The sequence below is a fragment of the Protopterus annectens genome, chromosome 1.part1 (genome assembly GCF_019279795.1).
Source record: "Protopterus annectens isolate FY-2018-M chromosome 1.part1, PAN1.0, whole genome shotgun sequence".
In the NCBI taxonomy this organism is placed as follows: domain Eukaryota; kingdom Metazoa; phylum Chordata; order Ceratodontiformes; family Protopteridae; genus Protopterus; species Protopterus annectens.
In genome coordinates this window covers 810,814,952-810,887,040 of record NC_056726.1, presented here as the reverse complement: position 1 = coordinate 810,887,040, position 72,089 = coordinate 810,814,952, and positions in this window count along the sequence as shown.

Sequence of the window (72,089 nt, the reverse complement as noted above, 5' to 3'; positions counted from 1 at the left end):
CCTTCACTAACACTCTTCAAGAGAAACCTTGACGAGTGGATGGGTAACAGAAAATACACCCCTGGGATCACTTCATTGACTCTGCTTTACAGAGGATCAGTTAATTAATCAATGAGGCGGCGAAAGCCAACACACTCTGGCTAGGCTTATAAATGCCCTCAGGCAGATAGCCTAGTACCTGCCTATGAGCCTATGAACCTATGTACAAAAGACACATTTAAAGCAGGAAAGCTGCAGCCCAAAAAAAATATCAGTCTTTAACAGGCATGTGATATAAAGGAACATGAGCAGGAGGGAGTCTATACATATTCAGGAATTGATGAAAGATTGATAATAAAACATTAACAAATGCAAACAAAAACTCGGTAAGCAATATTTTAAAAGACTAAAATTAATACTGAAAACAGCCCTGACATCTAGGAACAAAGTCCAAGGTATAAATCAGTTTGCCCTTCTTGTTCTAACTTACTGTTTTGACGAGATATAAAGGTATTGGATCAGATAGACAGGAAATCAAGAAAAATGCTTCATGCTTTTCAAATGATATATAAAAATCAGTGTATATACCAAGATTATACATTTCTCGTTCTGAAGGAAGTATGGGCTTCCTCAAAACTGATTACATGTATAGATCTGCAATCACAGGACTGCATGCATATCTGCTGACCTCATCAGATTCAAACATAGTGAAAGTTTTGAAACATAAAAAGAAAAAGTCTAAGATGATGTCCTTGCTTAGTTTAGTAGAAGCATTTCAGTGTCAAGTGCGAATGGAAACCAAACCAGAAATAGACAAAAATCAGGCAGCAACTGAATGTTCCAAAAAAAGAAAAGAAAAGAAAGAATATAAGGAAAAAGATCAGATGAGAAAACAAGGACGAGAGACGTGGAAAAGACATAAATATAGTTGTAAATACAGAAAACTCCTGCAACAACCTCATGTTGATCAGGATTTGACTCAGGAATGGTTAAGGAGAGGTGAACTTAAACCAGAAGATGAAAGATTCATTTTAACAGCCCAGGATAATCGACTACGTACACATTGGTTTACAGTGTCCATTAAGCATGTAGGAGAGACAGACATATGCAGATTCTGTAAAACAGAACTGGAAACATTTACACATCTTGCTGGGTGTGATTCACTAATGATAGATGGCCTGTATACTGAAAGGCATAATAATGTGGCAAGACTGGGGATTGTGCAAACATTGGTAATACCGAAGTAGATGAGAAGCATTGGAAACATGAGCCACAAAGCATTATAGGGAATGATAAAGTTTATATCACAAGGGATTATCCATTACCAACAGTTCAAAAAAAATAGATGCGAGAAAACCATATATAGTAGTCCAGGAAAAGATGACAAAAGTAGCATTGATTACTGAAATTGCTACGCTCAGTGATTACAGTGTTTTATGTAGAGAAAGACACACAAAGTCATAAAATACCAGGATTTGCAGGCAGCAATGAGGGCTATGTGGAAGAAGGATACCCAGTCAGTTTGAATAGTAGTAGGAGCAATAGGACTCGTAAAAAAGAAATTACAGTCTTATTTAGATATGCTACTGATACATGTAGCTCCATATGAATTGCAGAAGGAGTCAGTTCTGGGCTCATTGCAGGTGCTGTGAAGAGCAATTTTAAATAACATCAAAGATTGAAACAATAGTAATTTTGCAAACTTAATCATACTTTGACTTAAGAATGTGGGCCATTCCTGTCATGGTATTAGAAACTCAAAAGACTTGGAGGGAGAAATTAAATCCAGAGGTTCATCGGTGTATACTAGGCTAACAACTACTAGGGTCTGCAAAAGCTGAACAGTGCAACCCAAATGTGACCCACAAATTTGATTTATATTTGATTTGTAGGGGCTGATTTACTGACTGCCTTTGTCCATCAGAGACATATGAGCCAGAACAAGGGTAAATGTACCCATCCATAAGTCCAAGTTGCATTTAAATAGTATTAAGGAGGAACTCTGCTTCACATAGATGGGGAGCCTCTTCCAGTGAATGTAAATTCTCTGAGAAACATATATGGCTCTCCAACATGTCCTATTTCTTTTGCAAGCAAAATTTAGGTGTTTTAGTCTAGTAGTTCTGATGCTGTTTGTTTTGTAGGTGTGGAAAAGATTCATCAAAAGGATTACTTCTCAGAAGTCTGTATGAAATAGAGAAAAGAGACAAGGCTTTAATGCAATCAGCAGAGGACATTATGTTTACTCTCTCACCTCACCTAAGATTTTCTCTGGATCCAGTGAAGTCTAGATTCTATTCCCCAATTCCCCAGGAAGGGCGATACTCCAGACCTCTGTCTGTAGAATCATCTTCAAGGTATATCTGGTCTTCTAGAAGCCTCACCAGAATGGATGATGATCAAATAATGTAGAGATTCTTGAGGATGCAGATTCAACTAGGGGTTCAACTAGGGGTTCTCCTAACACTGTCCCCTTGGATGTTCTGTGTACAGAGCCAACTACCCCTCCCTTGATATCTCTGGTTCTGTTCTGCCCTTCAGATCCAGTTCCCATGGGTCCTAATCCCTTTGGTTCACCTCTGTGACTGCCTACATTTTGGCAAATTTGACACCTTCCCTTATACTCTTGACTCTGTTGCTTTCAGACCAGGATGAGTCTAGGAGTTGAAGTGTCAGCACCATGTCATGGGGAGTGGAGTCAACTCCAAATTTATCAGGGACATCTCTACCTCTCAGGACTTTGGCTCTCAATAGCTCAGGCCTGAGATCTGCCTCATAGCCGACATTGGTCAAAGTAGGGGTCATTCCTCTTTCTTTGGGTCTGATTGTGGCCTTGGCTTTTGAGGCATTTGGAAATGTTTTGGTTGAGCCAAGAAGCCAGGTTCCACCTTCAATCTTGACCCCATCCCAACCACTTTTGGATCCTGCAACTCACTCCGCTCATTCAGATTGACAGGGACAGTCAGTTTCATTAGGCCTGGAGGATACTCAACATTCGAGTTCCCATTCTGATTCAGACCTGTCTCCTGAGATTCCTCTGAGACAAGGTGCTAGGAAACAGACTTTTATACAGAAGTATCTAGACTCCTCTCCAAAGTCTGTCACAGAAGATATGGATTTGGATGAAAATGAAGGCTCCCCAAGACCCCCTCTACAAGATGTCATCTTTTGTAAGAGTCTAGATTTGATGAAGCAGTGAGGGGGGGTCCATTGACACTCCATCACCAGACAAATCTGTGTTCCTCAAAGCCTTTAGTGCTGGCTTACCTGCACCTACTGATGCTACCATAAATTTGGTGGCTCAGCAAGCCTGGAAGAATCTTGATGTAGTGGTACCCATTCTCAAAAAAAAAAATGGATAGGATTTTGGTAACTCCAAAAGACAGAGAACACTGGAACAAGGGTTACCAGTAAGTGCTGGGGTAGTAGCAGCAGCCACTAAAGAACTGTCCAAAGAGAGTTCTTCTATCCATCCTCCCAATGGGGAGTCAAGGGGAAAAAGTCTGAAAACAGACATATCCTTTGGCAACCTTTGCACTCAGGGTGCTGACCTATCTTGCTAACATGATGTGTTTTTAGAGGGACCTGCCAAGGAGCTTACCAAGTCCTTCTCATGTAACTTACTGGTGGCTGTTCAGAAAAAAGTGAACTCCCAACTTTCTATTCTTCAGTCTATGTCTAATGTGTCCATGCATCCAATCTCCAATGCAACTGATGGCACAGCTAGGACAGCAGACACCAGCATATGTCCTTTATCAGTACCCCTTTTGATGGCTTTACACTTTTCAGAACTAAAGTCAAAGAAACACTTACCAGGAGTGAATAAAATGGTATAACCCTGTTTGCCACTGAGATCCAATTATCCACCCTCAAAGGACATTTTCTAGAAACCAAAGAAGATGTGATTCATAAAGTCACAGGGGTATGACCAGGACACTACTGGAGACAGGCTGCACACTGGGCAGAGGGGGAAGCAACTCAAACGGATGTCACCCTAGAGGCAGAGGTGGACCATACAACTGGGGGTTTTGTGGTCCCTTTACAGAGACATTGTAAGAGTGCTCCTGAAGAGTTACCCAACAGCAGCACTTTGGAGGCAGTTGGGAGATGCTTATCCTTGCATCCACAAGCCTGGCAAGATATTACAATGGATTCTTGGGTACTATGGACAATAACCAGAGGCTATTCCATTCCCTTTTCTTATCTTCCAAAGAAAAGGAGAAATATTCCAGATATTCTAGCCAGCCAGTTGGAATTTGCAACAGCAAAAGTACTCAAGTTGCCAGAAAAAAGTCATCTAGTAGGTCCCCTGAGACCAGTTAGAATTCAGATTATACTCCCAAGTTCTTTTTAGTTCCAAAGAATTCAGGGGACCTCAGACCTATCTTGGGCCTAAGTCATCTTAATCTATTCATAAAACAGACAAAAGTCCAGATTGTCACAGTGCAGTTCATATTGCCTCTTCTGAGGAAAGATGATTGAATGTGCTCTATAGATCTCAAGGACACCTACTATCACATAAAAATAGAGACATAATCCAGGAGATTTCTCCATTTCTGCCGGGAGCCAATCATTTACAGTTCAGAGCACTATCATTCGATTTCACAACAATCCCACAGGTGTTCACAAAGGTTATGACAGTGGTTGCAGCTCCTCTGCTACTGCAAGGGATCCAGGTCTTCCCATATCTGTATGATTGGCTTCTCACTGTTACTTCCAAGGATCTTTTGGTTGAACATTGGGACCTGTTACTCCACCTTGTACAGAGACTGGGGATTACAGGCAATCAGTCCAAAAGCAAGCTGTCCCCCTCCCCCCACTCAGCAGACAGAGTTTATTGGATGTCACCTCAATACAATCCTTCAGATTGCCAAGTTCCCAGATACCAGAGCACTTTCTCTTCATCTAGCGGCCACCCAGGTCATTCAGCATCTGTTTCCTCAAACAAAGTTAATAATTTGTTTGCTTGGTTTGATGGCCTCTGCAATTAAGTTTATTCCCTAGCAAGGTATCACGTGAAGTTACTCCAGTGGACCCTCTCAGTTCAATGGTCATGAAGTCTTCACCCCTTCATACTGGGATTCACATCACACAGGTTTGCAGATATCATATCAAATGGTGGATAGCCTTCCCATCATTGACAGAACTATGAACCTTTTGTCTATCAAATCTTTGCGCTACACTGACCACAGTTGCTTCCCTTCTGGTGTGGGGGTGCATTCTAAGGGAAAACAGTTCTAGGTGCTTGGTCACCCCTAGACACTAACCTTCACATCAGTGCCTTGGAGATGAGGGTGGTCCTCCTTGCATTGCAGGCATTTCAGGACTTCCTCCCCGAGGGTATGATTTCCATCCAGATATACAACATGTCGGTAGTCTGGTATATCAACAAATAGGGGGAACCTGCTCATCTTCACTTTACTGGGAAATCATGAGAGTGTGGTAGTTGGTGATGTCTTTCCAGTGTTTTCCTGGTATCAATGCACATCCCAGGGACATCAAATGTACTAGCACACAAATTGAGCAGGTCAGGTCTTCTACCTCATGAGTGGTCCCTCAATCAGACAGTGGCAACATAGATTTTCAGCCACTGGAGCCACCCTTGCTGTGATCTGTTTACCTCATACCTAAGCAACAAGTGCAGAAGTTACTTTGCCTTGATTGCTTCACAGATATAGTCACTGAGGGATGCTGTACTTTATAACTGGCACCCAGGTCTCCTCTACACCTTTCTCCCAATACCCTTAATAACAAAATTAATTCAGAAAGCCAGAAGGTGAAAGACCAGAGTGATCCTAATTGTCCCTTTTTGGCCCAGGCATGTTTGGTTCCCCTTCCTGTGGTCTCATTTGGAACATGGTCCATGGGTGTTGGATCTGAATCCAGACTTTATGAGTCACCCACCCAGATTGCCTCTACTGGATCTAACAGCCTTGAAATTAACTGCATTGTTCCTTCAATTCTAACATTAGCTAGAGATGCCAGATTATCTTTCTTGATTGTCTATACTATTTCTACCTCTCAAAAGCAGTCTATCAAAAAAATATACAAAAGCAAGTGAATAATAATTTCTTTTTGGGCCTCACTGAAGGGATTAGACCATTTATCAGCACCCTTTCTATCGATTCTGGATTTTTTATCAGAGCTTTTTAAGAAAGGTTCCAGTTTCTTGACTATCAAAGTGCAGAAGGCTGCCACCTCAAATTTTCATGTAGGGCACAATAACACTTCCACAGCCTCATTTGAAATTTCTAAAGTTTTCCTTAAGGTCACTATAATGCTTCAAGCTTTGACCCAAGTACATTTTGAACATGCAGCTTCAGCAGACTTGAAGTTTCTGTCCTGGAAAACTATCTTTCTTGTTGCAATTACCTCTGCTAGATGAATTTCTGAGTTACATGTACTATCTTGCAATCTACTATATTTGTTTTTTTTCATAAAGTTAGAGTAGCATTGAGAACAAATTAATCTTTTTCTGCCAAAGGTGACATCCAAAGCAAATCTGACAATGGTACTTGTATACAGAAGTTTTGCCTTCAGTTGATAGGAGAATTACAGAGGATGGCAGCATAGGACTAGTGGACAACGACAAATCTTCCCTAAAGGATACGGACCAGTTAAAGAAATTGTGGGATGATCCTGAAATATTGGAAACATTTTATGATGACAGTGACAAAGAGTAGGAGGATGGAGAAACAGGGAAAAGTAGTCTGGACACAGACAAAAAGTGGCTACAGGAGCAGATGCAGAAGGAAGAGAAAGATCAGTGGATAAAAGTGGGACAGAAAGGCCCCACCCCGCTCACTTTAGTAATATATGCTAGCCCTAATAGTAACCGTGCCCTTACACTTAACCTTTTACTTTACTTTAGGAAAAACATTTCTGTAACACTACCACTAATCGTACAAATAGGTCTGACTGCTATAGAAGGGAATTGATTTAGAGATTGCAAAAGGGAACTGATTTCTTTTTGCAATCTCTTTCAGGTTTTGTGTTTTAGATTTTCAGTAATGTGAATGTTTGAAATGTTTTTCTTGATCGTATGTGTTCAACATTTAGAGAGTTTGAACATTCATTTAGTTAAATATAGTGTCATTTATTTAATCAAATCACACGTTTGTCACACAGAAAAAAAAACAGTTCAGCTGATTGAAAACCAACATTGCCAGCTTTTTCTCTGTTTGTGAGATTGCAAACAGTGGGGACTGGGAAATTTGTCTTTTTACCACTGTTTCCCCACTGTACTAGGCACATCTCTCTCTCTCTCTCTCTCTCTATATATATATATATATATATATATATATATAGATATGTGTGTGTGTGTGTATATATATATATATATATATATATATATATGCTAAAATGTATATGTATGTATATATATATATATATATATATATATATATATATATATATATATATATATATATATATATACACATACATACACATACATACACACATACATAATATATATCTATACATATATATGTGTGTGTGTGTGTGTGTGTATATATATATATATATATATATATATATTATATACATATATATATATATCTGTGTGTGTATATGCGTGTATATATATATATATATATATATATATATATATATATATATAGATATCTATATCTATATATCTATATATCTATATATATAGATATATATCTATATATATATATATATATATATATATATATATATATATATATATATATATATATATATATATATATATATATATATACATACATATATATTTATATATATATATATATATATATATATATATATGTATGTATATATATATATATATATATATATATATATATATATGTATATATATATATATCTATATATGTATATATATATATATATATATATATATATATATATATATACACACACATACACACACATATAAAAACATATTAATATCTCTTTAAATAATCAGTAGCTGTAAGATTAAGTGCATGCTGTGTAAGCAGGTCTATTTGACTCCGGACTGTTCTCTCCCGGACAGTTCGACCCCAATGCATTTCTATACAATTTCATGTATAAATTTATATGTATTGTATATGTGATTTTTTTTAGTGGACAGTTCAACCCCGGACTATTTGACCTCAGACTATTTGACCCAAAATATATTATTTTAAGTACTTTATCATTAAGTTATTAATTAATCAATTATTCAATAATAACACTGTTAATTTTTCATTGTTATTCAATAATAACACCGTTAATTTTTCATTGTAAATATATTTTTTAATAATATTCTTATTTTATTTAATTATTTCATTGGTTAGTATGAATATAACATTTAAATCTTTCACATATAATAACTAGTGCCAGCATTTCACACATTTTGAGGATCAGTTATTGTGTAGTTTCCACGATACGTGCAGTGTTTCTATGTAGATTTCCTCACATTGAATGCAAAATTTTTTTGGAAAGAAACTCATGGCAGTTCATCTAATTGTAACCGGGCATTACTCTAAACTGCTTTTCCACTAGATCCCCAGCTAGCTATTCTCTCTATATAATGATATCTCTTTTTCAAAAAACACACTTGTATTTAAGTGTTTCGGGTTTATATTAAATAATTGAACACTTAGAAAAGCGAACGATGATTTATCGACCCCCATGTAAGCGAAATCTTACAAACTCAAATGCTTAGAACAGCGATTTTTTTTTTCTAAGGGAAAAAATTGCTGTTCCAAAAAAAAAAAAAAACACTTATAAAGTGGGGGGCTTTGCCCTCCACACCTCCCAACGTGGCGGGCTGTGCCCCCCACACCCCTTCTACTTAAATATACCAACTCCGAGATCGCACTACAGTGATAAAAATGACAAAGTAACAGATGCGGCCTAGCGATTTCTTTCCCAGGGAAAGAATTTGCGTAATAACCGCTTCGTCATTTTGCCTTTTCATCTTTTCAAGTTCGACCAAGACGCATTCGACAGAATTCATCTAATAGGAGCCCAAGTGTTTCCACTGTTTCTTAATGTATAGCTCTATGGCTGCTTTCACTTTAAATGCCAGAGAAAGCATTGTAAAAGTAAAGCACATTGGAACATCGTAAATGAAGAAAAAGCTTATCGGAACAAAAATAAAAAGAAAAACTGGACTATAGGAATATACAGGGTTTTTTTATTATATTTATTTAAATAATGTTATTTTTTGTAATGTAATAGTAGTTGATGTACATTATTACAGAAGAAAGACTATTTAAACAATTTTAAGAATGTTTAAACAGTCTTTCTTTTGTATTTATGTTCTAACGTGCTTTTGCTTTACTACCGTTCATTCTTTTATGAGGCTCCAACCGTCCGGGGTCGAATAGGTCGGGGTGTATTTGTATTGCATGAATCACAATGTTCGTAACAAAAAACAGAATACTGTATGGTGCCAAGCTTCGACCAGTGTTATATAAAGCAGTACTTAACAGTATAAACTCAGCCCTGATTGGCTTTATAAACCAAGATGTTTACTTTAAACTGTATTACTAAAATGAATATTAACTCTTATTATTTTAAGAGGTTTAAAGTTATGCTATTGGCAAATACACTTAACCTCGATAAACAAGTTCTGCAGACATGTTAACTGAAGTGCAGCAGAGCTCGGCTCCCAATTCGCTGCACAAAAATTCATTATTTGGTCTTTAAATTCAGCTGACAAGGGAAGAAGATTTCCACTGCATATGCAGAGCAGGAGCACTAATGAGCATGCTCCACTAACATGGGCATCCTGATTCAGTCCAAGATATGATTACACGTCTGAAATTTTCAGGCCCTAATAGCTCAAAATTCAGAAGCTTCTAGGGGATCAACTCTACTCAGCATTGCTCAGTTCAAAATAGTGTAGGCAAAACAAGAGTGGCATACCAAGAAGATATGTTAGGTAGTTAATGAATTACAGAAAAGAGAAAGGCAGAGTACTAAGTGACATACATGATTTAGGCCACTAGATACTTAATATTTAATGTGTTCCACTAACGGTAAGCAATGTGTAGTGAAGAAGAAAACTAGAAGTCCTTTAAATATGAATTAAACTAGAAACATTGCTTTGAGTAATTCACAATGGAAATTTAAAAGGCAGGCCCAACCGTCCGGGGTCAAATAGGTTGGGGGTGAATTGTCCAGGGGAAAACCGGCGGGGTCAAAAAAGTCCTGTACCCCATGCTGTGCGTCATGTCGTCTTCCATCATCTCCAGTTGCCATGTAAGTAAAATGGCTGATATTCAGTAAGGTGACTCTCCTGTGTGTCTTTATTATAACACCTGCACAGTAGTCAAAGAGCTACAGAAAACTCAAATGATATGACAAGACTGAATTCTGATAACAGGATATAAGAAGAATGAAATGATCTACCATGCTGAAGGAATTTTATGAAGACATAGAGGTGGATGTTGGAGTAAGAGAGAAAAGTGTTTTGGAAAAAGAGATAAAAAACTGACTGGAGGAGAAAACAGGAGCGGGTGAAAGGAAAGACCCATATGAATCAGTGGATAAAAGTGGGATAGGAAGGGTTACCTGTCCACCTTAGTAATGCATGTTAACCCTAACTCTGTCCCTTATCCCTACACCATAGCTTAAGGTTACCATTAAGCCTTCCCCCACAGCCGCACAAGAGGAGTATTTCCTAGTGCTACACCATAACTTGGAAAAACCCTTTCCATAACACTACCAATATTCAGGCAAATTAGAACTGTCTCTTATGGAAAAGTTTGATTTAGAAATAATAAAAGGAATTTGTTTTCTTTTTGTAGTCTTTTGTAGGTTCTGTGTTTCAATTTTATAGTAATATGAATGCCCAAAATGTTTTTGCCAATCTTATGTGTTTGTCATTTTGACATTTCAAGCATTTATACTATATATATATATATATTTATATATGGGTTTGCCTAAAATAAAAGAAAAACTGCTCGCATGTATGGCAGGTGCAACTGGCCAAACCAAAACACCACTTTCCAAAACAAATGGCCAGCACCAGTGTGTATTAAGCAATCAAATATTTTATTAGGTTATTTCAACCACATAAACATCATACCGGTTTCAGCATACCTGCCTTCTTCAGTGATCAAACATACATAAATAGCACATTAGAATCTCTTTAAATAGCAACCATAAGATTAAGTGCATGTGTATGCCATGTGGTCTTCCATTATCTTCAGTTTTGCAAGTCTTTCATCCTGTTGTATAAAGGCCTTGCACAAATTCAGTTACCCATGCCTTGTGTATACACACACCTCTCCAGTTTAAAATCCCCTATAGGAAATGCACACCATAGTCTCCCATCGTTGACAGCTGCTCGAAGAGTTGCCAGTTTGAGCAGAGAGCAGCACCACTGCAGGTTATTCTGTAGTATACTAAACACTCTCATTTAGACCTTTAAGTGACTCTCCCTACTCCTTTCCATCTAGTAAGGATCTGTTATAATGGGTAGGTGCTTCCCTGCCATCTCTGTTTCTGACCTGGTGCATGTGGGCATCCTGAAGCAGTGTAGCAACTGGCTCATGTTCAATGACAACTATTTAATTTTAGAACAGACAAACACAGTTTGTGAGTGATGTAGATACACAATGTCACTGGAGGCAAAGCTCTCACATACACACATGAAAAATGCATACAAGGTTGCCAGTGGTACATCTAAAACACTCACTGCCAACACTAAGGAACAAACATGTAGACCCACATATGTGGAGGTACTCACATATAATCTACCCAAACCTCCAAGACCTCCTAAAAGCATCTCTCAGTGGTCTCACACACACTCAAACAAAACAGCACCTCACAGAACCCATACTCTGAAAATCATAATAGCCCCACTTCCAAACACATAAGGTAACACACCACACAAACAAACATTCTAGTTATTGGGGATTCCATTGTAAGACATACTGATGTCCCCCTTACCAAGCTCACTGTGAGCTGTCTGTTTGGAGCCAGGATACACCAGATCATGCATGCACTTAGGTCATTAAACCACAAGCACCAGTATGACACGGTCATAGTCCATGTGGGTATAAAAATTCTAAGACATAGCTCATTGGACTATATGAAGAGAGATGTGATGGAGCTCTCTGAATATGTGTTCTAGGTGGGTATGAATCTAGCTGTGTGTAGCATCCTACCTTCACCAGTGATGATGATACAGTACCAGCAAAAAATGACTGACTTCAACAATTGGCTTAGTTTCTGGTGTCACAACAGGGGGGGGTCAAATATCTGTTAGCATGGGGAGACATGATTGAAAGACCACAATACTTTGCCAGAAATGACTTGCACTTGTCACCACTTGGATTCCATATACTGACTGACACTTTATCTGTCTCCATAGTGTCTTTTTTAGGCTGTGCCAAGTTGTTAAATTCTCCAGCATAATAAAAAATCACTCACTACCACCTAAAAATACTACTGTTCAATGCTAGGAATTTAAATAAAACAAAGCACTCCCTGGAAGCACTCCTAACCCTGGAGAAGGCAGATATATGTGCACATACAGAAACATTTTTAAGAACCACGTAGAGCACCCTGGCTATCAAAGACTACAACACCTTTCATACATTTCAAGCCCCTCAGCTCAGTATAAAACTAAGGGAGGAGGTGTCTCCATTTTCATAAAGGACAACTACACTGCTAGACTGGTCCAACAACAAGACTTGCTTGAGCTGCTCCAAGCTCAACTAACTATAGGTGTGACCTCCCTATCATATCCTTGCTTGCTACAGATCCCCTAACATGAGTCTGGAAAACTTTATACCTCGTACTTAAACCTACTGGAATCTCTTACACTCAGCCTAACACCATATAACTCAATAAAATGGGAGATCTACACAACCAATAATTCACTTGCTTAGAGGTTTTTGGGCTTCATCAACTGAAACACCCCAGAGCAACTCGCTAGCTCCCAACTAGACATACAAATATCTTAGACCTAGCATTCATGAATATGGGGGGATGCTGCTCCCTCCCATGCATTAACTCCTTCCTGGTAATATCTGACCACAAAATGGTCTCCTTTAATATTAAAACTAACCTAGATTCCCCCATCAAACTTTAAACCTGTTAAAAACTAAGCTAAGGCCAATTACCTCAAACTAAGTGACAGTTTATTAAACTTCCAAGCCCTCCATACCTGGATGACACTGAGACCTAATCTGTGATGTACACAAAAGCACTGTACAACCATATTCATAGCCAGTACCTGTCTGAGTCATACTGGCAATAAAAAAAAACTACCCTGGTGGATCCCTAGCATTAATAGGCTATTCAACAAAAGGAAAAAAATCCTCTCCAAAGGCAAGAAGGAGCAGACGAAACAGTGCAAAAAGACACTCACCAGTCTAAACAAACAAACTAGAGAGCTGGTCAAATCTTCTAAAGCAAACTACAAGGCAAAGATAGCCTCCCAGATGAAAGATTACCATAAGGGTTTTTATAATTATGTTTGTAACTCAGGGGAAATGCTCAGCAATATGCCGAGTTAATCATGAACAGCAACACTTATACCCATCCTTGGCCGACAAGTTCAGTTCAAACTTCTCCCCCCACCCTCACCTCCTACCACACCTAAAGAAATAATTGCAACCATCCCCCTACCAGTCATTATGAGAGAATAGGTCCTTACTGCACTCACTCAGTCCAAAAATACAGCCTTCATGGGTCCCAACAACACTGTAGGATGCTTCTTAAATAGCTTAAAACAATCAGTCAGGGCCACCAGAAACCCTCGTTAACCGCAGCCTCCAGACGATTGTCCCAGAGGAATGGAGGACTGAACAGTCATCCCTTTGCACAAGGTGGGCCCATCAACTGGCCCTAGGGAACTACATATCAATAAGCTTGACCAGTCAAATCTGCAAGGCCATGGAGAGAATTATCATGGACCTGATCAATAACAATATAGGAAATCTCCAAACACTGGAACAGACCCAATGTGGCTTTGTCAAAGGGAGGCCTTGCCTTCTCAATCTGGTAGACTTCTTCGAGGAAGTCACCAGGGCCATCAATGAACTAGACCTGGCCAAAGCTTTCAACACAATCCTTCACGAAAACATAAACAAAAAACTAACCAAATAAATAAAAACGGCTCTGGAAAGCAATCAAGTAGTAAAAAAGTGCATAAAGTGCTTTTCGTTTATTAACAAAAACTTTTTCAGATGCATAATACACACACATAAACTTTTACCTAAATAAAATCACAAGAGGATGCTTTAGCCAATCAGCGCACATGCTGTGATGGCATCGGCTAAAAGCATTAACTCTTTATTTTCTGTACTGAATATGACAATGCAATTCTGTTTCTGCTACTCATAAGCAATACGATCGTGGCTGCAGTTTCAAAAGCATCTACAACTTTTAAATATTATATAATGTAGATGCTGGAGCATAAAATAATTAAAAAATATATATAATATAAAAAAATACTAATAAAGTATATACACATACAATAAACTACATTAAACTACTCCAACGGTAGAAATAAATGAATGTGCATTTAAAGTGCATATAGGAGTGTTCTTTCTTGATCAATACAAAATTTAAAAGCACTATCTATTTCTGCTACTTATTTGTACTAGAACAAAATTACAATTCGAATGCGATTACCAAACACAATCCTTCACTCAGGGGTCATAGATGAACTTACTGAGTCAGACATAAACCCCTACATCATCAGATGGATAGCATACTGGCTCTCTGACAGGGCACATGTTGTCTGGAAAGGTGAATCCCCTTCTGATAAGACAGCTGTTACTAGTGGTATCCCACAGGGCTCAGTGTTGGGACCCCTCCTGTTTGGTATGTACTTCTCTGAAATGAAGACCAATGTTGGGAGCTTCTGGCTCACCAAGTTCACTGATGACTGTAATGTGGGAGTAATCACTGAATTCCCAAACAGTGCTGACATCCTACAAACAGGCCTAAAAATGACATACATGTAGCTCACCTGCAGGTGTAGCTGAAGTAGATATGGGTTCCTTCCTACCTGATTCTGGTGACACTTCTATAGGCCCAACACACCAAGGTGGCAAAAATGACAGCTTTTATTCTAGGCGACACATCTAGTTTAAAAGGCAACAGCACAACCACAAACAAATAATTTCAACAGTGCACCGGTTAGCAATAAGGCAAGGTGAGATATGCATGCAATGAAAACATACATTCACCCGCTTCTCCAGAACTCAACATGAAAACGTCTTGACATTCAAACATGCACAAAGAAGGCAATATCAATGAGCAGTAAAGCTTTATAATGCAGCAATACAAACATGGGAAAAAATGCAATGTCAATCAATAAAAGAGTCATAATACAACAATACAGATATGAGAAAATGCAATGTCATTGAGCAGCAAAATTCTTGAAGGCAGCAGTCCTAACACGAGCAAAATGCAATGTCATTGAACAATGAAGATTTATAATGCAACAATACAAATATGAGAAAATGCAATGTCATTGAGCAATACTAACACCCTCAACCCCTTGATCAATTCTAAACAGCCCAACTATGAAACACTCTATTATACCCTATTCACTGGCCAGTGACTGCTTACAGTCTTGCTGCCAGCATGATGGGACCCAAGTTGGAGCTCATATGGATCCAAGTTATTTGTAATCCACAAAGCATTTGGGGAGGATCCACAATCTATAAAAATATAAAATGACGGCCAAAACCTCTCACCACTCCGTCGAGAATATCCTAGAGACCAGGCATTATGGTTCCTCTGATGAGAAAAGTAGAAAAATCACCTACCAGAACTCTGGTAATCATCTATGGCTTCTCTGTATAGGCCCAAAGGAACTCCTTTCCTTGCTGAATTATATGCAGGTGTGGAACTACTGGTTTCAGACTTCTCTCCTGATTAAACAAAATAGCATCATCCAGGATTTCAGCAAAAGACAGACACAATCTGTTGCTTCATTTCCCTGTCCCAAAGCACTAGAAAAGAAAATCCAGTCATGCTGCAAGGCCTTTTTCCCTTCAGCTACCTGTTTCAGTCTTCCCTCCTCCAGCTAGTATCTCAGTCTCCTCTTTCACTTTCGAAATTGTCTTTTATATTCCCGAAAAGAGCTCCACCTTGTGGTGTAATGAAAAACTACAGTCTATTACTTCTACAATGAAATACAGTGGGAGCTACACTCTCCCCCCACCTGAAAATCTTGGGTCCCCCCAAGTCAAAGGTAGATTAGCAGCAAAATATTTACAAGCAATAATGCACCATCAGCTGAATATTTTTACATTCAAAAGGTACATTCCACCAAGGGTAATCAGCTTTATGCATAACTTGAGAAGGGGTGTCACCACTGGAGTAGGAGGCATAGGGATTATGGGCGCAGACTCTCCGATGAGCTGTGGTCATAGGTTCTTGTGTACTATGCCCTAAACTGTTATATGTAAGTCTCTGTGGGGGCTGAATCAGTCTCTGCAGTTTTGGTTCGGAAGAGACAGCTAAGGAATTTTGCTTGGAAGGTTTGTCACTCACATCACATTCAATGTCCAGTTCTTCAGTAGGCATATTGTCTTCTTCTAATATCTCCTCTTGTATAACTTTACTTTCGTTTTTCCATAATGGTATGACTGTCCTCAGCACTATTTTCTGAAGTTTGCATAGCAGGGCCTCCATCAGTATAAGGTTCTGTAAGAGGCACAGAAACATTACTTAGTCTATTGTTAGGTCTGGGCTTCTCAATATGACAAGGAATGAATTCCAGTGCATTTACATTGAGATTACAGCCCACAGGGTCTTGAACATCCTCATAAACAAAACCCACTGAAACCCCAGTCATCATCACTGTCCTCCTCTCCTTCAGCAGGAGAAAGTATAGGCTCTTGAACATTGGAGATGATAGTTCCTCTTCACCTTAGCCTTCTGTATCACCTTGAGTTAGGCTTCCGCTGAGCCATTCTGGGTTCCAGATTCATGAGTCTCACTGATTTTGCCAAAGGCATTAAGTTGTTGCGGTGCCAGGTTTTAATGGGTCCTTCTTTCCCCTCAGGGCAAACTTGGTAGACAGGGATATTAGGTAGCTGAGAACAAATTATGTAAATCTCAGATCCCCAGTGGTCAGCTAGTTTATGCTTTCCTTGTAGTCCCAAATTTCTCAAAAGAACTCTGTCCCCTGGCTGCAAATCATGCATCTTTACTTTTTTGTCACAGTGAGCCTTGTTTCTCTGATGTCTTTGTCCTGTTGATTTTTCAGCAAGCTCATAAGCCTGACTGAGGTTCTTCTTGAGTCTCTCAACATAACTGCCATGAGTTCACACTGGTGTATCATCAGCTGTGACTCCAAAGGTGATGTCAACAGGAAGACAAGCTTCTCTTCCAAACATTAGTAAGTAAGGTGAGAATCCTGTAGCATCATTTATAGTACTGTTGTAAGCATGCAGCACTGTGGCTACATGTCTACTCCAGTGACTCTTCTTCTCAGCAGATAGTGTCCCCAACATGTCTAGTAAAGTTCAGCTGAAATGCTCAGGCTGAGGATCCCCTTGAGGATGATAAGGAGTGGTGCAACGTTTAGTTCTTCCAAATGTTTTCTTAAGTCCTCCAGATCTCCTGGAGCTACTCTTCTGGAACATTCCCTGAAAGGCCAGTCCTCTTTTACTCTTATTCGGTGTTCTGCACTTTTTGCACAGCCCACATCTAGTTCACTAGTAGAAAAACAATTTTTCTTTTTCATTAGTAGCTCTTTAACTCTGGTTAGCCACTCAGGGGGCAAGAGACCACCTCCTATATCAATATCTCCCGGCTTCAATTCATTGTCCCTGCCTTCATTCCTTGTCAACACAGAAGCAGATAAGGGAGTGGCAGCATAAACATTTACCAAACACACTTGTGAATGCAGGATAATGGGAGTACTTCCTTTATTCTTTAACCCCACAGGAAAAGTGTCATAAGGATGCTTTAACTTGTCTGCAAGCCAAATTTCTGGGACTAGTTCCAGCCCCGGTGGCAAGTCACTTCCTGGATCCATTTCCATCATGAGATGAGAGGAAACTGTTTGTCCACACATCCTCACTTAGGCTTTCAAGCAGGTGACCTGACCAAGATGAATTATATGCTCTTTCCCAGACAGGGTCCACACATGACCAATTTCATCTTTCTTACTATCCTTCTCCCTTTGAAGGGCACAGAAAACTGGTCTCAGGAGAGGATATAGTGTTGGGTGTTCCTGGGTCAACTGAGGCATTAGCATTTTTCTGATGAGGTCAGTATTGGTCCCCACTAAAATAGATGCTGAATACTTTCCTTTTGGCCTGGGGCACACAACAGCGAGTGTTAAAAACTTCTGTTGACCCAACAACTGAAGTGGAAAATTCTAATTTGAGTGAGACATAACCATCATAAGGGAACTTCATGTCACTTAGCCCCCAGATCACCAAATCTTCTAACTTTTCAAGTGGCAAATGCTTTAAGTATTTTTGGTAGAAGTCTCTGTACAGAATGGTGATTTGTGCACCAGTATCCCACAGTGCTTTACTATACACTCCTTCTATTTTTACTGACACGACAGGGGGCGGTCCCAGTAGGCCATCGGGTGGTTTCTGTTTCCGGTGCTGTTCAGCTGTACGGCAGTCAGCATGTGGTTGAGGTACAACTAGTTGACCTCACCATTTTAACGGATAAGACTCTTGCTTAGTAATGCTTTGTGGTCTCGGATGCTGAGATTTTGGCTGAGATGGCTTTCCAATTCAGTTGTTCACCTCAGATAAGCTAGAAGTGTGTATAGTAGGAAGTTTCTCTCCCCTATTACAAGAGTTTGTGTGGAAAGGAGATCCAGGATGCTGTCTCTTGATGTTAGATTTTATGGAGCTCTTTGTAACTGGGCACCAGCTGGCACCTTCACTGAGTCCCTTTGAAGTTTCCCTGCATTGCACTTGCCAATAATAGTTCATTCACTTTTTTCAAGTCCTCTGCATTAGAACACTGTTGTTTTATATGCCCTGCATCCCCACAGCAAAATCAAAATCCAGTAGGAACTCTGAACATTGGTTGATTCGGTTCTTCCCTGAGTCCTTTCATGGAGGTTCTAGCTGATGTATTCCTCCCTTCAGCTAAAATTACCACGGCTATCTGCAATTCTGCAACTGTCTTGGTGACTTGAGCTGTGGCGTCAGTCAGGGAAGACACCCGCATCTGCAACTGTGACACCTCTACATTGCGGACACTTTGAGCCACGGTTCTTGTTTGAGCATGGCTATAGGCTCCTGCTGGTGTTCACTCACTGTTTTAGATGCTGTTGAACACTGAGATTTGGCTTCCAACAGGGCTTCCTCTTCCCTCACCTCTTTAACCAACTGAGAATAAGTTAGAGTCTCTTCCCTATTTCTCATCCTCATTTTCCACACAGTGGGGTCCATAGCTTAAGCTCCCTGTAAAATCTGTCTGATCCATACTTGGTCAGCTATTTTTGGATCCATCCCCTTCTTTAGGATGATCTGGTGGAGCATTTTATCTAATCTCTTAATGTAATCAGATAGTTTCTCACCAACTTCTTGGTATGTATGTTCAAACTGATACAGTAGGTCAGCAGCCCTCTCAGTCCTTCCAAACACATCCTGCAGTACTCCTAAATAGTCCTTGGCCATGCAATCTTGCTTATCCATTGCGTATGGTATCTGCAGCTAATCCCTTTAGACTTTCAGCTATCTGCTGCTGCTTCTGAGATTCTGGGAAATCCCACTCCTCTAGGGCTTGTAAAGCCTGATCCATCCAGAATTCAAAATCTTCCTCTCCCTGAAGTGTGGGTTGTTTGCCAGAAAAGAAATTCAATTTGCAGTAGCCAAATCCAGTGAATGGCTGTGCAGGCTTTAAGCATTTTTCTACAATACTTCCCAAAGCATTCAAAACTTCAGGCCCTATAGTATTTATGGGCAGTGAAGCTGCAGCTTCTGATGTAAGGTTCTGGCCTGCTTGGATAGCTTTCACAGGTATTTTCTCTGTTGCTGAGGTAGTGCACTTCTCAGGGATTACCACATGGACTGCACTCTCACCTGAAATTTGTACATACAAAGGTATGTGCTCATACACCAAAGGACTTTTCCATTCTAATAAGGTTAATGTGCTCTGCTCTCTAGGATCCATAGTGCTGTCTAATAAAAATCCATGCCCTACAACTGGTAAGGATCCTGTGACTTGATGTATTTGCATATCAGTCCATGTGACCCCTAGCAACACCAGAACTAAGCAATGCTCTGACTGAGCATTGTGCCGTTTGCAACACTTAGCAGCTACTTCTGGGTTCATGTTTCTGCTGGATTTGCTTTCCACATGTACAGGAGAATAGGGTGGAGTCCAAGGCAGTACAGGCAATCCCGGACAACCCCACAAATGTAGCACACCTGGAGGTGTAGATGAAGCAGATATGGGTTCCTTCCTACCTGACTCTGGTGACACCTCTATAGGCCCAACACACCAAGATGGCAAGAATAACAGATTTTATTCTAGGTGACACATCTAGTTTAAAAGGCAACAGCACAACCACAAACAAATTATTTCAATAGTGTACCAGTTAGCAATAAGGCAAGGTGAGATATGCATGCCATGAAAACATACATTCACCCTCTTCCCCAGTACTCAACATGAAAAGGTCTTGATATTCAAACATGCACAAAGAAGGCAATATCAATGAGCAGTAAAGCTTTATAATGCAGCAATAGAAACACAGAAAAAAAATGCAATGTCATTAAGCAATAAAAGAGTTATAATACAACAATACAGATATGAGAAAATGCAATGTCATTGAGCAGCAAAATTCTTGAAAGGCAGCAGTCCTAACACGAGCAAAATGCAATGTCATTGAACAATGAAGATTTATAGTGCCACAATACAAATATGAGAAAATGTAATGTCATTGAGCAGTACTAACAACCTCAACCCCCTTGATCAATTCTAAACAGACCAACTATGAAACACTCTATTATTCCCTGTTCACTGGCCACTGACTACTTACAGTCTTGCTGCCGTCATGATGGGGCCCAAGTTAGAGTTCATATAGATCCCAGTTATTTCTAATCCACAAAGCATTTGGGAGGGGAGCCACAATCTATAAAAATATAAAATGATGGCCAGAGCCTCTCACCACTCTGTCGGGAATATCCTAGTGACCAGGCATCGTGGTTCCTCTGATGAGAAAAGTAGAAAAATCACCTGCCAGAACTCTGGTAATCATCAATGGCTTCTCTGTACTAGGCCCAAAGGAACTCCTTTTCTTGCTGAATCATATGCAGGCATGGAACTACTGGTTTCAGACTTCTCTCCTGATTCCACAAAATACCATCATCCAGGATTTCAGCAAAAGACAATCACAATCTGCTACTTCACTTCCCAGTCCAAAAGCACTAGAAAAGAAAATCCAGTCATGCTGCAAGGCCTTTTTCCCTTCAGCTACCTGTTTCAGTCTTCCCTCCTCCAGCTACTATCTCAGTCTCCTCTTTCACTTTCGAAATTGTATTTTATATTTCTGAAAAGAGCTCCACCTTGTGGTGTAATGAAAAAGTACAGCCTATTACTTCTACAATGAAATACAATGAAAGCTACATACAATTAGTGCCAAAATCATTGTCTGAGACTAAATGCCAAAAAATATGTAATCATACCCTTTGGTAAATCAGATATCCCTTCAAATTATAATATTGATAGCACACCCTTAAATACCCTTAAAAGTAGACCCAGTGGTGAGGGACCTAGGAACACAGACAGTAACCTAAACTTTGGTCACCAGGTAGCTATGGTAGTAAGGAAATCTTTCTGTGTGGCTCAACTTATAAGTAAAGGTATGGCATTGAGGTTAAAGGAAGTCAAAATGTCATTGTACTCAGTCCTCATCAGGCCCATAATTGAGTACAATGCTTCCTTCTGCATGTGCCTAACCAGTCACTTAAACTAATTGGAGCTGCCCCAGAGGTTCATCACTAAAAAAATACAAAGAGTAAGACACATGTCTTATACAGACCAACTAAAAACCCTATCCCTTTACTCCATCTCATATTGTTTATTGAGAGGTGACTTATGCCTGACCTATAAGGCATTCTGTGATCCAGCCCTGATGAAAATGTTACATATCTGCAAGAAAAATTATACGAAGGTTACACGTTCCATGGACCTGAACCTTATTTGTGACTGTAATAGAACTACTGGAGAGACAGTTTCATATCCAAAGGCTACCTTGTCTATGGAATAAACTTCCCATCTTTGTAAAACAAAGCCTGTTCCTCACTGTCTTCAAAAAGAATTTGGATTAATGGTTGGCGAACCATGAATTCACTCCTGGGATAACTCCCATGTCCCTTATGGACAGAGGCAGTCTGTAAAATGATTCAGGACTCCACTACCCTGACACTTCCTCATCCCATAACTGGGGAATTAAGATTTATTTATTTATTTGTTTGCATTTGTTTACTGGGATAGCCCACTGGACCATAAACAGCCCATTTTCAGTGGAGGCCCAGGGAGAAAAGCTCCATGAATAACAGGTACACAGTATATATACATAGTGAGAATACAATGCAATGAGTATAATTCAATAGAATATACAGTACAGTAAACATATGTAACAATTTGATATATTACAGGTATAATAACAAACTGACAAAAGCAAATCAATAAAGGTAAATAGACATTTATAGCTGTTTCTGACTGCAGGAACAGTAATAGTAAATGCTTGAAGAATGTGAGCATTCAGTAAAGGCTGTTAGACTTTGAGAGAAGGAGAAAAGGTGCAGGTGCAATTCCAGACAGAAGATAGGTAGTCTCTTAGAGAGGTTTTGAAAGTGACCAGAGTTTGAGTAGTCCTGATAGTTAGTGGTAGGGCATTCCATATTTTGGAAAGTGAACAGGATTTTTTTATTTATTTTATTTTATTTAACATTTGTTAACCAGGAAAGCCTGACTTGGAACAAAGCTAATTTTCAGAGGATGCCCAGGGAGAAACACTCCAGATGCATGTCTTTGTAACGTCTGAGGAAACTGGAGCACCTGGAGGAAACCCACACAAATGCAGGGAGGACATGCAGACTCCGCACAGAAGGCACCCCAGCTGAGAATCGAACCACAAAACATCTTGCTGTGAGGTGACATTGCTAAGGAAAATAGAAGCTGACCAGCTGGCAGGTTTGGTTTTTGTACTACTAATAGGTGCTGATTCTCAGATCTGAGAGGCCTACTTGAATGGTAGAAACTGAAAGTCTGGCTAAGAGCAGGGCAGTCTAATGGTTTAAAGAGTATTTTATGTGCAGCTGTTAGTTGCACAGGTAGAAGAGATAGTGAGGTAGTTCAAGCCATTTCAGAGAGTGAATATAATAGATATAATACTGTCATATCCTTGGTATTATTGGATAGGTTTGTAAAGGCTCTTGTACCATTAGCCTAGCAATCATCTATGAAGCTATGTCATATGAGTAAATTGTTGAGATTCAGTCAGGTGGCTATCCTGCATGTCTTTGTTGTAACACCTGCAGGATAGTCACAAAGGTATAGAAAATCCAAAGGATATCACAAGAATGACTTCTGATTATACTGTATACGCAGAGTGAAATGAGCTACCAGTACCAATGAAGTTGCAAGGAGTATTTTAAAGACTTTGGTATGGAATATCAGAAGCAAACAGAAGTACTTCTGTAGGGTACTTCACTGAGAAAATGAGGTGTAAGAAGAAATAAAGCTCACCCATTATGTCCTTATTGAGTTGGTGATTGTAATATGTTGTACTACTACTGTTGGATATTATGAATATAAGGCTGAAATTAATTCTGTTGTAAATATGCTGAAAGAAAAAGTTTGCTTGAATATAGGTATAGAGTTTAAAATGTGCATTCATACTATATGTATAACAGACAGGCTTCTCTTCACAGCATCAAAAAGAAAATGCCTAACAAAGCAATACTGGAAAACAAGCATTACATGATTTTCTCATGTTTGCAGAACAAATATCTATTAACAGACATCCTTTTTTATAAATTCAGTAATACGTGATGTTTTTCCAGTAGGAACAGCTTGTACAGATGTTTCCTTTCAGAATGGCATCCTCACATCAGCAAAAATGCTTAAATCATAAAAGAACAATAGAAAAGTCTAAAAACAGACATTATGTGACTTCCCACAGAAGGCCAGAAAAATATACCAAGAGGAAATAACAATCTCTTTGCATGACTAGCTCTCTATATAGCAATTGTAGTAATTCAGTTATATGAGAGAAGGACAGAGAGAGGTATTTTGTAGAAGTCATCATTCATATCATGTAATTAAGGAAACCTTTGTAAATATATGCTACAAATCTGACAGACTATGTGTGGTTTGTTATAAAATAAGTTATTTGTAACTGTGCTTATAGCTGCAAAATATATTTCTTTATCAGTGTGCAATTTGAAAGGCTTGGTGCTTTAAACAGACTACAGATGGAGTCATGCAAAGTTCTGTGTCTCTGATTCAGCAGTAAACAGCCCAGCAAAACTGTGTGTCTTAAGAAGACTTTGGATCCAGCAGGCATAGGAGCAGAGCACACGAATTAAAATCAAATTTTCAATGGTGACCCTTTGACAACGTTCCTAGCTTATATCCAAAAACAGGGGGAGTGAATGGGTAATGCTTTGTATAAGGTCACTCCTGTAAAAGCACAGTAACTAACGTTTATGTGAAGTACTTCAGATTTCTACAGTTTGTAGCAGTACAGTTCATTAGACTTCTAAATCCGGTGAGACTGCATTGCAGAAAGGTGAGCAGTTCCATAAATTCTCCAGAAAAGGTACAAGACAAAGTTGTAAGACTGAAACTACCAGTTTAGCTATACCAACTTCACAAGTGACTACAGAAACTTTTCAACCATCTACAGTAAAGCAGCTTGGCCATCTGCCTCTCTATTGACTGGTAAGAACATGATTCTGTGTTACATACAGTATGAATGCAATAGATGTAATAATAATAACAGAATAAATGTATATATTGCATATTAGCAAATGTAAAACCTTATTAGGGCAAGTTAATAGTAAGGCATTATGCAAATGGATTGCAAGTTGATAGTAAGGTATTATGCAAACGGATTACAATATTTGACTGGTATCTGAAACAAAATCATGTGTGGTATAAAAAAATGTTTATTGTGTGTACAATGTCATAAAAATACAGTGCATGTCACTATTCAAAGGTTAGACTGTACAGACAAAAATTTTAATGGTAAAGAACCAAGAAAAGTTAATATGTTGACATTATATTCAAATGTTAGACAGTTATGTTCTGTCACCATATGTAAAAGGTTTATTTCAGAGTTGCAACAACAGTCAAATCAATTACTGATAGAACCTCTAGTACATTTTGTTACAAAAGAATGTAATAAACATTGAAAAGAGAGACACAATGAGTTCAGGAAGCTTAGACAAGTTATACATACATCTTTTCAAAAGTGCATAGGAGTTTCAAATTCAGCAGAACAGGCTCATGAGACATATCAGGCAGACTATGAGGAAATTCATCAACAGCAGTTGCAGGATAAAGGAAATACATTAGCTGAACTGACAGAGACTGGGAACTTCCTTCATACACAGCTAATCTGTGCAAAAGAAATATATTTTATATGTTTATGTTTTAAAAATGGTTAAGCATACAAGGTAGGATGGTAGGGACAAATCATTCTTAAATGTTTTATTTTCATTCAGTTAAAGCAAGACATTTATCAGTACTACAGTAAAGTAGAGCATATGACTGCCATTCTTAACATAGTCAAAAGGGAAACAAAACAGTTCTAGTGCATAAAATCAAATGAAAATAGTTAATAAGAGTAAAGATTTAAAGTCACAAGACTGACATGCTTGTTTAAGATGTACAGATACAAGACAGACATGCATGTATGTTCTTTTCATCTCGAATACATCTGTTACAATACACAAGAATAAAAGGCAGACAACAGAAAATATAAATAATGTAAATATAAACATGTGTTAGTTAAGCTAATATCTATTTATTTTTTTACATTTTTTTTATAATTGTATAGTAACACCACACCAAACAGTTAAAGTTCTCAATTTTAAAAAGAAAATCACAGATGGTATTAGTCAAACAGTCTTTGTAAAATGAATGGCAGGACAGTTAAATAGATAAATAAATAAAAAAAATACTGAAATCCATGTAAGCTAATTGTAATGTAGCAGAAATGCATGGTTATGCAAATCACAATCAAATTAAAGGAAAAATGCCAAAATAATTAATTATAGTTTATAGAGTATAGTTTGTGAGCTCAGACCTTCCTAGACTAGATGAATAGTTATAGGAAATGTTGGAAAGATAAGATAAACAAGACTGCTTGCCAGACAAGTAGCTTGAGTTTTTCTAAAACATTGTTATTAAAACATAATTGTTAAAATGTTTGCAGGCAACACTATTTGGTAATTGTAATAAAATGTCACAATTGTGCATAGATGTCACTGATAATCTGTTTGCAAGTAAATGTTAAAAGAAAAAAAACCTCAGTTCCATCAAGTACAGCCAGCAGATGGGCTATAGTATACATACAGTTCAAATCAATTGTGCAGGAGGGTGTAAATACCTACTAGTGGTAATAAACAGCAAAAGCTTTATAAAAAAAGTATCAAATCAGACAGGGGTCTATAGTTTGGTAGCCTGTGAAGCAGATGTGTGGCCAAAGTATTGAGCTGATGTTCATTCTAAAGCAAATAAACAATACTGTAGTATACTACAGGGGGAGGGGTACTTTCTCAGTTTTACACTGACTGTGTAAGCAGTATGTATTGCAAAAGGGTCTGAAATAGAGCTACGGGAAGAAATAATATTTAATTCCTTCTTGACAATACTCTTTTAGGGGAGAAGGGAAAAACAGGTATTAGGGCATTAGAAACACTGGTAAACAGATTAAATCTGAAAGTCCAATATATATTATGCTAGTTATTATTGTATTGTTTAATATTAAATTGTATTTGCAACATGTTAAACTGCAAAGCTATACACAAGATGATTTAAAATTGCTTTGTTAAAGCTATACAAGACAGAATAAAGATATGCAAAATGCATAAATGTTTCTAATAGCAAGAATGGTCACTATTTTTAATATGTTTTTGGCAAAACAATGTTGGTATAAAAAAGCATGAATGTTTTTAATTGCTGAGTATGTTTAAAATAACAGGACCTATGCCTTTGGTGCCAGTTCCACTAGATATTTCTAAAGAGACAAACATTTCCAAGAGTTTGCTTAATATTAATGTTATTAAATTTGTAAGATTAGACTAAATGTACTTTATAGTCTTTGTATGTACAAAATACAAACGCAGATGAATTCAGTACAAAAGATAGTCTTTGTATGTACAAATACAAAAGAATTCAGTCCAAATAAAATTAATGTCTAGTAATGAATATGTGTGAAAAACCATGTTTTAAAAAATGGGTCCTAGGTACCTAGTAGATTGAAATGCATAACTAGCAAACAGTCTGTGTAAATACATACTGTACAGGATACATTGTAATAAGTTCAAAAGTAATTTGTCAAATTGTAATATCACTGGTTTTACCCCAGTTAGAGGAAAATTATATTAAAATATTGTACTCATATATAGCTAATGGACTAATATGTAGATAGCATTCTTTAGTGTATAAATAATGTTTTTTTTTAATCCTCAAATATTAAATATACTGAAATAATTGCATTCAAATATTTATTATCTAAGCCCAGTTCATTACTTTACCAAGATGTTAATGAGCAGTTCAGAGACATGACCACAATGTTGTGGTTAAAATTACATTAAAACTGTATATTTTCAGTAGTGTATAAATGTTTGCAGTAGCACATAGTTCTTGTCTCTTATAGATATTAATCTATCTCTAATCTTTTGATATAAAATAATCAGTAAAAGTAAAGAGTTAATTCAACAGGTGCAAAGAGTTAATAAAAGAGTTCTAAATCATAAATGAAATTCTGTGATTGCAAAAGAATAAATTAATCAAGTTAAAAAAATAAAACTAAAGCAGACACAGCTCATAACTGATAAAATATTTTCACTGAATGGTCTGCAAAAGAAAAGGTTGTTAAATACATTCAGTTTTGGTAGTAATACATGTTTTCATTGTATTAACTATGTAAAATTGCATTTTGACTTGCATCAAACAAGACTAAAGGTTTTGTTTCTTAATGTTTAAAAACAGAGGGAATTGTTGGATATTATGAATATAAGGCTGAAATTAATTCTGTTGTAAATATGCTGAAAGAAAAAGTTTGCTTGAATATATGTATAGAGTTTAAAATGTGCATTCATACTATATGTATAACAGACAGGCTTCTCTTCACAGCATCAAAAAGAAAATGCCTAACAAAGCAATATTGGAAAACAAGCATTATATGATTTTCTCATGTTTGCAGAACAAATATCTATTAACAGACATCCTTTTTTATAAATTCAGCAATAAGTGATGTTTTTCCAGTAGGAACAGCTTGTACAGATGTTTCCTTTCAGAATGGCATCCTCACATCAGCAAAAGTGCTTAAATCACAAAAGGACAATAGAAAAGTCTAAAAACAGACATTATGTGACTTCCCACAGAAGACCAGAAAAATATACCAAGAGGAAATAACAATCTCTGTGCGTGACTAGCTCTCTATATAGCAATTGTAGTAATTCAGTTATGTGAGAGAAGGACAGAGAGAGGTATTTTGTAGAAGTCATCATTCATATCTGTAATGAAGGAAAACTTTGTAAATATATGCTACAAATCTGACAGACTATGTGTGGTTTGTTATAAAATAAGTTATTTGTAACTGTGCTTATAGCTGCAAAATATATTTCTTTATCAGTGTGCAATTTGAAAGGCTTGGTGCTTTAAACAGACTACAGATGAAGTCATGCAAAGCTCTGTGTCTCTGATTCAGCAGTAAACAGCAGAGCAAGGCTGTGTGTCTTAAGAAGATTTTGAATCCAGCAGGCATAGGAGCAGAGCACGCAAATTAAAATAACTTTTTTAACTACAACATGCTAAAGTGGTTAGAAAAGGCCCAGTGCTGCAAGACATAGCTTACAACAGTTAAGGAAAACAGTGGACTATAGATCCAGTGTGATCCTAAATATAACTGTATATGTCTGTGCACTTCCACATGTTACTGCATTGTAGTCCGTAGGTAACTGGAGAATGAAGGAATGAACGAACAAATGCACAACTGAATGAGTAATATGCACTCAGGGCTGGCTCAGTGAGTTTTGTACCAGCAGCCACACAATTTGCAAGTGACTGCAGCAAGTTGTTCCCACTCATTTTGTCAAGCAATGAAACCTGCACAGTTGTAAGTCATCATAGTTTCAATAACTATAGAATAATGTTTAATAATGTCTACTCAAATGACAAACCAGTAGTAAATAGAACAAATCACATACATGGTTTAAATTCATTCAGACACATTTTATTCATGATTTGTTTTTCAACCTTAATGAAAATGTAAGTGAAGCACCCAATATTTTACATTAATGACTGAAATCTTGGCAAGACCTTAGAAACTTTTTTAAACATCTTTATTAAACATGGCATTTAAAAAGTGACAATGATACATATACAGTAAAAGAGAAGAAAGAAACCATTCTAACATTTTAGAAATTTCCATTCACTCCAGCATGACATATATTGCTTAATTCCGGCATTTACTTAAATTTCAATCGTCCTCCTCCTGAGCACTGTTCTGCATGTATTGTTTCCATAAATTCCATTAATTTCTGTGTAACTTGCACCTTCCCTTTTCTAAATATCTCACTTCCAGTTTTTGTATCACATTTTTTTTTTTTTGCAGCCAGTAGCATCATACTTAGTAAGGCCTTAATATGTCTGGGCAATTCATATCCCAGCTTAGAAGAATAATTTTCTTAGTTACAACTATTTGTTCCCCCCACATTGCTAACAAAGTATTCTGTGGGGAATTTTTTAAATCTGCCAACTTGTTGCATTCCTAAAAAACATAATCCCAATTACCTCTCTCTTCATAGGTTCATAGGTAGGTACTAGGCTATCGGCCCAAGGGCCTAAGTAAGCCTAGTCAACAAGGTTCCCTGGCTTATGCCACCCAAGAAAGTTATTTTCCTGTGCCCCTGTCAAGCAGAGCCACAGAAGTGCTCCCCGGAGTGTATTTCCTATTTCCCATCCACTGATCAAGATTTTTCTTGAAGAGTGCTAATGAGGAACTTTGCTTGATATAGATGGGTAGCTTGTTCCAGAGTATAGGAAGTCTCTGGGACAGGAATCTATCCCTCCAACATGTCCTGTTTATTGTGGTGACAAGGTTTAGGTCCCTAGAGTGTGTAGCTCAGAGGGATTGGGATTTCTTTAGCTGTAGCATGTCCAACAGCTCTGGGTTTGACATAGCTTTATATGATAGGCAGAGATCACCTTGGAGTAGGCGATATGCTACGGAGTAAAGCTGGAGTTTTTTGAGACGGTCAGTGTAGGGCATCTGTTTGAGGCCAGTAATCCTCTTTGTGAGGTACTTCTGTGGCCTTTCCAGCTACTGCAGATGTCTTGTGAGGTACATTCCAAAAGGGGCGTTGTACTCTATAATGGTCTGATGAGTGTCGAGTAGAGGGGAACAATGACCTCTTTTTTCCTGGATGAGAACCCTTTTGTGATGAGGTGTGCCAGGTACAAGGATTTCCTAACTACTGTGGCGATGTGATTATCAAAGGAGAGGCTACTGACCACCTGGGTCCCAAGGTCTCTTATCACACATTCAGCATTAAGTAGACTTCCACCTATGTGGTAGTTCATGGGTACAGAGTTTTTACCAACGGGTATGACAATGCACTTTTTGGCATTGAGCTTGAGGCCATGGCTCTGACATCAGGCATCTGTCTCAGTAAGGCCCTTCTGTAGGATGTCCACATCATTTGGAGACTCAACTATGGCTCCTAGTTTGCAGTCATCTGTGAACTTCATTAGCCAGAGGCCTTCTGTGTTAGCCTGTACTTCAGAGAAGTAGATACCAAACAGGAGAGGTCCCAGGACTGAACCCTGTGGTACTCCACTTGTCATTGGTTTGAAGTCAGATTTTGAGTCTGCAACTTTTACAGTGTAGGTTCTGTCAGTGAGCCAGTTGACAACCCATCTTGTGACACAGGGATTTATATCTGGTTTAGTGAGTTTAGCTATAATTCTAGAATAGGGGATGGTGTTGAAATCCTTGGAGAGGTCAAGATAGGTTGTGTGAACCACCTTACCCTTGTCTACGGCTTTGGTGACTGCCTCAAAGAAGTCAGTCAGGTTCAGGAAGCATGTTCTGCCTTTCACAAACCCGAACTGGGTGGGGTCCAAAGTTTGGAGGTTACCAATGTCTTTGTTTATGAGTTCCATGATTATACATTCCATGGCCTTACAGACCAGGCTCATCTCAGGCTAATAGGGCGATAGTTCCCGAGATCAGTCGTGGCTCCCCCTTTGTGGAGTGGGATAACTGTTGCTGTGTGCCATTCAGTGGGCACAAAGCCTGATATGAGGCTATAATTGAACATGGTGCTTAGAAAAACAAAAAATGAAGCGAAAGACGTCACCAAGCACCAGTTTATTTGAAATGTTGAGCGCTTTCATAAGAACAATGTCAAACTTCTTCAGAACACAGTTTAAAATCACAATTAAGCTTAAATACAGCAATTAAGTCACATGACTAAAAATTCCATCGCTCAATTAATCCTTAATACAATACATACATCTAATATAAAGTTATACACATATAAGCACCTACACACATAAACCTTGTTTTTGAAATCTAGCATCAAATCCTACTTACAAATAGCCCCATATGTACAAGCCTTTAGGAAAACACAAATTCAGCTTTTAATTTTAAAATACTATTTATAGTAATGGATTCATTTAAACCAGGGGGTACAGTGGAATTACTCCTTAGCTGCCAAATCAGTTCTTTATATTCAAGTAAAATTTCATGTGGCCCTCCCCTCTGGTCAAAACTAACCTTTTCTGTAGAAGAATAATTAAAAGAATGTGTGGGAAACCTGATAATATGTTTGGCTAATGCATTTTTGTCATCCAGCTTGTGAATATCATATTGGTGTTGGTAGATCCTTGTTTTAAACTTATTCTTGGTTTTGCCTATATAAAATGAGGTACATTGTTGGCACAAAGCTATATACACCACATTAGTACTGTGACAGTTTAGTCTATGTCTAAAATACATGTTCCCCCACTTAGGTATAGACACTTCCTCACCTTCCTTAATAAATCTACACTGGCTACAGTGGCTACACTTATTCATGCGCCCACCCTGTAAACCTTTCCTACATCTCTCAAGCATGGATTTAATGCACAAATCCTTTTTGTAAACTACATTTGGTTTGCGCCCAGTTTTTTCAAGGTACTCTCCATCAGCTCTAAAAATAGTCCGTTTGTGGTTAATAATGTTCCTTATGCCATCAAAATGTATGTTATAAGATAAAATCAAAGCACGATGAAATTGATACTTTCATGTCTGTTGTCCCCCCCACCATCAAACAGTTCCCTCCTGGATTTGTTCCTAGCAGGGGGACATAAGTTCCTTCCTGTCTTTTCCTGGGAACCTCGTTGATAATACTATCAAGGAACCATAGGGGGTAAACCTTATTCAGCAACATTTCTTTCAAAACTGTACATTGTTCCACAAAGACTACATCCTCACTAACCATACAGGCTAGCCTTACCATTTGCCCCTTCACTAGTGATTTCCTTTGATAAACTGGGTGAAAGAATTTGTAGTGCAATAGGGCATTCGAATAGGTGGGTTTCCTATAGAGATTAGATTCAAATCTCTTCTCCACCCTAATTTTAACAATCAAAACGTCAAGATAATGCAGTGCACCTGCATCTGCATCTATCTCCATAGTAAATTGAAGGAAGGTAGTGCTTGAATTAAGAAATTCGAAAAATTCATTCAGCCTTTCTCTACCCGCTACCCAAAAAATGACTATATCATCCAGAAAGCATCCATAAAATGTCCAACATCTACTAAACTCTGAATTAAAAATCTGTTCACTCCCCCAGTTGGCCAATACAATATTGGCAAATGTAGGGGCACAAACTGCCCCCATCGCTATCCCTTTTAACTGGTGAAACAATTAATTTTCAAAAATGATATACTTGTTTCCCAATATCATGTCCATAAGTGCCATAATAGTAGAAACCTTCCCATTATCTACCCATGGATATTTGCACAGAAATTCCTGAAACATTTCTAGCCCCTCCTCATGGGGTATTACAGAATATAGATCTCAGACATCTATGGTTACAAGTAGCAGTTTTTCAGAATACATTTGGTCAGAAACCTTGGGCAAAATGTCCCATGAGTCTCTAAAAATATAACTACATTCTGACAATAACCCTTTAATGTTCTTTTCCACAAATTTTGCTAAAGGGAGCATCTTAGAGGTGTTTGCATCAACAATCAGCCTCAATGGAGGATCATTGATGCATTTATGGGTCTTCGGTATACTAAATACGGTGGGGGTCCTTGGGTGGGACACCTTGAGAAAGTCCAGGTCACTCAAAGAAATTTGATTGTTTAACAATAAGTCTTCCAGCTGCAAGTCAATCCTATGATAGGCAATATTCATTTTGTTACATGAAACTTCCTCATATGTGTCACTGTATAAAATAGTTAACATCTTGTTTACATAGTCATTTGAGTCCATCACCACAAGTCCCCCACCTTTGTCAGGTTTCATAATCCTGACCTGTGTGAGACCCTTGATCTATGTTAACAATTTCCCCTCATGCATAGTCAAATTGTACATGTCAAAATTGCACCTATTTTCTTCTATAAACTTCCTGATGTCATAGTCACACATTTTTTCCAGCATGTCCTGTTTATTGTGGTGACACTGTTTAGGTCCCTAGAGCGTGTAGCTCGGAGGGATTGGGATTTCTTTAGATGTAGCATGTCCAACAGCTCTGGGTTTGACATAGCTTTATATGTTAGGCAGAGATCACCTCGGAGTAGGCGATATGCTATGGAGTAAAGCTGGAGTTTTTTGAGACGGTCAGTGTAGGGCATCTGTTTGAGGCCAGTAATCCTCTTTGTGACGTAATTCTGTGGCCTTTCCAGCTGCTGCAGATGTCTTGTGAGGTACATTCCAAAAGGGGAGTTGTACTCTATAATGGGTGTAATGAGTGTCAAGTAGAGGGGAACAATGACCTCTTTTTTCCTGGATGAGAACCCTTTTGTGATGAGGTGTACCACGTAGAAGGATTTCCTGACTATTGTGGCGATATGATTATCAAAGGAGAGACTGCTGTCCACCTGGGTCCCAAGGTCTCTTATCACACATTCGGCATTAAGTAGACTGCCGCCTATGTGGTAGCTCATGGGTACAGAGTTTTTACCAAAGGGAATGACAATGCACTTTTTGACTTTGAGCTTGAGGCCATGGCTCTGACACCAGGCCTATGTCTCAGTGAGTCCCTTCTGTAGGATGTTCACATCATTTGGGGACTCGACTATGGCTCCTAGTTTGCAGTCATCTGCGAACTTCGTTAGCCAAAGGCCTTCTGTGTTAGCCTGTACTTCAGAGAAGTAGATACCAAACAGGAGAGGTCCTAGGAATGAACCCTGTGGTACTCCACTTGTCACTGGTTTGAAGTCAGATTTAAAGTCTGCAACTTTTACAGTGTGAGTTCTGTCAGTGTGCCGGTTGGCAAACCGTCTTGTAACATAGGGATTTATACCTAGTTTAGTAAGTTTAGCTATAATTCCTGAATGGGGGATGGTGTTGAAAGCCTTGGCAAGGTCAAGATAGGCTGTGGGAACCACTTTACCCTCGTCTACAGCTTTGGTGACTGCCTCAAAGAAGTCGGTCAGGTTCAGGAGGCATGATCTGCCTTTCACAAACCCGAACTGGGTTGGGTCCAGAGTTTGGAGGTTACCAATGTCTTTGTTTATGAGTTCCATGATAATATGTTCCATGGCCTTACAGACCAGGCTCGTCAGGCTAATAGAGTGATAGTTCCCGGGGTCAGTGGTGGCTCCCCCTTTGTGGAATGGGATAACTGTTGCTGTGTACCATTCAGTGGGCATAATGTCTGACTTGAGGCTATGACTGAACATGGTGCTTAAGTGGGGGGCCAGTTCGTTCTGAAGTTCATGTAAAATGAAGCCTGGGATGTTGTCCTGTCCCATGGATGCTGTGTTTTTGGCTTTAGAGAGTGCAGCTTTTACCTGCATAGTTGTGATTACAGGGACTCTGCATTCTTCCTGTATAGATATGGGCCCTCTAGGGGGTGAGAGGGAGGTAAAGTTAGCACTAAACCTATCTGCCATGATGTTGGCAATATCAGTCGGTTCTGTAATTTTCATGCCATTGTACTGTAACTCAGAGCAGATCTGAGTGTTGCCATTGAGATTCTTGACATAGCTATAGAATGCTTTGTGGTTATCCCTAGAATCAGTGGCAATTTTGTTTTCATAGCTAGCTTTGGAGGATCTTATAAGGGATCTCAGCTTCTTACTGAGGCTGACCAGGGAGCTCCTCCACTCATGGGCTTTTACTCTCTTTTGCAATAGTTTCTTCCTTTTGTTGTAGAGTTTGTTTATGGCAGGGGACCACCAGATTGGCTTCCTTTTTAGGAGGATAGCATCTTGGTTCTGTTTCAGATAGCACGATCCATGCACTCGTGTAAGTGCTTATAGAGTGCATTTGTGTAGGATTCAGCAGTTGTAACTGTATTGTCCATCTGCGTTGGTGTCATGAAGTTCACCACTTCTGTCTTAAGAAGCATGAAGTTGGCTTTGGAGAAATTTTTTTACCATGGTTTCCTTAATGGGGGGTAGGGGTGGGATGTAGATATCTGGGGTGATTAGCTTATGGTCAGATCTTACCAACAAGGAGTTGACTTCAGATGTGGAACACCGGTCACTCATGTTGGTAATGACTAGGTTTAGGATATCGTTGCCTCTGGTGGGGGTGTGGATAAGTTGATCAAGGCCATTGGAATTTATGAATTTCAGAAAGCTTTGAGCGAAGGAGTTGGCACATGAGTAGTTTTCCCAGTTAATGGTGGGGTAGTTGAAATCACCCATTATTAGGGTGTTTGGTTGAACCTTAATATTTTCTATATCAAGAAAAGAGGAGTGGGAATCCTGGGGCATGATGGGGATCTGTAGCAAGCTACAATTTAGGTTGCAGTTTTGCCCAGAGTTAGTTGCACTTGGATAACCTAGGATGCATTATGCTGAGCAACTCACCTGGAGGTGTGGCTATCCTTAATGAATATGGACACACCTCTGCCTTTGGTATTCTGGTCCACTGTAAGTGGCCGAAAAGTGTGGTATGAGTTATAGCCTGGTAATGCAGGGGTGCTCTCTGGAACCTAGAACCAGGTCTCAGTCACTGCACAGATGTCAATGTTCTCCATTTTAAGGAGTGCCTCGAGGGAGTTCTTTTTGAGAGTTAGACTTCTAGCACTGAGGAGCATTACCCACAGCTTTTGCTTGCCTGTTCCAGTTACGGTGGTGAATTTGTCATTTGAACCTTGCCTAAAAAAGGCACTATAGGGGTGGCAAGAGCCTTAGCCAGTATCCAGAATCCTAGGGGTGACAGGTGCAGGCCATCTCTAGCAAAGCATCGTGGTCTGTTGACCATGTCTTCCCAGGCAGACAGATACTGGATCCCCTTAGAATGACTACTGGATCCCCTTAAAATGACTACTGGATCTTTCCTATTAAACCTCTAGCATTTGCCATCTGCCTGAGGAAAACATCTCTGAAGTCTGCCTGGGAGATAAAAATACCTATGCAGACACTTTCAAGCAAAATTCCTAAACCTTCTGGACTTTGTTGCATACTTGGGAACCATTCAGAGCTATTTTTTTCTAGACTCAATTAAAAACTCTACAAGAAATGGTCTTTAATTTTGAGATGCTCTCTCCCTTTCTCTTTGCCTATACTCTGTAATCAGTCACTTGTAGGGAAGATTGTCTATAACCTCCAGTTCAATCTTCTGCTTAACCTTATTCCATAGGTTCATAGGTGTATACTAGGCTAATGGCCCTGTAGCCTTTACAAGCCTAGCCCATAAATGTGCCCTGGCATCATGCCACCCAACGTTAGTGTGGTAAGTTGGTTCTTCCCAGAGAACAAGGTGATTTAAGATAATTTGGTTTGAAGGGATATTTTAGTGCTACCCAATTAAGGCTCATATATATATATATATATATATATATATATATATATATATATATATATATATATATATATATATATATAATATAAACAGAAATCAAAGTGGAAAACTATAACGATAACTCTGTTATCTTTTCCTCTCTAGTTATTTGCTCCCAAAATCTTGGTTCCTTTGCTAACTTTCTCTAGTAAATTCTAGCCCTGCTTTCTTTCTATACCCCATTTGCCATTGTCCCTTTTAACTAAATGCCCTTTCTTCATTCCTGTGTTGGCTTAGTTCTTAGAATACTTTCTACTACTTTATGAATATAATATTCTATATTCTTGTTGCTGTTTCCCATAAGGACTTGCACCCTTGCATCCAAAATCCTACTCTTTCCTTATGTCTTAAACTTCCCTGTTTCATTATCGTTTTCCACTTTGATGTCTGCTTATGTTTATATATATATATATATATATATATATATATATATATATATATATATATATATATATATATATATATATATATATATATATATATATATATATATATATATATATGAGCCTTAATTGTGTAGCACTAAAATATCCCTTCAAACCAAATTATCTTAAATCACCTTGTTCTCTGGGAAGAACCAACTTACCACACTTAACTAGTTTTAATCCCCTTCGAAGTAAATTCCTTCCACTCTGTATTAATTATTGTCCACAACTTCTCCGTTTGATAAAAATATGTATTTGTATGTAAAGTTAAAGGGACTAGAAAGATTTTCTCTGCTTGCATCTTACTATTCATACCCACAATCAAAAGCTTCCATTTTCTCATTTTTTGCATTATCTTTTGTTTAGTCTCTTCCCACCTGTCCTTAACTGTCATAACATAATCAGTTTATATCCCTACACTTAAATACTTTGTCTTATTGTGTCTTCATACATATGGATATTGCTGTACCAACTTTTCTTGATTACCCTCCCAGTTATATCCTTGAACCTGTGAGGCCCTTATACACTCTTTTTAATAAATTCCATAATAACAACTGTGGCAAGACATTTATTAACTGTCCTTTCTAAATAACTACTTCGCATGCAGATGATAGTATTTTGAAAGACAAAAATAGATCAAAATCAGTATTGTATATTTTGGGAGGCTGCCAGTTCTCGCCAACTTCCTATAAAAGTGAACCAGGCTAAAACAATTTTAAACCATTTTAATACAGCTTCCCCACACTGAAATGTGAACTTACGTACCAGACTGAATGAAGGCTGCCTACATTTTATCTTTTTATTAAAACCGTATGTAAGATAAGTATAAAAAAGACACACTTTTCTAATTAATAAAATATGTCAAGTGGCTCTGGTTCACAAAAGAACCCTACTACACTTCAAACTGCTACTAACAGCATATGTAGATTCTTAACTCTCGCCCAAAAAAGAGACTATTATTGCATTGCTCTAGCAAAAACAAAAAGGTTGCCCAAACCCCAAAGGGCCACCCTTCCTGCTAGGAACTCTTATCTTCAAAATCAAGAAAGCTTCCCCTACTTAGCATACAGCATACTAGAAAGATCACCCTCACCATACAGCCTAAGATCCCTCTCAACCTGTATACAACCCTCAATACCAGACTAAAATGCAGCAATCACACTTTCTTAGTCCTCAAACCTGAAATCTGGTAACCCATTCCAGAGCATATAAAGTCCATCTTCCATTTCAGACAATTCTTGGTTGAGCTGAAAAACTATCTCCCCAGGCAAGCCCAGTGTAAGAGTTTCAAATATGGCTCAGTCACATAGACTACTATTTGCCACCTGATTACATGTGTGTACTCCATTTATTTCTATCCCACGTTCCACTGTCACTCTTCCTTTCTCACTCTCATCTTATTTACATACTTTCCTCTACTCTTCTTGCCTTTCTCCCTTCTCACCTCAGTACTCTCTCACACTCAGTAGCCCCTTGATGCTACAGTCTTCCCTTTATTCCACAAATGTACTATTCCTCCGTGGAATGAACTACTGAAGTTAAGGCTCTTACTCAAGCAACTACTATGTCAGTCTCTTCTATACCTTTTGAATGTATTGATTTTATAGACTAAATAGTTTGTTGTTAATTTTCAATGCTACTTTTGTTCCAGTCCATTTCTGGGACAGCCAAAACTGTTAATTCTATCTTGTAACAATGTTAATGTAATTCTTAAACTGTTTGGTTTCTGCAGATACCTAGATGTTTTTTCAGATGTTTTTGGTTCTTAATCATGAGCTTAGCCTTAAAGTGGTCCATATGGATCAGTGGTCTACACCTACAAAGACTGTTCAATACCTGCCTCGAAATAGGCTTCCTGTCAGATGAATTGAGGATAGCAACAATCATTATCTTCCCAAAGGTGGGGTTTCAGTGGACCCGGGTAATTACAGACCCACGAGCCTTACCAGTCTTATCTGTAAGGCTATGGAAGGGATCATTATAAATTAATAAATAAGGATATAGGTAACCTACAGACCCTTGACCTAAGCCAATTCAGATTCATCAAGGGCAGGTCCTGCCTACTTAACATGGGTGACTTCTTTGAAAAAGTTACTGTAGCAGTGAATGAGGGCAAATTAGTACACATTGCATAGCTAGACCTTGCAAAAGTGTTTGACACCATCGCACACTCAGGTATTGTTAATAAACTCCATGCTGAATGTAAATCCTTATGTAACTTGTTGTATAGCAAATTGGTTAACAAACATAACCCAGGAAATAAACATGGTCAACTCTACCTCCTCTAAAAGACCTGTCACTAGTGGTGTACCCCAGAGTTCAATCTTTGGGCTACTCTTCTTTGGTATTTACTTCTCAGAGATGAAAGCTAATGATAAGGGTTTGCATCTGGCCAAATCTGTTGATGACTGCAAACTTGATGGCATCATAAACTCCTCAGAGAACACCATGATCCCCTAAGAGGGCCAGTCCCAACCAAATACCTGATATCAAAATCATGAACTAAAATTTAATGCTAAGAAATGTGTAATTATATTCTTCAGCAAGCATAATTTTCTTGTAACTATCATATCGACAACACAATTTATCCTGTAGGTAGGGATATGGTGACAATGAACTATCTTTTGATCAGCAGATATCCACTGTTGTAAGTAAGCCCTTTTTATTGCACAGCTTATACCTAAATGTATGATATCCAGAACCAGGGATGCAACCACTTGTCTGTACTCATCACACATTAGGCTGATCACTGAGTATAATGCTCTTTCATCATGTACTTATCCAAACAGTTGTCACAACTGGAGTGACCACAGCAATTCTTCACTAAGAAAATCAGGGGTCCAGATCATAAAATATCTGTGCAGACTATCTCAAAGCCTTGTCCCTTTTCTCAGTATAATGCAGGCTACTGAGGGATCACCTCTGCCTCACACATACAACCTCAACAGACTCTGTCCTGGCAGACCTATTGCAATTCAAAAGTCCAGTGGTGACATAAAGACCCCCCTCATGGGATCTCAATCTATTCTGTAGCATAAACAGAACATGTTGGAGGGAGAGGTATGTATCACAAAGCATTCCACTTTTATTGAACTGTCTTCAACACCACATAAAGCAAAGTACCTCTCTTATTCTGTTTATAATTTCGGCAGATGGATAGATAATTACAAATTCACCTCCCCCTCCCATTTAGCACCCTTGCCATCACAGATAGGGGCAACATCTAAATGCCGCAGCATATCCTTGTTCTGCCCATCTCTGGGTTATTTCTGCACAAAATATAAGGGTTATAAACTACCACAGGAATGTAAGGCTGAGCTTTTTAAGATCATCAAAGATCAACAGCCTAGTAAATACATATGATCCTATCAACTAGAATAGGAATAGTCTGTGTTCTCTTAAGAAAAAAAACATAAAAGCATTGAAAATTACAAATGTGACTCCATGAAAATCACAAAAAGATGATGTCCTAGCTGACTAACACTTGAACTACTTTTAGTGGGGCCACTTACATCTCACCTCTCACTAACATAACTCTGACTGATTAAACCCTTTCACAAAGGTACACTGCAGACCCAATAAATAATACTGTAGTACCTGGAGATTTAAATGCTAATACCTTGATCCCAGAATGTACTTAAATAGGCTGCTGAGTACAATGGGCCTAACACAACTGGTTAAGGAACACACAAGACTCCATAACTTAAGTATACAGGTTGGATTGCCCAACCCAGTATTCATCAGCATATCTTATAGATGCCCAAGTATATCATTTCAAGAAAACAACATAAGTGACCACTGTCCCATGTTATCCAACTGGTCATTCAAAAATCAGAGTTTTCCTCTTCAACTTATCAGAGAGCGTTTATTTCAATTTCTAGAATTCAAAAAAGTCAGGGTATAAAATCAATTAAAAAGTGTAGAATGGACCATTTTACTTAATGAACAAGCCCGTTAAAATGCCAAGATACCATATTTCTTATCAAACAGAGAAGACTGAGAGGCCAAAAATGCCCTGACTTAGCTTTACTTTGAAAGCAGGACTTATACAGTGCGAGTCAACTTGGAAGGAATGGAAGGCAAAGTCTTTGAGCAATAACCTCCACCAAACATATCTATTATTCGGGTCTATAGCACTTCGACAAAACGGCAGAAATTCAAACACCATATGTTCAAACTTCTAACCTCGAAATTCAAAACCATCGAAGGCTTAGAACAGCGATTTTTTTTCCCAGGGAAAAAAAATCACTGTTCCAAGAAAACACATACACAACCCAAGCACACCAAAATAAATAATCTGCACATATACACTTCACAAAACCCTACTTCTAACCCTACACTAAACCGTACATACACTACTATCTATCAACTTACCTTAACCCAAACCCTATCACACACTCACCCTACCCGCTCCCTAACCCTAAGGGCCATAATTATCACACACTCACTTTACCCGCTCCCTAACCCTAAGGTCCGTAACTATCACACACTCACCTTAACCCGGTCCATTCGCACATTTACCTTAAACCAGTCTGTAACCTTCGTACCACAGTGTAGGGAATAGTAAAGCCGCAGAAATGGCCCGCCGAATTCTTTCCCTGGGAAAGAATTCGGTGTTCCGCGGCTTCGCTATAATCAGTTTTCGAACTTCACAGTTTGAACATATGGTGTTCGAATTGCTGAAGTTTTGACGAACTGATAGGAACCCTATTATTCAATAAAAAGTAAAAGTGACTAAAAACTAATGCAACTAAGGCAGACTTTCTTAGGAATCAATAACTTACCACAGCATCTTCTTCTAACCTTGATAAACTTAAAAGTATTCACAGAAAATATAGCAAACAAATCAAACCAACACCTCAACACAGCAGGCAACCAAAATCTAAACGGGTGCTAGAATATCCTATCCACAGTTAATACCATGCAAAATACAACAATAGTACCAAGCACACCATATACAAGGGACAACAATATGACAAACATTCAATTCAGTCTAACGTTGACCAGCAGCCCATCTCCTTCAAGTTATGCTTTTTGCTACCTACCAAAGTTCAGGGAAATCAGTGACAAAGCAGTAACTCAACTACTTAAAAATAGCCAAAACACAAGCCACAAAACTATTTCCTCTTTACCCAGCTTTTCTTAAAAAAGGCAAGCCTCTTGCCCATATATTTAATCTATCACTCCCCACCAGGTTAGCACCAAGACAATTCAAACATGCTCCAATTCTTTCACTACTAAAAATCCCAACTGGAGAAAACCCAAAAGACTTTAACCCTTTTCAGACCTTGGCCCTATCATGAAAAACATATCCATAGACAAATTATAGACGATAGGCCAGATTCAATAGCACCTACATTGTGTACATGGTCAGTATTTGAGAACATTCCTACCATATTCTTTGTGCTTTCTAGTTTCTTGAACAGCACAGTGGTGCAAAGGTAGCATTGTCGCCTCACAGCAAGAGGTTTTCCAGTTCAATTCTTGGCTGGAGTGCCTTCTGGGCGGAGTCTGCATATCCTCCCTGCATTCATGTGGGTTTTCTCTGGGTACTCTGGTTTCCTCCCACGTTACAAAGACATGTGTCTATAGCGTTTCTCCCTGGGCCTCCGCTGAAAATTGGCTTCATTCCAAGTTGGACTTTCCCATTAAACATATGCTAAATAAATAGTCACTCAGAAAGATTGTACTAAGTGTGCATTAGTCTACACTTTGTGGTAACCTTTATGAATCCCCCTCAGTATTTAAAGCTACAAGAAAATCAGTAGGAAAACTAAAATTGGGAAGTAGAAGGTGTGAGTTATGCTTGTGTTGTCTGTTTACTCAGAACAGTGTTCACTTAGTGTACACATCGTGTAGGCATTAATGAATCCCAGGGCATATCAATACTTGGACTTTTAATTGATACTCAGAATGGGTTTAGAGAATGTTTCAGCACCATGCCTGCAATTTACATTGTAGCTGATATAATATACAGCAATATGAACAACGGTCCCTACATAGTGTCTGTTTATTTACTTATTTCTTTAACATCTGGGTAGCTGGACTAGTTTTTCATTCATGTCCCAAGCCATTAGGCAGTATAACACAAAATAGAAAAGATCACACAGTAGTATATCATAGTACAAATATTAATAGATGAGGACCTTACTAGTGTTCAAGAGCGAGTGCAACACAACATAAAAACGAGAAAGCTCACATAATGTCATTTCATGCTATAGCAGAAAGTAAGAACAGAGGCAGATCATACTATTGCACAGAGGTTAGAACGCAATATCAATAAAAAACATAAATGTTAACTATAATGCATAGAATACAATTCGTACGGAAAACATTATGCAATGCAATACATGAAAAAACTATCTATTATGTAAAGGATGTACCAGTCTCCAAAAACAAACAATAAACGACATGAATTCTTTTTCCTAAAATTTCCAAGTGACTGATGATGCAAGTGCAATAAAATGGAATAGATAAGGAGTCATGTCAACCAGAAAGAGTTGAATAATTGGAGTCTTAGAGCATACACACTTGGATTCATTCATAAGGGGACTGATGCATTACTTTGACTGCTAAAGACAGTTGACAAAGAGTTCCATGAAGCTGGTGGTGTCCTAGACAAGACATGTTTCAAAAACTGTTTGAAACAAATTGACCTCATAGGATGAGGTCTTTCAGGGATTCTGAGAGAGTATGGGGCATCTTGAACCTATAATCTGTTCATTAGTGGTGGTGGTAGTTTTCATTTAGCAATTTGAAAGCTAACATCTTCAGGAGAAGTGTAGCTCCCACTGTATTTTGCCTACAGGATTATCAGACAATGGTGTTCATTGCTTTTGGATAAGCGAATACACATAAGTCTTTTATTTTCAGTGGCTTGCATAATGGTTGTGGTGATTATAGTAGGGCTCACTCTAGTTTTATAATCAACACATTTGTGGCAATAGCCCTACTAGCTTCTGTATTAAATAGATCAGATATTTAGGGGAAAAAAATTAGCTGGTTTGGAACCTTTACAGACTTGCTGTTCCTTATATAAGTAAAGGGAAATATTTTGTTTGAGTAATCCCTAAATACCTCTCATGTGCCACAAAAGGAAAAGAGGGGCATGCAGGGTTTTTTATGGATAAGGAGTGTGCAGATGAGATTCCGTCTCTGGTGTCAAACATCACGGCTCTGGAGTTTTCAGTTGTGATTGTTTGTTTGTTTGTGACTAGCCAACTCCAGGATATGCCAAAGACTTTCTGGTAGGACTTTGTTGTAGGATTTGTCTGTTCTTGTAATAACACTATCATCTGCATACATGAAGCACCTGCTATCTGGAAGGTCCTATGGTAGGTCATTAATAAAACTGAGGATAGCAGAAGACCATGTACATAGCCTTGTGGAACTCCCTTGGTAATAGTACCAGAATTTGTGCAGATATTCTAGAGTGTAACCTAATAGTCCTATTTGAAAGATAGTTGCCAAAAAATTGTAGTAAAATTATCAGTGGAAACTCTGCAATTAGATAATGTATGCAGTAATGTTGGCTGGTGTACAGTCACAAAGGCTATATATATATATATATATATATATATATATATATATATATGTATATATATATATATATATATATATATATATCTCAGTCAAAAAAAAGATAGCACCTGTGAGTCTTTTTCTAAATTTGAGAATATATCATCTGTCAGTGAATAAATATCTGTAATGATACTATATTTTGGCCTCAAACTTTGTTGTTTGTTCAGATCATAGTTTTGTATATATTCTGTTGTTTGGCTCTAAATTAGTTTCTTCAGAATTTTGGTGAGGGGACCACACTTGCAAAAGGGTGGTAGTCAGTAGCAGAGTTGAAAGATGGTACTTTTGGGAGGTAAATGTTTAATGCATGTTTGAACCAGGGTGTGTCTCTGATATAAAGAAATGTTAAATGTTAAAATATAAGTTAATGGGCTGCATAACATGCTACTTCCAAGATGTAGGAACTTGTCTTTAGTGTATAAAATGACAGCTATAGTTGTATTTGATTTTGTCAAACATTTCCCTGACAGTGTTTTACTGATGTATTTGCAATGGAAGGTAGGATACTGGTGTAGAGAATGAAGATGGCTAGGCTGTATAGCATCAGGGATGTTATTAAAATATTTATAGGAGATATATGGGCAGGAAATAGCATATTTGATTGAAATAATGTATCAATGTTGACTTTGTTAGCTGTTGTTGCTTTAGGGAACATCTTGTTGGTGATGTGTTCTGCGGATTTTCCAAAATTTCATTCGTTGACCCTGACAAGTTGTAAATTAAGTTCTATAATAGTTGACTTTCTTGGAGTTGGTTACAACTCTGGTAATACATTTTAATTTCAGGTAGGCTTCATGTTTATTTTTTTTTTTACTTATGTCTTTTTTCACTCAGACCAGGCCTGGTCCCTCATTTTTATCAGCTCACTTATTGTTGGATTTAGCCATGATAAATTATTGATGTCGACTCATCTTTGTGTAATAGTAAAAAGTCTGTCTTGTACTGCTACAAGAATGATATGGGAGATGGTGAAACTGGTTCTTGGATCAGGACAGTTGAATAAGGGAGGCCAATCTACTGCTTCAGGCTCTACTGTCATAAGTGGCATACTGGAATTTGGGATGGACCTAGAGCAAAGTTTTGTATGATCAAACTGTAGGTAGAAAGCAATGGTCACTTAGATCCTTTCAGACACCTTTATTGAATTATCACTTGTGACATAGGCAAATTTACATTCATATAAAAGTAATCAAACTATATTAACATTATAAACATTACACTTTACGTACACTGCTATATATCATATAACCTAAGCAATATTACATAAATTATCCAATTCCTGACTTTTTTCTAAACAAGAAACATCTTTGTTAAACCATCACTTACTACATAGGCAATCATACATTTATATAAATGAAAACAGACCACACCGACACAATCCTAGTTGCAAGCATTTCACATCACAAACCATACTGACACACTCCAGTTGCAAACATGGTAGAATCTGCAGATTTGCAAGTTTTCAGGGATATATTTTTTTATAAATACATCCAGCAGAGTGGATTCTTTGGTGGCTTGGTTGGACTCTGTGCCATCAATAAACATCTGTGTAGGATTATATAAGGACAGAAATCTCATAGGTATGTTTTTACATTGCCCTTTCAAGTTAAGGTTGACATCACTTAGTTATGAGCTTTGCTAGTTGAATGATAGTTTTTGAAGTGCTTTGTACTAAGTTGACTGGGTCAGGTAGAAAATGAACCCTGTGGCAGTTAGCATCTTTGCATGATCATCTAATATGATCTGTATAAGTATCCAGTTGGGAGCAGTATCTAAAGTGATATTACTTTTTATTGATGGCTCCCTAACATGGGGGGTACGCTGCAGGGCTGCTGCTGAGGAATCTGGATCTGGGAAACAATGAACAGAAATGGGAGAAAAAGAAAATAAAAAGGACAAATAAATGCATAATTAAAATAAGAAATAGAAATGTGGGGGAAAGTCAAAAGAGAAAATACATATAATAAAGTCACGCATAATGTTACACAGCATTCAATTTCTCACTTTAAAATTATGTTATCTTTATAAATCTTTATTGCAGTAAAACAAAATATATGGGAAAGGCTTATGCATGCATGGGAACACTGACATGGGAAGTGCTTATGTGTACTTGGGAAGAGTGATATAAGAAGTGCATATGCATACTTGTCATCAATGATATGGGAAGTGCTTGTGCATACTTGGGGTGAATGAATGTACTGCTATCAAGTTTTAGAGGGGCCTATTATCTGAAACTTAATAGGGTGGTATTCTTAGTTTGGAACTTTGTAGTTATGTAAAGGTTATCTGCAAAGAATGCCGCTACTTATATATGCAGGTTATTCACACTAAGGAAAAGTGAAGGCATTTTGAAAGACATGTCCACTGATGGCTAAAGATAAGTATTAATATATGCAAAGTATTATGTGAAAGCCGTATGCTTCATATGGCTTTGTATGTATTCAAATATTGCAGATAGATGCAGCTATGTGCAGTCACACTTGAAAACTTAAGACAAGCTTCAGACTATTTTAAAAAAGGGTTTATTATGTTTTATATAGAGGATCCTTATGTGGACACTATGTTGATTGTTTTAAATAATAGAAAGGGGAGACAGGATAGATTGAAAAAGTGGAGACACAGCAGGAACACATCAAGAGGGTTGTGCTGGAAGAGGTGGGAGAGGAGGGGTACAATATTTTTGGCACGGGATAGACCCCCTATTTTTCCATTTTTTTTATAAGAAGATAGTGTGAGTGGGAAGTAGGTAAGAGGGTTTACGAGAGAGGATAAGGGAAAAATGGGTGAAAAGAGTGGTGCCCAGCAAGTGTCCCCACTCCACAAATCGTCAAATGTTTCCATTGCCAGATGGTGATGCAGTGAAAGACCCCAGTATTGAGGGGGTAGGGCCCTATGGTGATGCTGTGGTTGGCACCAACTGGGGCAGCGAGTCTTCAACACGCTGAAGAGATGCCTCAATTGGCTGAAGCCAGCTTTCCCTAGCCTGCTCCAACACATTCTCAACTAAGTCTTGAAGCTTCTGTTCTGTGAGATTTGCTAGGCTGTCATGTTCCTGGATGCCAACAGCACCAGTGCCACCACCTTAACCCTGTGAGGACATACTTGGATGGGCAGAGGATGAATGTGGAAGATACACTGCCGGGCTGCTCCTGAGGAATTTGGATCTAGAAAACAATGAACTGAAATTGGGAGATAAAGACAATAAAAAAGGACAAAGGATTGCATAATTAAAATAAGGAGAGAAAAGTGAGGGAAAGACAAAAGAGAAAATGAACACAATAAATTCACGCATAATGTTACACAGCATTCAATTTCTTACTTTAAAACAATTTTGTTTTAACAAATCTTTACTGCAGTAAAACAGAATATATTATGCATACATGGGAACACTGATATGGGAAGTGCTTATGTATACTTGGGAAGAATTATATGAGAAGTGCATATGCATACTAGTGATCAATGATATGAGAAGTGCATATGCATACTAGTGATCAATGATATGAGAAGTGCATATGCATACTAGTGATCAATGATATGAGAAGTGCATATGCATACTAGTGATCAATGATATGAGAAGTGCATATGCATACTAGTGATCAATGATATGAGAAGTGCATATGCATACTAGTGATCAATGATATGAGAAGTGCATATGCATACTAGTGATCAATGATATGAGAAGTGCATATGCATACTAGTGATCAATAAAATGGGAAGTGCTTGTGTATACTTGGGGAGAATTAATGTATTGCTATCCAGTTTTAGAGAGGTTTACATTTTATAGCTTACTATACTAACAATTGAAACCACCCTTTATAAATACTTACATGTAATAAAACCAGTTAAAGACAGCATACTGCAATTAGACATTAACTTTTATATTTGGTTCATGTTATAATCTGAAACCACTGTAGGTATTCAGTTACCATCTTTTATAAATACTTGCTTATATATATATATATATATATATATATATATATATATATATATATATATATATATTAACAAAATCAGTTAAAGAGAGAGTCCTGCATTTAAATATTGACATATCTTTTACAATTGGTTGCAGTAATGTAGTGAAAACATTCAGTTACAGTCCTTTAGAAATATTTATTTATATACAGTAATGAAATTAAGCTGAAGATTGAATACTGCATTTACTACTTTGAAGTGCATGGAGCGAGGTTATTATGCTCAAATATAAGTTAAATGACATCCTAGTTCAGCATTACTATAGTATGAGACACGACGTTAACATCACTTAAAAGTGTGCTTAAGATTTATGCATGCTTGTGCTGTTAACATCACGTCTGGCACTGTACAAATGCTGAACCAGGGTATTATTCAACTGATTCTCAGTGTTACTAACAGCAGCAGAATACGAAATAGATTAATTTCAACTATGTTTCTGTCTGGTGTCTACATTATACTCACTAAAAATGTATTTGGTAATCAGCTGCTTTCCTTACACAGGGAATACATAAAGACATACAAAAGTTCCCAACTGCATTACCAGCTTTCATTATAGATACATATTTGTAGTGACACATTTTTCTTCTAGCAAATACCTTCAGTTATGCAACATTTTTATAGTTTATTTTTATGTTTAATATGGCCAAAAAATGAAAAAAAAAATTTATAGTTACTTTATAACTCTATTTTTTCTCATTGCTACCTACATTTGGCCAGCAAGTTGGGCTTACACTCTGATAGATCATCATACATGTGATAGCATTGTTGAGAAGAGAGCATGATCTCTGTCAGGGATGACAGATACTCACCCAACAACTGCCAGATGTCTATTGTCTTCTACTCATCTCCCCTTATGCACACTTGGATCCTATCCATTTACGAGTCACTAAGTTGGTAGACCATAATCTTGGTCTTCTTGTCTGACCAGCTCAGAGCATGGCCTCCCTCTTGCCTTCACAGGTGCTGTTATCATTAGAAATGCCAGTACCAGAATGATGAAAGTACTGTGATTCACAAGTTTAGAATCATTCCCTTTGGGGTGTTCCATCACCTTAACCTAACCCAGTTAACCACCAGGGACATTATATCTGGTACTTTTCCATTAAGGGGGCAGCAGGCAAAATGTGTGCAAGCTGACAATAATAGCAACCTTACACCGCAACCGCGGCAAATATTGTGAGTCGTCATTTGTTGTGCCACATGCATTTTTGTGTGAGATTTTCAATTACATTTTCATGCAAGATTTGGAGTCGGGGCTGATTTTTACATTAGGAGTCATGTCTGATTTTTGCAGGAAGGAACCCAGATGGATTTCACAATTTGGCAATTGTCAAATGACGAAGGTAAATTCTTTCAGGAAAAAGGAACTCTCCATACTGAAAGACTTTGTTCAAATAGCCACAAGATGAAGTCATGTTTCAGTGGTAACACAGCATCAAAATGGCTCTGCAGCCAATGATCATGCCAAGAGAAGAAAGAATTGCAAACCTAGAATTGGTTTGATGGATCATGCATCCCCTTCCTTACAGCTGCTCAGTGTATTTACTTGTGGTGTCAGGAGCTTATACCTGTCAAGTTTTGTGATCTGCAACTACAAATGAACCATACTACCACTGTGGATTTGAACAATTACATGCGTGAGGTATGTGCTACTGCTTTAATTGCTCAACCTACAGTGAAAATCGGCAGATGCAACAAAACTGTTGAAGTAGACGAATATGTTTTCACACAAAGAAAAAACGTTGGGTGGGTCCTTCTGCCACAGTGGGTTTTTGGCGGACTATGCCAGGAATCAAAGCAATGTTTTCTTGTCGCCATTCCAGATTGTTCAGCGAAGACATTAATGGCGATACAGGTAAACAACACAGAAGGAAGTGTTATTTTTTCAGATTGCTGGAAAGCATACAAGACAGATGAATTGTGAGATGCTGGATATGAACATTTCACTGTCAATCACAAATACAGTTTTGTGGACCCGGACAGTGGGTGTTGTACCCAAACAGTCGAGCGGTTGTGGGGCAGTGCAAAATGGTGTAATAAACACCATTGAAGCAGTGCTCACCACCACCTGCATTCATATTTGGCAGAATTCATGTGGCAACATTTACATTCAAAAACTGAAATATTTTCAGCAATGTTGAAACAGATTAGTAGTTTCATGCCCTGCTTAACGGTATTTTGGTCTACGGTGATCCATGTTGCTTGCATTTGCAATACATTATTATGCATGTACTAAAATAATTATTGACTTCACGGACGTCTGTCATATTTTTCTGAAATATTCATGTATGATTACATTTTCCAGCAGTGATGTGTCTTGAATGTATCGCTTTTTCACTTTTTATCACTTTTTCAGGCTACATTTAGTGCCAACATTTATGTTTGGCAACGGCTGCTGCCCCATTAATGGAAAAGTACCTTAGATCTGGTACTGTTATTACTGGCAAGTTTGATTTTACCAAAAATGCTTTGTCATCTACACGTTTTTCTTTTTAAAGGAATACATTTATATGTCATTTATATGGTGGATAAAAGTCAGTATGCAATAACTATTTTTATACAACTTCAAATTTCTACTGTTGCTACTGCTGTACATTTTTTGTAGTATTACATCTGAATGTGATTTATACATGCCTCATGCAGTACAGCAGCAGTATTTTTGGGAAGGGGTGCTTTGAGCTGATAAGGTGTGCCAGATTATGTAAAATGGGCTGGGATTATACTCCATGGTTGTACAAACTCACAGGCATAGGACTTCAGTTTGCTTTTTCTAAACATGGTCAGCTTTGAGCATAACTGCGGCTGTTGATGCATTCCCATGGTATTCTGGGGACTGCTGAGGACTGCTGTGGACTCCTCCTGTTTCCATGGTGTGTTCACATGAACTCGAGACGGACTTCCATGCCTAAGATGGTCATACATGTTCACATGTTACTGCAGTTCAAAGAGATAAATGTAAATGGGCCTAATGTGCATACAAAAGATGTATGTGAACCTGAATGTACAAGAAATAGTTTAACGCTGCCATATTAACTTGCGATTACTTGAGTTAGGTAGCAAATGACTTAGGAAACTGCATATTTTTAAAGTTACAAAAAAAACAACAGAAGTTTTGAAATTAATATGCAACAACACAGACAGATGCAACATCTGGAATGCCCACAGAGATACCTTACTAAAAAAATACAAGGCCTAAAGAACATATCTCACATAGACCGACTCAAAGCTCTGTCAGTATACTCGGTATCATACAGACTACTAATTGGTGACCTGTGTATGGCATACAAAGCATTCTCACCCATTACTGATGGATTTACTGCACATCAGCAAGTCAAATGGCATCAGAAATACTCAGTCTAGGGATATAAACCTCTTCTGGAACATCAACAGAAACATTTGTAGGACAGGTATATCATGCACTGGATACTGCTGCTCTGGAACAGACTCCCCATTCACATAACACAAAGTTCATCCCTGTTCATACTCAAGCACAACTTGGATCTATGTATGGGAAACAGACAATTTCCTAAATGCTTTATCCCATGCATGTGTCTCCCCTGAAGTATGATCCCAGTTATTCTCATTAGGGGTAATATACAATTATTGACAATGGAATGGGTTAGGCCAATCTCTGTCCGAATGGAATAGGTTAATTTGAGCACAAAAAGGGAAATCGGCTAGGCTTAAAATGGCCGTTAAGGGCAGCTAACTTACCTATGAAACTATGAACCTATAATATGAAACACTTCAAAACACTGTACAATTAGCGAGCTGACTTCAACAAATGTTTGTTTTATTGATATGACAGGCAAATTACAATGGCTAAATAAATACTGTAAAGCTGTTATCTGTAAATGGAAAATTATTACAGTGTCAGTGGACACTGTAAAATTCCACTGCCAATCATGAGCGGACAGATGATCCGCATTGGCGACCCCTAACCGGGAAAAGCCGAAAGAAGAAGAAGAAGATTACAGTGGCAGTGGAAATGATTAGTGGTCACTGAGAAAATCATTTATTTGTGGCATTTGGGGATTGTGCATGCATGGTAGAAATGCATTGATTTAATTATTTAGTACTGTGGTGCTAAGGATGTTTTGGTGGTTCAGCATACACGTGTCTTTACTTGGAGATTTCTGAGTGCCACTGATGAATGAAAAATTACAGCATTCTGAATACAAGATAGTGGTAGGGGCTAGGAGGGGGATGAATCTGTTAACAAACTGATTATGTTACTGTTGTGCATGTATTTATGATAGTGCAGACATTACTATATCACAACTTTACTTGGATGGGCTGAGATTTTTGCGTGTGCATATAATTATGGAGGTTGTGTCACCTAACTTTTTTATGAGGATGACAGGCATGCTTTCATTGCTGTGTTGTTTGACTGACAATTACATCAAATGTTTTGTGTGTATGACAATAGCAAATGTTGTATGTGCAATAATGATGCAGAACAAGGGATCAAGCCAGAGAATGGACAACTTCAGCCATGAGGAAAACTGCATCCTCATCGCAGCTCATAAGACGTATGGCAAATGTCTGTTTGTTAAAGAGAAGCTTGACAAGGTTTGTGCCTATGCCTTGGAGTATTTTACAGACTGCCCCTGCCCATAAGGGACATGGGAACCACCCCAGGAGGGAATTATGATTCTCCAACCATTGATCCAAACTGCGTTTGAGGGTCAGGGAAGGGCTCTGCTTTATGTGAATAGGAAGCCTGTTCTAGAGAAGGTGTTATCTCTGAGACATGTATCTGTCTCTCCAGCATGTTTTGTTTGTGTCATAGACCAGGTTTAGATCCTTAGATTAGGTGGTCCTCATGTAGTTTGGCTTACAAATATGTAACAGTTCCATCAGAGCTGGATAAATCACCCCTTAATAGTCGGTACGAGACAGAGTAAAGGGATAGGGCTTTTAGTCAATCCACATAGGACATGTTGTTTACACCCTGTATTTTTTTTTTTGAAATGGACCTCTGAGGCTGCTACAGCTGCTGCAAGTGTTTGTCAAGTACAAGTTGAAAGGTGCATTGTATTCAGTTATTGGTCTGATAAGGGCTTGGATTATAACTTCTTTGGATCTGGATGCCAAGCCTTTAACTTATAAGCTGTGCCACATTGAAGGATTTCCTCACCACTGTGGACACATGACAATCAAAGTTCAGGCTACTATCTATCTGCACACCTAGATCTCTCACCTCTGAGTCCACTCTTAGGGGTGTGCTATTAATGTTGTAATTTGCAAGGGTATTTGACTTCCCAAAGGGTATGTTTATTATGCATTTTTTGCATTTAATTTTAAGCCATGGCTCTGGCACCAATCATCTGAGTCAGACACTTCTAAAGGATATCTGCACATTGAGGGATTGTGTGATTTCCCCCAACTTTCAGTCATCAGCAAATTTAGCCAGCCAAAGGCCTTTTACATTAGCCTTGACTTCAGAGAAGTATATTTCGAACAAGAGAGGTCCCAGTACTGAGCCCTGCGGTGCACCACTAGTAATTGACCTCTTGCTAGATTTGGATTCTCCCACTCTAACAATATGTATCCTGTCTGTGAGCCATTTGGCTATCCATCTGGTGACAGAGGGATTTATACCCAGTTTTGTGAGTTTATCTGTAATATCTGAGGGGGGAGGGAATTGTGGCAAATGCCTTAGCCAGGTCAAGGTAGGCAGTATGCACTGTTTTATCTACATCCATGGCCCTAGTCACTTCACAAAGAAGTCTACCACAATGAGCAGGCATGACCTGCCCTTGACAAAGCCGAAATGGGTTGGGTCCAGTGTTTGGAGGTTTCCTATGTTGTTATTTATTAGGTCTGTGATTATTCTTTTCATGGACAGAGCAGTGGTGCAGCACTAGTATTGTCACCTCACACCAAGAGGGTCTCCAGTTTGATTCTCGGTTGGACTGCCTTCTGTGCAGAGTTCTCATGTCCTCCTTGCGTTTGTGTGGGTTTCCTCCAAGTGGTCCGGTTTTCTCCCCCGTTTCAAAGACATGTGTCTGGAGTGTTTCTCCCCGGGCCTTCACTGAAAATTGGCTTTGTTCCAAGTCAGACTTTCCTGGTAAACAAATGTTAAATAAATAAATAAAATGGCCTTGTGTATAAGACTAGTCAAACATATGGGTCTGTAATTTCTTGGATCTATGCAGAGGGATGACTGTTGCTGTCCTCCACTCCATAGGAACAAAGCCAGTCTGAGGCTGTGGTTAAACAGAGATCTTACTGGGCCTGCTAGGTCCTGTTTCATGTTATTTAAGGTGTTATCCTGGGATATTATCAGGACCCATCAAAGCCATTTTTTTTAGCTTTAGAGAGTGTAGTGTCAACCTGTCCTTTTCTGATGACTGGTAGAGGAATGTTGGAGGGTATTTCTTGGAGCGGGGGTAACTAGAGGTGATAGGGAGGTGAAATTTGAGCTGAATTTATTGGACAGCAGATTTGCTATATCTTCTGGCTGAGTATAGATGATGCTGTCTACAACTAACTGCACACATTGTTGGGTGTTGCCTTTAAGACTGCGGACATAACTGAAAAATGCCTTATGGTAATCCTTAACTTGGGAGGATATTTAAATTTGCTTTTGAAGACTTGACTAGTCCCCACTGATTTGCTTGTTTAGACTAGTGAGGGAGTTTTTGCTCTGTTGTGCACATTCTTTTACTTCTAGATCAGATTTTCTTTCTTTTGTTTTACAACCTATTTATACCAGGGGGCTTGTTTTTGTAGTTTGTCCTAGGCTTATTTCAATCTGGTATTGCTGTTTCTATACAGTTGTCTATATGGTCGTACGGTATGTGCATGACTCCACATAGGCTTCTGTGTTTTCTGAGTTTAGGAGAGATTGGAAATTAGCTATGCATCACTTAATAGGATCTAGCTTGCCTTAGAAAAGTCCTTAAAGATTTTGGGGTTAGGTTGAGGTTTTATGTTTTTATTTATTTCAATATCAGGGAGGCCACTTTGTGATCTTATCTAAGTGGTGAGGACATTACCCTTGAGGGGGTACAACACTCTCCCATATTTGTGAGTACCAGGTCTAGGATATTTATACCCCTAGTGGGAGTGCAGACCAGTTGCTCCAGGGCATTTGCATTGACAAGGTTTAGAAATCTTTGAGCCTGCATGTTAATGGTCATGTACGGGGTAGTTGAAATCACCAATGAGTATGGTATTGGGCTGAATGGTAAGTCATTCTAGTAAATTCAGGTATGAGGTATGGCTTTCCTGGTCCATACTGGAGGACCTGTAGCTAGCAAGGATATGGAAGGTGATTTTTCCTATGGTTAGTTGGACATGGAGTAGCTTAAGCATGTCATATTGCTTGACAAGTCTTGAGGTATGTTTATCTTTTATGTAGATGGATACACCTCCACCGTATGTCCTTTCATGTGCAGTGGATGGTCAAAATGCATTCAAAGGCATTATAGCCTTGCACTGCTGGGGTGCTTTCCATATCCTTGAACTAAGTCTCAGCAACTGCACAGATGTCAGCATTCTCCAGGGTGAGGAGTGCTTCCAAGGAGTGTAATTTCTTCTTGAGACTCCTAGCACTGAGCAGTGCCCACTGCTTGGCTCATACCCCCTTGTGGCACATATTTTGAGAGCTCAATCATGTCTCTCTTTATATAGTCCACAATGGTACATCTCAGGCCATTTACCCCCACATGGACTATGACTGAATCACACTGGTACTTGGGGTTTAGTGACCTGAGTGCTTGCATGATCTGGCAAATTCTAACCCGTGACAAGTCCCTGACAGGCAACTGACTGTAACTTTCTCCATATCCAGCCTGGTGAGAAGGATATCAGTGTGTCTCACAATGGAGTCTCCTATGACCAAAATATTGGCTTGTATGGTGTTATGCCTTGTGGGCTTGGTAGATGAAACACTATGAGATGTAGATTTATGTGTTGTGGTAGGAGTTGTCTTGTTTATATGCATGAGGAGTGTCTGAGAACTGCTTCTGAGAGATCTTTGAGGTTTGGCTAAGTTACATCTGAGCACCTACACGTATGTAGGTCTATGTGTCTGGTTCTTAATAAGTGCAGTAAGTGTTGTGTGTGTGTGAGAGTCTTGCCTGTAGTGACATTGTGTAACTTCATCTCTCACATGCTGTATTCATTTGTTTCAGAATTAAGTGGTTGCCAGTGCAAATGAGGCAGTTACTACATTGCCTCAGGATGCCCATGTTCACCAAGCTAGATGCAGAGATAGCAGGAAAGTGCTTATCCATGGTTGCAGTTCCTTAATTTGTGCTTTACAAGGGGACAGAATGGGTAGTGTTTACAACAGGGTGAGGGATGGATGCTTACGTAGTGTAATCTATAGCTATCCTAAGTGGTGATGCTGCCCAGGGCACAAACCAGTTGCTCTTTGAACAGTGGTAGTTCTGAGTGCTATAATGTCATCTAGATTTAACTAAATCTGGCAATGCTGCTCAATGCTCAAACTAGTTACTCATTGAGTATTATGGGACTGTGGAAAATATTACAGGTAGTTTATATAGGGAAAACTACAACTTCTAGTGATGGTATTTATACAGAACACCAGTAATCACCACTGCACAAGGAGCAGTGTTGGGCAAATTCAAGGCTTATATACAGCAAGAGAAAAGTAGGTTTTAAAGCTGGTATGCCCACAGGTCAATCAGGTAACCACACAATAAGCTTTCTACCAGCAATTCCCAGTTCATATAGATGAAATCATCCCTCTCCTGCCACATAAGTGCAGACTTTGACCCTCTTAATGTCAAATGACTGGTTTGGAGCTCAAGTGTTAGGGAACCACAAAAATAGATGCCTAAAAGCACTGAAATCAGCAGATACAATGTAATTAGAGTACTATACTTGCAAAAGAGTATCCCTTACAACAGTGGAAAACTACAACTTGGAACTCTAAGCAAGTGCAGGAAAAAACAGCACAGAAATCTTAGATAATGTAATGAAAATAAGCAATACAAATGCAAAATAATACTTTAGTTTTTCTTTCTAAGGATGGTTTCTGATGCAAGAAAAATTTCTCAAACTCTCTGGTGCCATCGCCAAATGATAAGCAGCTCTAAATAACTGAGCCAAGACCCGCACAAACATGAGGATTATATACAAACAGAGAAAAGCAAGTTTTAAAGCAGCTATGCCCACATTCAGGTAAGTATAGAATAAGGTTTCCACCAGCAGTTCTCAGCTCATATAGGTGATATCAGCCCTCCTCTGCCACAAGAGTGCAGACTTTCATCTTCTTAATGTAAAATGATCGGTTTGGAGCCCAAGTGTTAGGAAACCACAAAAATAGATGCCTATAAGCACTGAAAACAGCAGATATACCCCAGAATTCAATGAACTCTGTGTAGGCTTTGCGCAAAACCTACACGGAGTTTACATGTGTGTGTGGTGGTGCACGGAGTTTACATGTGTGTGTGGTGGTGCACCGTGAGTAGTAGTGCACATTGTATATTCGTGACTCACAACTCATTTAAGCGAGGTTTCATGGCTGGCAACAGTGTTGCCTGCCAGGAAGCCATGTAAGTAAACATGGGTAGAATTCCTGCTTAAATCAGAGCATTGATGGTCTGTTGTTTTGCACAGAATGCCACAATGATCACCAGGGCTTTACAGATAGCTCTCAATCTCTTAGTGCAAGACATCTGGACAAAGGCTGACATAATTGGAGGACAATGACCCAGAAATAGGGACATATTTGACATATTTGCCCTATAGAAATGGGCTAGAATAACTAGGGGTTTGTGTTAAGATACATGTTCTGAAGGATTTGAAGTATGAAACTCAAATGTTTACAATATTGAGTTACATCAGTCCTAAGATCTTCCCAGTGATGTGGCAGAAAGCCACAAATTTGATAAGGAACACATCTGGACATTCTGTGAAAATCTGGACAGTTGAGAGTTATGAATGTTAAGTATATGGTCCAAACACAGTACAGTGTATCTACAGTGCAGAGTATTGTGATATCCCATTCTTGGCATTCTGTACTGAATCTGTGTAAATGATTTGTAATGGTACATGGACTGCCCTGTAAAATAAACTCTCAGGGGAAGTGCATGTATTGAATAGGGACACACAGATAAATTGTTGGAATGAACACGGGGAAAGAGGACAGGTGAACGAATCTAATGTACAGCAAATGAGGGCATGTCAATGTAAGATGGTTGTAGCAGCAACACCAATCCCATATCAGTATGGTACAGTAGACACTGCACAGTGAAAATGTGTATTACGTGACTGTCACACAATTGGGGGGGATGCCTGTGTAAGATAAACACCCTTACATGAATAACATAGAGGACATCTATCAGGGATCTGACATACAATTTGGGTAGGGTGTATATTGTGAAGCTACGCAGACAGATTTTCCTGAATATGAGTGTAATCTCAGTAGAAGTCTCCAGCAAGTGGGCACAGGTAAAGGCTCATGGACAACATTAAAAGGACCAACCACAACCACACTCATAAACAATACTGTGGTGGTGGTGCTGCGGTAGCATCGTCGCCTCACAGTTAGCCATTGCCCTTTCGATTCTCAGTCAGATCGTCTTCTGTGTGGCGACATGCATGAATGGGCATTCCTTCATTGAAGGTTGTGCGTTAGGCCCGGCAAGCCAGCACGTAAAACTCTACTGACAATCATTAGCGGACCGGATTTCCGCTGTGGCGACCCCTAACCAGGAAAAGCCGAAAGACACAAACAAACAAAACACTCATAGACAATATCAGAACAATACCACCAGTAATTCCATGCCTCTGACATAACATATGTGATTTACAGTGCGCAGAGATGATTCTGCGCAAATACACTTGTACAACTATTATGATACCTCCACACTCTATGAGGGTAATCACACACACTGTTCTGGCACTGTAACATCTGTGGGAGGTGTTAGGAGGGACACTGCTATACCTGTATGCAACATTATGAACAATACAGGCCAATTGACTGGTTTGCATGGCACACACACACACACACACACACACACACACACACACACACACACACACACACACACACACACACACACACACACACACATATAGTTGGGAGGGTAGCCTAATGGTTAAGGTGTTTGCCTTACAAACACAAGGTGCAGGGTTTGAGTCTTACAAGGGATAATTGGCTAGGCTTAAAATGGCTTGCAAGGGCAGTTAGCTTAGTACTAACCTATGAACCTATGAACCTATGAACCTATGAACCTATATATATATAGTACAATCCACACTGTCATGAGTGTTATCCATGCTATTAATGTTGTTAGACACCTATGTATGTACTGTGTGCACCACCAGAACAGGTAGCACACATGCATCTGGTGTAGCAACATGATGGGGGTTCCGCACCATCAGAAAGTCATGTTTATGCCACAAAAAGAATACCTAGGTATGGCCAATAAGCTGTGTGACAGCTCAGTGTGATAAAAGTTGTACATTTCAGTTGCACATCAGTGGAAGATGTGTAGGGAGGTACATGAAGAAGGGTGCATTGTTGTCAGTTATTCATGTGATGAAGGCTGAGAGCTATGGAGGTATTATGGCCTTTGATTTGGATGCCCTTTACATACTCAGTACTTGTGTTACATACAAGAGAGTAGTTAGCACTGTGACCACATGCTGGTGGATGTTCCACTTACCATCTACCTCAGGACACAGGTCACATACCTGTTGGTCTGATTATAGGGTGTGATATCTACATTATATTGGGTTGTGTGCTTGTTTTCCTGATGTAAAAAATCCCCCATGTTTTCTTGTCATTGCAGGTGTTGTCATGGCTGTGGCAGTAATCTTTGGTATGTGTTGATACTGTTTGTATTATACTAATATCCTAGTTGGAGTCAATGATTGCCCACAATCTGTAGTCCTTCAGGCAACAGTTTGGACACAGGATATATATGTCATCTGTGATGTCCATCACCTAAATAATGGACAGGAAAGGGCATGGCAGACAGGCCTGATGTACGGACCTGATCACTGGACCTGAGATATAGGTCACGTCACACATTTTAACATAGTGAAATACAATGTATGTGATACAATGGTCCACTCACTTGGTGATATAGCTGTTTATGGCCACATATGACAGTGTTGATTGAATACTTCAGTACAGATTTGTGTCAAATGCCTTGGCCTGGTGAAGTTCCACAAGATGATAGTGTTGTCATCATGCATACCTGCGATGACCTCTTTGAGGACATCTGTCAGATGTAACAGACATGATGTAGCATTAACAACTTACACAGGTCTGTTGCACACAGCCACCATATTACTAGTGTCCATGTAGAAAAGTTCCATGATGACATGTTGATCTACCTCACAGATGAGGAGACTCAGGATGTGTCTGTACATGCTTGCATCAGGTGGTGTCCTCCCCAACTCATATGGATACATGTTGATGTACACACTTCTACTGGAACATAGCCCATGTGGAGGGTATGTAGAAGTATGTATTCAACCAAATCAATAAGATGTATGTGCTGAGCCACTCCACAGGTGATCTGTGATGTTGTCACACCCCATTGATTCTCTGTGATAGGCCTGAATGAAGGTAAGAGAGTGCATACTGCCCATACCTCTCAACCTTAGAGCAAGAAATCTGGACAAAACCATCAATAATTGGGGGACCAAGGGCCAAAAATAGGGACACTTTTTAAATATTGCTCTTACAAACTTATACAATTGATAGAGTAACAGGTTTTGTATTAGCGTGAATTTTCTGAATGATATGAAGTCTGAAACTCAAATGTCTGTCATTATTTTCTGACTTTAACCCTCAATAATTTGCCAGTGATTTGCCAGAAAACCATAATTTTATACATAATGGACTAAAAATATGGGGCAAAAATCTGGACATTCTCCAAAACTCTGTACAGTTGAGAGGTATGAATACCACCTACCTTGATCTGGCCTAGGGTTTGGACACAATCCCTCATGCAGGTAGTATTGAGAAACTCTCCCAGCTGGGGATTCACCCATATGTTACTAGATGGATAACCAATTGGCTCACTTACAGAACACATACTGTAAAAGTTGATGATTGTAGAGCCATCACAATTGGCTTACCCCAGGGATCTGTGCTTGGCCCTTTAGTTTTTGGAATCTATTTCTCAACAGTTCAGGCCAAAGTACATGGCCTTTGACTTACCAAGTTTGATGATTCTTGCATATTGGGTGCAATAATTGAGTCCACCAATGATGATAACATACTACAGGAGGAGCTAACACAGACAAATGATTGGTGACAAAGCCACACGATCTACAAATAAATCAAGAAATGTGTCTTTATTTTGTCCTTCTGAAAAGTAGAATTCCATGTTAATTACAGCATTGACAACAGTCCTGCTGTGCTGAAATCCAGTGATGCAAGCACTGGGAACACATGTGGATAGCAATCTGAGCTTCTACCACCAAGTGTCCACACTGGTATTAAAAGACTATGTTGTGCACATCTTAAATCATGCCATCATATTCATATTTTAGGATTTTATGACTGCACTGTACTCAAACCTCATCAGAACACTATAATGCTCTCTTTTGCATGTAGCTCACCAGACACATGCAGCAGTTGGAGAGACCACAGGGGGTTCTCATCAAGAAAACACAGGGCCTACAAACCATGCCATGATGTATATGGATATACTGAAAGCCATGTCACTATAATGTGTATCATATACGATGAGGTGACTTCTGCTTGCCCTCCAGGCCAGTCTCTGACCCTGCCCTTATGGGAATAGTGCATATCCACAAATCAGATATAGCTGATGAAATCAGCAGTGTCTATTGAGGAGGAGAATAATAATAACAGTGTCCCACATTCTGAGCACAAACACACACACACACACACACACACACACACACACACACACACACACACACACACTTGACTGCAGTGAGAATAGAACCTCTGCCTAAGTACAGAGACTACAGACCTCTGCATTGAAGGCGAGCTCCAAATCTCAAGTCTGACTTGAAGTATCTCAGGCAACACTTTATAGCTGATGACAGCAGCAGTGTCTGTTGAGGATAATATGGCAATAACAGTGTCCCACATACTGATGTAAAAAGATCTCTGTAGTGTCAAGCAAGCACACACACAGTTGACTGCAGTGAGAATAGAACCCATACCTAAGAACACAGACTACAGAACTCAGTACTTTATGCAGGCGCCACAGCACAATTCTGACTTTTATAAGACTGCAGGTCAGCTTATAGTGGATGACATCAGCAGGCCATGTTGGAGAGAAAATGGTGGGAGGCCTGCATGAAATAGATGTGTAGGCATGCGCACCTATCAGAATACTGTCAATCCATGGCATTGCAGAAGTAACTGTAGGGAACACACTTCTGCTCTTCTGTCCAGATACACACACACACACACACAGACACACACAGACACGCACACACACACACACACACACACACACACACACACACACACACACACACACACACAGTTAACTGCAGTGAAAACAAAACCGCTACCTATCTAAGTACACAGATTACAGAACTCAATTCTTTACACAAGCATTAAGGCACAAGTCTGACTTTTATAAGACTGCAGGTCAACTTATAGTGGATGGCATCAGCAGGTCATGATGGAGAGAAGATATTTGGAGGCCTGCATAGGTTCATAGGATGTTACTAGCCTAATGGCCCTAGGGCATTTACAAGCCTGGCCATGTAAAAATACAAGTACCCGTATAGAGCATAATTAGATGGTCATTGTTAGTAAAGCGATTTTGTGATTAGCACTGACTGGCCCTGTCCATGAAGGATATAAACCCACCCCATGGGTGATATTACAATCATCCATCCTGTTGTCAATGTTGCACTTGAATAGGGTAATTGAGAATCACTGCTTTACATGCAGTGGGAGCCTATTAGAGAGGAGTGGCAATTGCTGGGAGATATATCTGTCTCTCCAACATGTTCTGTTTATGTGACAGAATAGATTGAGATCCCTGGAGCAAGTTTTCTTCTCCCATTTGGTTTGCAGATGTCCAGTATTTTCAGTAGGGCAAGGTCTGAGACTGCTCTGTAGGCCAGGCATAAGTTACCTCTCGCAGACTGCATGATACTGAGTACAGTGACAGGTCTTTCAGTCTTTCACATATGTCATGTTTTGCAGACCCCGGATCCTCCTGGTCACAAACCTCTGTGTTTTCTCCAGTTACTACAGGTATCTGATGAGGCACAGACAGAAGGGAGCATTGTACTCAATTAGTGGTCTGATAAGGGGAGAGTACAGTAGAGCTATGATTTCCCTGGTCTTGGATGTGATGGCTTGATTATGCATGAGATGTACAATGTAGAATGTCTGTCTCATCACTATGGACACATAGTGATTGAAGTGTAGATTGCTATCAACATGTGTTCCCAAGTCTTGCAACACTGTGTTTGAGCTTAGAGGGGTGCTATGTATTTCATAATTAGCAGGGGTACTTCATTACCAAAGGTGACAATGAGGCATTTTTTGCTTTAAAGTTCAGTCTGTGTGATTTGACACCAATCATTTGTGTGTGTCAACCCCTTCTGTAATATGTTTACATCACTGGGCGACTCTATATGACTGCGGCTAGTTGACAGTCATCTGCAAACTTGGTAAACCTCAGGCCATTTACTTTTGCCTGGGCTTCAGAGAAATACTTTCCAGACAGTTGAGGGCCCAGCACAGATCATTGTGGTATTCAACTGGTAAGTGGTCTAGTAGTGGAGGTGCAGTCCTCAACATTGACAGTATATGTTATGTCAAGTGAGCCAGTTGGTTATCTATCTTGTAATGCATGGGTTAATTCACAGAAGGGAGACTTTCTCTATGATACCTGTAACAAAAAGGAGATACTGCCAGCCCAGCTAGCTGGAATTTTGTAAATAATTATATGTCATTTTCATTGTGAATATTAATATGATTTATATAGAAGGGTGGCCATGGTGGTGCAGTGGTTAGTACTGCTGCCTCACAGTAAGAGGTTCTCTGGTTCAATTCTCAGCTGGGGTGCTTTCTGTGTGGAGTCTGCATGTATACCCTGTGGCTGCATGTGTTTTGTCTGGGTGCTTCGGTTTCCACCCACGTCCCAAAGACATGCTATAGGTGGATTGGACACTCTAAAATGGCCCTAGGTGTGAGTTTGTGCATGTGCGTTCCCTCTGTGGTAGGTTGGGCACTGGGCTGGCAACTTGACACCATAAAACACCACTGCCAGTTGTTCTGTGAACCATTGTTCTGCTGTGGTGACCCCTAACTGGGAAAAAGGTGAAAGAAGAAGAAGGATATGATTTATATAGAACTGTGAAAGAAGGAGATACTGCCAGCTGAGCTCTCTGGAATTTTATAAGTGGTTGTGTGTCATTTGTGAATGTCAACAACCTCATGTAAGATGCTTGTGTTACAGATGTATTAGAACTGTATGTCATATTGTAAAGACATATGCGCTGAAGAGATATTTTGTAAAGTACTGAGCAGAAATGTATATGCACTGTTGTAACTGTTTAGATGTATATATTTTAACAGGGGTGAATGAAACACAGGAGATTATCTTGCTAAACTTTAGAAGAATAGCTGAAATTAAGTTACTTTATGGCTGAGCCATAAACAAAAAATGTGTTATCTTTCAGTTTCAGTGCAACAGAAGCCATAATGCCTGGAACTAGAAGTTTTTTGTATTGTCTTGGAAGTGTTTATTCTTTAATGACTTTCAGGATCTGCCTTAGATCTAAGGACAAAAACCTTTTTTATGTATTTTCACAAGTAGATGCTAAATGGTGATGGTTTTCAGCCTGGGAACTGAAGTCAGATGACAAGAAATTATGTCATTCTGTAAGTAACCCAGCAGTAATATTTGGGATATTAATTTAAGTACTCTCTGAGAGAGAGATTGAGCATTTTGTATTTTGTTTTTGACTTGACAAGAACATCCACTCACCACATCTGCCTGTTTGCTGTGTAATAAGTTAATCAGGGTACAGTAATTTATCTAAGATACTTTCAGGAATATAGTGAAGTATAGCTTAGATGTTTTCTTTATTTATTTGAAACTGCCCTGCAATGTTGTTTTAAATATTTCCTCTGATTTTGAACTCTGATGTAACTGTGATTATTTACTGAGTATTTTCTTGTTCTTTTATTTGTTATTAAATATATTTTAACCATTCATTGTGTCTGATATTTCTGAGACATACTGAAGATTGGGTGTCGGGCTGGCAACTCGGCACCATAAAAATCTACTGCCAATCATTAGCGAACCGGAGTTCCGGTATGTCAACCCCTTACCGGGGAAAGCCGAAAAGACAAACTTAATTTCTGAGAGTACTTGCATATTTATTTGGTGACACTGTGGGCCACTCCTAATAGCCTTGCCCTTAGTCAAACATTACAGTAAGATTGGACACCCTTTGTTAAGGGCCTTATAGTAGCTGATAAAGAGTTGGCTGGTGGTAGTAATAACTACCTTATAGTCTGGGCAGAAGGGGGGGCATTGCTAGTAAATCTGAGCCAGCCTTTCCCAGGTATGTGTGTGTGTGTGTGTGTGTGTGTGTGTGTGTGTGTGTGTGTGTGTGTGTGTGTGTGTGTGTGTGTGTGTGTGTTTGTGTATAAATCAAATTTCAAAGTGTGTGTGTTTCAGCTACTTGGGCAGGGACACGAACCACTGGTTGGGCAGAGAGGGTGCTGGAGGTATTGGCTTGGCTACTCAGCTGTGATCTCAACTTTATAGCTGTGCCAGTGGGGAGTCTTATTGGGGATCTGGAGAAAGAGAGAAAAAAAGCCCCAGACCAACTGCTGTCTCTGTGTGCTCTTAAGGGAAATTGCACTTTATTGTGTGTGTGTGTGTGTGTGTGTGTGTGTGTGTGTACTTGTCATCCTCCCAATGTACGCCCCCCCCCCCACTGGTGCTAGTGGTGAGGATTTTGGTTCCTTGATTTCTGGGCCAGAGGTGGGTCATCACAATACCTGAATGGGGGATAGTGTCAAAAGCCTTGGATAACTCATCATAGGCAGTATGTCCTGTTATCCCTTATCCAGGTCTTTGAGGTCAGGATCAAAGATGTCCACTAGGTTTAATAAGCCAGCTGTACCCCTTGACAAAGCCAAAATGGGTCAGGTCATGTGTGTTGAAGGTTGCCTATGTCCCTTTGGATAAAGTCCATGCTGATTCCTTCCATAGTCTTGCAGATAAGGGTTATAGGCGTATGGGTCAATAGTTCTAGTTCTGCATAGTACCAGATTGATGTGCATTGCATATCACACAACATTTGATATTAATTCCTGTAGTTTTGGTGATATATGTGTGGAAAAAGTACTTTGACACCAGGGTTGCAGTGCTTGGGTGAGGCGACACATGGCTGTATTGTAAATATGTGACACATTGTTAGGGCCTTCAGTTTGTTATGTTTCCACATGTAATTTCATGTCATAGACAGGAAAAGGACAGTAAATAACAGTAATACATAATATTTTCCACAGTGCAGCAAGCAGTGGGTTTACGCACCAGTTGGCAAAGTGTTTGTGAATACATTATACACATTTCAAATACTATCCATGTTTGCGCACAATTAAGCAGTGCACAAACACAAGCTGCATTACTAAAGTCTGAGAGGTAGTATTGAGTCTATGAAACACACTTGCTGCTTAACTGACTCTGTGGCAGAAGGTGTAAATGCACTGAGACATTTCTTTTTGAGGCCAGATGATACTGGGTTAGAATCCAGGTGTATCTAATACTTGTAAATACTTTTAAGTAAACATTGCTAATGCAATGACATGAATTCTTCATAATACAAGTGTTGCTGTATGTTGGCATAACTCAGCAGGTTTAAGCGGCATTGCTTAAGAGGTAACTGCAGCATTTTCTCACTGCTCACTGTTGCTGTGCATTGGTGCCTGGTGCATACCTCCACACAAACACATAGCCAAAAAAGTGAAGAGATCCATAGCTTTTTCTGCTACTTAAGTGTTTTGTATGTGATTCTATTTTTTGACCAAAGTGTTAAAATGGGGTAGATAGAAAAGTGGTGAAATGGGAAGCAAGTGGGGGAAGAACAAAAGGAAAGCAATACAGGAATGTGCAGGAGGGAGGTAGGAAAGAAAAATAGCTATCCATTTTGTTTAACAGTGTAAACTGAAAATATGTACAGAATATTAACTGAATTAGGACTGCCCCTCCACAAAGAGGGTGTGACAGCAAAGCAATCATGTTGTATAGCCAATTGGACTGAATCATGTGTGTCAAGAAGACATATATGTGAAATGGAGAGCTATGTATGGGACAGTTTTGTTTTTGTGGGACAGGTGCCCATTTTTTTTTAATTTCAGTAAGAGAGGAATGTTGGGAAGGGTGTAGGTATGCCTGGGTCAGGTAAGTTGGGTAGGTAAGGAAGCCATTGCAAACATACAAGACAAACAAGACAAGAGACTGGGACAGTGATGGACACAAAAGGTTGAGGGAAACAATGATTGGGGGGAAGGAGAGGACAACACAGGCTCACGCCCATCAAGCTTGGAGACAGTGCGAATTGAGTCATCACCCACTGGACTGTAATCACTGTTACCTTACTCTGCTGGTTGCTGGAGTGCTTAATATCTCCTTCACCTCCTCCTATGAACAATGCGGGAGAGCAGCTTCTCCACCTGGAGTTGACATATACCAAAGGTGTGGTGCATTACCCTACACACCATCCCTAGCAACTCACTGCAGGTGATGAAATTATTGCCTCCACCACTGCTCCCAGAGGGTACCACTGCACCAGCTTCTAGGCCAGTACTTCCTGAGGGTGTAGGGCCAGCAGAAGCAGTGCTACCAGGTTGGCTCCCCTGAATGTGTTCAGCATCAGTGCTGGAGCCAGTGGAGGGGGGCAGGCTGATCCACTGGGTCTGGCCTACCTCTTTGTGCTGTGTAGCATGTACTGATATGATACACAAGGATGATAATGGAGACATTTTGACAATACATAATAGAAAATAAAAAAGAGAGTTAAGGGTTGGGGTGAGAGAAAAAAAGAGACAAAATTAGTAATATCATATGTGACATACAATGCATTAATATAATTATACAATTATTTTACTTGAAGTGTTACATTTAAGTATACATCATAACAGATACACTATACTGCAGGCTATGAAAAGTAATCCTTGAAATGTGAATATACTGCACATATGTGTGTTCCAGTTATACAGATTACAGTTTACAGTGGGGCATTTGTGCCACTGTTATAGAGCTTTTAATTTAATGTAAATATTACTGAAGAAATAACAGAATTGTATAGTTGTGAATTGTGGTATTTGAAACCCACAACCTCTGACTACAGTCTAATATTAGACTCTTACAACTGGTTTGTGCTGCAGACTAATGCATGCATACTTGCCTTTACAGTTGGAATATGCATGCTCAATTTGATACAACTCTGTAAAATACCAAAAAAAGCTATCTTTAACTTTTAATGTTACACTAACACTTCTCTTCTGCTGCATACATATCATTTGATTCCCACAGTCTCTCCAATCAAGCAACATGAGCTTGCCTATTGAACTCAAGCTCCCTGGCAGCTTGGGAAAGAACAGAAAAGAACAGAAGAGCATTGTGCATGCCAGTCTTGTCTTTATTAAGCTGTCTAAGTCTTACAAGTATTCTCTTAATTTCATACTAGCACAGCTGTGGGATGTCCACGGTCTCATATTTCTTCATCCAGAGGTTGAGAGTATCCCTTTTTCTCCTGTGTAGGTCATTAGAATGATGCCTACATTACTCTCCAGTGAGCGGGATACCAGTGACACTGAATATAGCCCGGGCCAAATTATTCCATACTTCAGACTTGTACTGAGAGCCAGAATAGTCCTCCTGCAGAAGCCTTTGGCTGTGGTGCTTTACCAGGAGTCCAGTAAATATCCTGGACTGCTGTACACCCCACCCCAACTCTGTGCCCTAAACCTAGCACCTTCCCCTCTAATGCCAGCCATGTCTACCAGCCAAACTAGAACAATGGAGGCTGATGCTTTCATGCCAATTCCAGCTATTGCATTTACTGGTAGTGCACAAACCCCAAGCAATACATTTGCATGATGCTAAGTGGAGAACAGCAGTGCCAAGCACAGAGGAATTAAATAATTGCAATTGAAAGGTTAATCTGACACTTGGGCTTAGTTTGAGAGGTGTCTACTGAAGTAGCCTAGAAATATATATTGGAAAATTGAAGCTGTTAGGTGAGTTAGATTTGCAGACATGCACTGGGGGCATACATGTAATGACCTGTGTGACAGCTCCCTACTTCAGCCCAGCAATCAAGGAGACTCAATCCTCACCACTGACTTTGGTGAGGGATGGTCACTAAGAGCAAAAATGGGTTCACATAATATTTTCAGATGCAGTTCCCTGCACTAAACACAGTTTCCAAGAGCACACAGGGAGCCTGCTCTAGACCTGAGACTGAGCTCTCCTTCTCTTTTCAGACCCACACAAAATTCCACACTGACCACTTTGGAGCTCCCTGTGTCCATGTTTCCAGTAGCTGACACACAAACTTGGATATTTGAGTTTCACATATACACAGACATGCCTGGGAGAAGATGGTGCAGATTTACCAGCTGTGCCCCTTTCTGCCAGACTCTGAGGTAATCACACTACCACCAGTCAGCTACCCTATGGCTCTTAGAAAAGGTATCCAATTATACTGTGTAAAATTAATATTAATACCAATGGTAGAGTGTGACCAAAGCAGCAAGGCTTTCAGGAGTGGCCACAGTATCACTAAAACAAGCATAATTACTCTCATGATGTTAAAAGTATTCTCTAAAGGACCAGGCACAATGAAAGGTATTAAAATATTTAATGATAAATAATAAAACAGAAAACAGCAGAATACTGAATACAATAAACAATAGAGTGTCAACCACAGATATATAAAAAAATAATACAGCGGGATAGTTTCTCACAGATGCAGAAAACAATACTAAACTATTCTCACTAAATGTCCCTGACTAACTAAAAATTACTATTCCCGGACTACTTAGCAAGGCAAGCTGATGTGTGCTGAGTATCTTATCACAGCAAATGCCAGATGATGTATGTCTTTGTGTGGATGTCTGAGATATATCCTGTCAGAAATCTTTCCTGTTAGGTTCCAAAGTGCTGCTTTGAGAGTTCCAAACAAACCAGATGCTAGCTAGAGGATGACATCACCTCTTGTCACTTAACTCTGGTACAATATATATACAGAGCTTTGCTAAGATCTGTGGCAGCATCTGAAGGCTATAACACAAATTCAAACTTTGTACCCTTCAAGGATTCTCTGATAAACATACACATTTGATCAGTTACAACAATACAACCTAATATAAATGCATACATTATTTCTGTCCAGTAGGACCTACTGTTGATACATTTTGACACAAGTAACTTTACAAATATATTTGTAACTCAAACATCTCTACAAATCAGTGTGATAGTCAAATAACATAAAATTGTTTATAAAACTCTAGCTAGCTATGCTGGCATATGTACACATGTACTGCCCTACTCTCTCTGGCACAGATGGCCCTACCTCATAACATCACAACCTGACACATTTGATTTTGCCTTTATACAGTTATAAAATTGATTTTTACACTGTGGGATTCAAATGTAGACATAAGGGACAAAACATTTTCTTCAACAGCATTGATTTTCCATCTTTGCCACAGCTCAGACATAGTCAGGAATCATACATAAATACGGGTGACAGTATGCGCTGTTACACATGTATATGTATGACCTGACAAGGTTATTGCATATAGATCCAGTTTTGTATGTGTATTAGGTAATTGTAAAGCCTATGCAAGTCCAGATGGCAGAATTATACTTACAGAGCTATAGTACACAGTATACCCTCAATTATACATCTGAAAACACAATAATGGTGTCTCATCCCTCATATATATAATTCATATCAGCTACACTATCTAAAGTGTTATAAGTGA